The following is a 52,531-nucleotide window of genomic DNA, read 5'->3' as shown; positions in this document are numbered from 1 at the left end:
AAAGAATTGGAAACAAGCTGGAGAGGGGAGGAAAAAAAAACATTTCACAAACTGATAATTCAAATTAGAGGATAAGAAATTCTGCCTAAGCATTTGTTAAAGTAAGGGGCTGGAGAGGGAGATGAAATGCAATTTTCTTTTTAATTTCCTTCAAAGAGTGAATGAGAAATTATTCTGGAAAAAAAAATCCCTTGTGATCTAATTCTGAAAATATATTGTTTCCTTTAGAAGCATCTTGCTCAACACTTGATTTCACAGTTTCACTGACAGATTACAATTCTTTGCATTTTTCTATCCCTGACCTCCCCACCTTGTGGTTTCCAAGTGCAAACAATTTCCTCAATATTATTCATGGCCTGGCAGAAGGAAACGAGAGTTGTTCCCCATAAATGACAAGTGAACAAATACAAGTGCTCCAGGTGAGTAACTGGAATACTCCCCTCATCTTTCCTGGCACTACAGCCAGCTCATCCCACTCAGGAAAGGTGAAGGGAACTATTCCTAGCCCAGAGTGTCAAGGAAAGGCCATTCCAGCTTCCCTGGCTTGGAAAATTTGTCATTTCTTAGGGGACCTCCAGGACTCACCTTCTTCCCTCAAGGCAGGGAAATGGTGCTGTGCTTTCACCACCTGAGTCTGAGCTGCTCCTGGGCTCCACATGTCCTTGAAAAGGAGGAAAAGAACAGAATCCTTTGAAAATAACCTGGTTTGAGCAGAAGGAAATGAGTAAAGCAAGTTCTCAGATGGTTTTAGTGGAGATTGTGCTTGGAGAACCCTTCCCTCACAGCTTGGTTTATTTCTGTATTTACCTTTTCCATTTAGGCAAATCCTGAGTTCCATCCAGCCCTTGCCAGCAGCACAAGGAACTGATCCCAGAGATGTGGGGGCCACGTGGGATTTCACCTCTCCCTGCTTCCAGTGGGAACAACATTCCCATTGATATTAATATTTAAATGACTGAATTGCACATATAAACCAAATTCTCCTTGGATGGGGGAGGAAATCCCACCACGCTGACCTGGCCATGGACAGCTCCTGTGGAATCTGCTTTGGTTACACACAGAGGAGCTGAAACCCTTTTGAACAACAAGTTTTTTGTCCTTTTAGAATCATCCCAGAATCCCTAAGGTTGGAAAAGACCTCCAGGACCATCAGTCCAGCTGTTAACCCAGCACTAAATCACATCCTCAGGATTTTTAAACACTTCAGGGATGGGGGCTCCACCACTCCCTGCATGGCAACCAGGAGATGAAGTCAGATTAGAAGAAATTGAAGAGAAAATAAATGAAGTTTTCTTTTTCTCTCTTGTCAGGAAGGCAAATACAGCTTTTGGGTTGGTTTTTTTCCCCCCTGGAAATGTGAGATCCACAACCACAAAGCATTCATAGAAAATACAGCTCCAAGTTCAAGTATCTGACATCTGACAACAAGTGCCAAGGGCAAGGCTCTGGAAAGAGATAGGGAATGGAAAATGGGGAGGGAAAACTGAACTCAGGAAAGGGAACAGATAAAAATCCTGCTTTAGAGAGCCAGGCCAAGTAAGGACATCCCATCCTGCAGCTGGAGTGTTTGCTTCCTTGTCTGAGTTTGCTGGCAAAGCCCGAACTCACACTTCTTATGTTCCACTCCAACAATAAGAGCTTTGGGGCAGCCTTGGCTCCAGCACCCGCAGCTGAATTCCCTGGATCCAGCTGACATGGAGCCTGCTGGGAAAGGAGCCTCATTCCTTGGGGACTGATTGCACCCCTGGGCTCTGCCCAAGCCTGGTAACCACTGGGGTGTTTCGTTGGCTCCTCTGAGTTTACATCCCCACCAAAAGAGGAGAAACAACTGATGAGGGCTTTTATAGCTCCTTAAAATCTGATTATTGCAGGGAATTAGAGCCAGCAGATGCACTGGAGATAAGGGCTGGGAGGAGCACATCTGAGCCCTGCTCTGGTGCTGCTGGGGAGGGGGGATGGCACCACCCCCAAAACCCAGATCACAGCTCTGACAGTCAGGGGTTCCAAATCTGCATCCCCATGAGTCCAAGCCCTTCTTTTCCAAAGTCACTTCACCAAAGTCACACTGAAAATTGGTCATAATTCATCAGCTTTGTGTAATTTTTTTGTCTAGAATTCACATGTTCAAGTTTTCCTTTTAAGGCTGCCTGTTCCTTCCCTGCTGAACATTCCTGCCTCCAGCCCGAGCTGTCCCAACATCATTTCAGCTTCTACTCCACTCATTCCCAGCCTATTTCTGCTCACTGAGCAAAACTGGAGCTTTTTATAAGCTTCTTACACTGACACCTGAAAGAGCAGTGCTGCTGTCAGCACATTCCCAGCCTTTCTTCCCTGGGAATATTTCCCAGAGCCAGCCTCACACCCTGTGTGCCCCAGAGGAAAAGTGATGTCCCCACCAAGCTGGAGGGCTGGGATTCTCAGGGAGTTCCACCCAGCAGAAAATGCCTGAGAGTGGCTGTGGATGGTGTCCAGCAGCTCCTCCTGTGGATGGTGTCCAGCAGCTCCTCCCCTGTGGCCCAGCAACCCTCCCCAAACACCGGGTGCTTCCAGGAAATGGGAAACAAACACAAATCCCACAGGACTGGGAAGAGGGCCTGGATGAGTCACTGCTCTCCACAGACTTCTTCAAGGAAATGAGGAAAAATAAATGAGTTCCAGACAGCATAACTGGCTCCCTGGGGGCCTTGGCTGGGGGTCTGTCCTACAGCCACAACATCCCAATCCCCATGGATGCAGTGCCTGGCCCAATCCCACCTTGGGGCTGGAAGAAAAGCACCAGCAAACAGCTCTGCTGACACAGCAGCCTGCGGTGGATCTGCAAGGAAACCTTTGTGATGCTGCAATGCTCTCCTGGTTGCTTTGTGCACTCTGCAAACAGATTTGGCAAGCAGGCATTGTCACCCTGGGATCCTCCTGCAGGGTTTATTCGGGGTGTTTAATACCTGCCACAGCCATCCTGCATTTCTCTGAGCTGGCACTAAATGCTGGCCCTGAAGTGACAATTTATTGTTGGTTCTGTTGGCTCAGGATAAGCCTCAAAGCCAATAATGGGTATAAAAGTGCCACTCCCAAAGTGTCCCATTCCCAAAGTGTCCCATTCCCAAAGTGTCCCACTCCCAAAGTGTCCCACCCCAGGGCTTGAGGATGCTCCTGTGGTTGTTTCCATCACGTCTCAGATAAGGAATAAGCCAGAAAAAACAGATAAAATGTCTGAAATTCCTGTTCAGATCAACAGCTGGGAAGGTGCCTCAGCCCCCAGACACTGTGGGCTCCATAACCAGGCTCTCTTTGGGTGGGAATCATGGAATGGTTTGGGATGGAAGGGCCTTAAAGCTCATCCAGCCCCACCCTGCCATGGGCAGGGACACCTCCCACTGTGCCAGTGTCCAGCCTGGCCTTGGGCACTGCCAGGGATCCAGGGGCAGCCACAGCTGCTCTGGGAATTCCATCCTAGCCCCTCCCCACCCTCAGAGGGAGGAATTCCTTCCCAAGATCCCATCTAAATCTCTCCTCCTTTAGTTTAAAGCCATTCCCCTTTGTCCTGGCACTCCAGGGCCCTGTCCAAGGTTCCTCTCCAGCTCTTTCAGGCTCCCTTAAGGTCTTGGAAGGCTCCAATTAAATCCCTTTAGGTCTTGGAAGGCCCCAATTAAATCTCCCCAGATCTTTCTCTTCTCCAGGCTGGACACCCCCAGACTTCAGCCAATAGTCTGGAAAAGTCTCCTGCAGCCAACTGCAGAAAAATGCACAATTATCCAACAGCTTCTCAAATTCTGCATTTTTAGTTAATTAGACAAATTGATCAGAGAAACCCAAATTGCTTTATCAGCAAGACTGACCTGAACCAGACTCTCCTAAACTCCTGTTCCTTCCTTGCTTTGGAAAGGAAACACAGCAAATGGAAAGATGGAAACACAGCAAAAATAAAAGAAGGAAGAATTGATTTGGTTTGATTTTTTGTATTGATCTTCTACCCCCTGACATTTCTTTTAACACAAAACCTATTTCTGTTACCTCCTCCAGCTCATTGAAACCTTCTCTGACTGCAGTGATGGCACCTCCTGAGCCAGGCTTCTCTTGCTTTGTGTGAGAATTGTTTTCTGTTCCATTCACAAGGAGCAATTCGATCATTCCTGCCAAAAATCTGGGTGAGTTCAGCACAGGTGCTGTGACTCTTCCCCTGGGACTGCCAGGCATTTCCTCTCCCAGCCATGTGAAATATTAATATCACTCCCCTCCCTCTGAAAAGTCTTGCTAAGAAATAGCAAATCAAACCTGAATCAAATTTGGGTATAAATGAGGCATCTGCTGCCTCTCAAACCCCACCATCACTACAAATATGGAAAGCTGATCATTAGATTTAAGAAGGCTGGAAAAACAATTCATTGACAATAAATCTCTGACCTTTGGAGCTGTTAGAATCAGTGCAAGTCCCCCAGCAGCACCTTCTGAATGCAGCAGGAAAGGATCCTGGGCCTTGGCTGAGGTGTCCCTGTGCCTCCCAACGGTGCCACTGCAATCCAGGAGTTTTCCATGGGCACCATTCCCCTGGGGAAGAGGCTCTGGAGCCAGAGGTGAGCACAGCCAGAGGATTCAACAGGGCAGGGAAAAGGGTTCTGTGCTGATGGGAGCACTTCCCATGATTGTGCTTGAAATATCCTCAGCACTCACTCCCCTCCCATTGTTCTCCTCTGGAAACAAGGGCAGCCAGGATGAGGGAAAAAAGGAAACCAAAATGTCAATACAGGTTGGAGCTTTCTGCAGGGAAACTCTGCAATGCCTTACACAGAAAAAAAGGGAAAGTTCTCCCTTTTTCCTTTATGTAAGAATTGCCCTTAAACTTTCTCTATTTGTTTGGACAATTAAATAATTAAAAATCCTTTCAGAGGGAAAGGTGGATGGTATCAGGGATTCAGCCACAATATCACTTCAATCATGGGTTACACCTCTCTCACTAAATACATATATATATTTATTTATAATTTACATAGATGTGGCACTGTGGTGTCTGTGAACACATCACCAATTTAAAGAGATCTACATTTAATAAAAAATTATAGCACCAGGCTCTTAACTGGCAGTAAATTATTTAATCTGGGATAATGTCATTCATTTCATCCATACAAATAGTTCAGCACATTCTGTAACACCAATACCTGGAATAATAAAATTCCACAACTCTGAAGGCATTTTTCTTTGGAAGAAAAAAATTAACAAACCCATCCTGGACATGGTTTTATAACCCAAATCCTTCCCTGGGAGGGTGGGGAGGGGCTGGGATGGGATTCCCAGAGCATCTGTGGCTGCCCCTGCATCCCTGGCAGTGCCCCAGGCCAGGCTGGAGCAGGCTGTGACAGTGGGAGGTGTCCCTGCCCATGGCAGGGTGGGGCTGGGAATGAGAGATTTAAGGCCCCTTCCAACCCATCCAGTCTGGAATTCCATGATTCTCTGAACATTTGAAGGTACCAAAGGCCCATTTTCCAAGCCAGAACCACCTTCTAGACATTAAATATACATTGAGACATGAAACTGTTTCCAATTTCATTTGCTGTCTCTCCTAAAAACTCTCACTGTGTAGGAAAACCAGAAACATGAGTGCCCATGGCAGCATTTCTGGTCCATTCCTCAGTGGAGCACAGGGAATGGTGAGCACAGCCCCAGTCATTCCCTCTCTGGGATGGGGCTGTTGATGGGGTGGGGGAGCTCTGCCAGACCACACCAACTCCCTCCCTCCCTTTCCCAGGGATCAAAGTGCAAGAGCTTTCTCCTTGGAGTGCCTCCAAGGGGAATGAAGCTGCTGGGAGTGGCTGTGCCCCTCTGCTGCTCTCCACAAGCTGCTCCTGGAGCTTGGCATGTCTGGAAGTCCTTTGGACAGCTGCTGGATGGATCAAAGCCACACTGAGCTCACAGCTCTCACCCTTCCCTTGGAGTCTGTACAGGATCAACACTGGCCAGGCACTCCAACACTCACGAAAAGCACCACACTGCCCACACTGAGCTTTGGAAAAGCTGATATTTCACCAGATTTTTACATCCAAATGTTCAGTTGGACTGCCCCATCCTCCTGCTGGTTAAGGCCGTGGAGAAATAAACACAGTGGTGCTGATACATTTCTTGAGGAAACAAGGCCATGTTTGTCCAAACACCGTGACTAATCCAGGGGAAAAAGATCCTTTTCTCAGAAGTTCTGGGAACACACAGTGATGCAGAAAAGAGCAAAGGAGGAGTCATTGCTAATCGCAACCAAGAAAATGAGATTATTGTGAGATAATTCACTGATCAATGAGAGATGAGAGAAACCAAACCACACATCAGTATGGAAATGAGATTTTATATACATTAATTACTTGAAGAACTGGACATAGCTGCTCTGTTTTAATTCCATGTCCATCTAATACTCAGACTAAAATTTAATCCTAGTTGATTTTTAAGTCCCAGGAGTGGTGCCTACAATAACCAAATATGAACTTTGCAATACAGACAAATTACAATGTGGATTTTGATTTGTTCTGTGAAATAATTGTAGGGGTTCCTGAAGACTAACCTGCCTTTCCTGCTGTCAGGGTGCTCAGTCTGCTCCAATCACCTGGTTACTGGAAATCCTGCAGAAGAGTAAAATTAAAAACCTGAAAACTGTCATCACACATTTTATAGGGTGAGCTGAAAATTGGGTAATAGAATCCCAGAATCATTAAGGCTGGAAAAGATCTCCAACATCATCAAGTTCAATGAATAATTCCATTAGTAATTTATGTAGCTACTGGCATAAATACAGGCTTAAGTGTTTAACGTTGAGCAAACCTTCAAAAAACCCAAGTACAAAATTTGTATGTGAAAACACCTCATTTAAGTTAATTAATCTCCCTGCAACACAAATTCTTCTTAGAACAGAATTAATAATAAATTCTACCTGTTTTCCACTCTAAATAACATCCCCAGCTCCTCAAGGAAGGTCTCGATGAGGAATATTTTGTGTTTGATTTTGTCTAAGAGATGTTAACAATTATGAAATCAATAATGTTGGGATCCCCTTTGGGGTGTGCCCAGAGCAGTGACAGTGCAGGGCTGTCCCCACAGGGGTTTCTGTCCCTTCTGGTTTTTGATGAAAGGAACCTCAGAGCTCAGCATCCCCAGCTCCTGGAAAAGGGCACAGGGAGGGGACAGAGAGGGGACCCATCGAGCAGGACATGGAAAATTCCTTCCTCCCTGAGGGGCCACTGTCACCTTGCAGAGAGGGGTGGCTGCTGAGACAAAGCTGGGGAATTTTGGTGAGAATCCCTCTGCTGTCCTCACCTTATTTCAAACATCCCTGAGGCATCACCCCCTTGTTGTGCAAATATTTAATCCTTCTCCAAACATTGTGCAACCAAACACCTCCCAAGTTATTGTGCTGTTGCAACCCTTTCACAGGGACATGCACTGAATCTTTACAGAATCAGTGTCAAAAAGTCAGCATTACAAGGGGATTTTTATTGCTATCAGGTAAGTAAATGTTAGCCTCAAACAAATTAAAGTTTTGTGGGGTGAGGGGTTGTGCCCCCACATCCATCATCTGCCAGCAATTCCACCTGGACAGTGCTGTAGAGGCTTCATTGCAGATTCCCATCTTCTAGGGATCTGCCCAAACATCTCTGGAGAGGAAGAGCTGTCCAACGACCAAACATCCCAGCTGAGCTCCCCTGTGACAGCCAGCAAGCACTCCAAAGAGCAAACATTGCCCTCAGCAGCTCAGCTCCAAAGGGCTGCTTTAATTACTGTTTGTTTTTAAACAGGCCTGAGCATGATCCCACACGCTTTTGTTACAGTTTCACAAGGCAACACGGTGATTTCAGGTTATTAACAGGGATTATTTACTGCCCATGTTTATTCCTGGCTCTGGGTGATGGGATCTCACTGGGCATGGAAGGGATTTGTTTGTCTGGAAAGGTTGCTCTGTTCCATGGCAGCTCCAGGATTCAAAGGCAATTATCCCAAAGAGGTTTGCCAATGTTCTGTCTCTCTCCAACGTCAGTATCACAGTGATCATCGGCAATGATTGACTCCCTGTTTATAATCCATGTCCTCTCACTTTCCTGGGTAAGGTCATGGCAGATTTATTCCAATTTCCTTGCAAAACAACATTTGGGGAAGTGCAGTAAAAGAGGATCCTGTAAATGCTGACTTGCTTGGGGTTTCTGTGCTTCTCTGTTTCACTGGGTTCACCAGGGGATTTTTCTGTGTGGGAATCTCTCACACTGCAGAAATATTGGTTTGAGACAGTAAAAACACCAAACTGAATGAAATGGGGCATTAAAGGTGACTTCACATCATCAGCCTGCAGGCTGGAGGGGCCTCCAAGCAACAGCAGCAGAAGTGCTGATGGATGATTCACTGGAAAAGTGGGAAGAGCAGCTAAGAGAGCTCAGAAACTTCCTGCTGCCATTTCAAATGTGTAGGACCTTGGCACACATTTTAAACCCAACATAAAAACACACAAAATAATGCAAACGGCATCAACGAGCTTGGTTTTGGTCAGAAGGCCTTACCAGACCTTCCTGGCTGACTTAAATATTGTCCCCTAAAAGTCAAGTGCTGGGATGACCTAATTATGGCCTTCCTGTACCTGAAAGGAGCTATAGGAAAGATGGACAGAGACAATTTGCAAGGGCCTGGAGTGACAGAACTGCTGTTGACACAAAATAAACATATTTCTTTAAAAAAAAATCCTATTTGTGATTTAAAAATATTCAGAAGCCTTCAAACCCAAATTTTCCTGGAAAAAAATGTGCCTCACTAAATCAATACCTGTATTTTATTCCTATAGGTAAAGTCAGTCCAGCAATGCATTAAAAGGTGGCCAATTCTTGATTTATCCAGCAAAATATTTGGAGAGTAAATAAAAATAAATTCTTGGGATTAATTATTGAGACTAAATCCCAAATCAGTTAAAATCAAGTAACAGAACTTGTTCATAACTACAACAAGATGGTGAAGTTAAAACTGGAAAAGTTGCACAACCAAATAAAATGAGTTTTGTCCAAATTCACTGTATTAAATTACAGTCAGCTGGTAACGATTGTGAGCCAGTGAAGTCTGGTGTATACAAGGGATATAGAAATTGCCTCCAAATATGAAACTAATTAGGAATAATTGGCACTAAACAAGCACTTGATGTATGAAAAAGGAAAATGCAAACCTCAGAATGCCTTTTAGAGCCACTGCCTGAACCAAGCCTCGCTTCCAGTTCCAAAGGGTCCAACTCAGCTGTGGCAGAAGTGTGATGCAAACCTTGGGAGCTTCCCAGAACGTCCTGGTTCCTACAGGGGATGGAGAAGGGGACAGGGAGAGAGCTCTGAGATGGAACTGGCACCAGATCTGTCCTCTTGGGGCTGCAGCAAATGATGTGGGATGAGAGGGGAAAACACTGTAAAGGACAAAACCCCCTTGCACCACATTCTAATTAACCAGAATACACAGAATCATGGAATCATAGAATGGTTTGGGTTGGGAGGACCTTAAAGCCCATCCAGTGCTACCCCTGCCATGGCAGGGACACCTCCCACTGTCCCAGGTGCTCCAACCCCAGTGTCCAGCCTGGCCTTGGGCACTGCCAGGGATCCAGGGGCAGCTGGATCTGGGCCCCCTGTGCCAGGGCCTGCCCACCCTCCCAGCCAGGAGTTCCTTCCCAATCTCCCACCCATCCCTGACCTCTGGCAGTGGAAGCCATTCCCTGTGTCCTGTCCCTCCATCCCTTGGAAATAGTCCCACTCCATCCTTCTCATAGCCCCTTCAGATGAGGCCTCAGTGAGGGCACCCCAAAGCTTCTCCAGGCTGAGCAATCCCAACTCTCCGGCCTTTCCTCCCAGCAGAGCTGCTCCATCCCTCTGATCATCCTCGGGACTCACTCCAGCAGTGGATGCATCCCCCCAGGTCAGGTAATTCACCTCAGCTCCTCTGGTTCAGCTCTGACACACGGCAGAGCTTCATTCCACCCTCGCCAAAGAGCCTGAAGCAACCTTGGCTCTTGGAGGATGCACTTCCAGCTTTTAAGGATCCAAAACCCTCAGAACGTAAAGGAAATACATTTCCTAAATGTTGTGGAAGCACAAAACCTTCTGCTTGCACAGATTTACAAACATGCCCCAGCCTTGACCTGGACCTGTTCAGCATATGAACTTTTGTTTCTCCCAAGACAAATTGTTTTGTAAATTCAGATGAACGGCAGATTACGGCAGCGTGATCTCTGCAGCAGCGTAGGAAACTGCCCTGGGATTGTCCCTGCTTTGTCACAGGGCTCAGTGCCCTTGTCACGCTGACTCTCGGTTACTCCCAGTGCCCGGGCTGCCCTCGGGAGGAAGGAAACTGCCCTGTCACTGGGACAGCAGGAAAAGGAGGAGAAGGCGAGGGGAAAGGAAGTGCATCCAGAGTCAGGGATGGGGGGCAGCGGCCCAGGGCTCGGCTCTGAGCCTGGCAGGCTTCTTGTGACAAGCCGCACTTAGAGGCTTTTACCTCTGCTTAAGAAACTCCCGCACCATGGAAGGCACCGAAGCTGTGAGTGTGGAACCCCCGCGCAGGGTGGGTTCAGCTCCTTCCCTGGGCAGCGTGAGCAGGAGGAGCCGCTCCCGCCCCATCCTGCACGGAAGGTTCCTCACCGGCCCTTTCCCTGGATCGGCGCTTCCTGCGCTCCCACGGGATCCTCGGCGCTCGTCCCACACCCAGCGTGCTGCAGGAAGGGCACGAAGGGGACAGCAGGACACGGCTGGCACTGCCCGACCCCTCCCAGTGCCAGGGAGGGCAGTCAGCCTCGGGATTCCTGTCTGAAAGGGACATCGGCGCTGCCACCACTGCGAGGGTAAACGAGAAAATGTTGGTTTCTTCCAGAAAAAATACTGGAGACAAACATGGCTTGTGTCCCAGTAAGGAAAAAATCATCCTTCAGCTGGCCTTGGCACGAGGCAGGGACACCTTTCACTAGTCCAGGTTGCTCCAAGCCCTCTCCAGCCTGGCATGAAAAGATACAAACTGTTAATTACAGAATCTATTTCCGGAGGGAAAATCATAATCAACAAATTCAGGGAAGTTAGCTGGGTGGTATAAAAAATGTAATAAAGAATGATATTATACCTTTACTGTAATAATTCTTTCCCTCACTTAGGAAAGCCTCAGAAACACTAAACTTCCAGTTCTGTGAAAAAGCATTCCAGTAATAAAAAGATACTTTAAGCTCCACAGGAGACAGTTTGAGTCCTTAAGCAGAGTTTTGATTTACTTACTCTGAGGTCCCAGCCCAGAAACCTGCCCCAATACTCATGCAGAGCACAAAAATAGATTCCCAGCTGCACATACAAACCCCAGTCTGCTGGGATGGTAATAGAGCAGCTCATTAAAAACCAGCTTTTTTAACACAAGAAGTGCTGCAGCCTTTTACATTTTACCACATTCAGTCTCTCCAAAGGAGATGCTTCCAGGAGGAGCAAGGCAACAAGCCACTAGTATCCCAAGCATCATTTTAAGGGAATCTGGCTGCTCTCTCTGTTGATTTTCTTCATGTTACCAAGACATGACTATACCGGTTCCAAAAACTTCACTAAGTGAGATTTATCCCAGAGATGAATGCTTCTTGTGCATTGTATTTGGAATATTTCAGCTGTGTCCCAGGCAAAGCGTGCCATAGTGTGAGCAAGGCTCTGGGCTTTTGGGAGGTGTTGAGTTGTGGTAACGCTGAGAAGGAGCTAAGTGTGTTTTTCCAACCATTACCTGTGTGTGCTCTGATCTGTGTCAGGATTGCACATGTGGCTCGAGCTGCAGGCTCCCTTCAGACAAATCCTGTGACCCTCAGTGCCCCTGGCTCCCCTCAGAACCCCCGGTCCTGCTCCAGTTGCAGCATTTTTCAGGTCCCCCTGGCTCCCAGCCCTCCACAAGCACCCCCTGTCCCCTTCACCTCCTCTCAGAACCCCTGATCCCCCCTGACTTCTCTTAGGATCCCTCAAATCCCTCTGACCCCCCAGAACCCCTGGTCCCCCTCAAGCTCCTCTGGCTCCCTTCAATTCCCCTTAAAACCCCTGGTCCCTCTGAAGTGCCTCCGGCTGCCTTCCAAGTCCTCAGTCTCCCTCAAATCCTCCTGGTTCCTCTCAGAACCCCTGGTCCCCATCAAGTGCCCCAGGCTCTCCTCACTACTGACACCCCTCAAATTCCCCTGGTTCCCCTCAGAAGTCTCAGACCCCCTCAATTTCCCCTGGCTCCCCTCAGCACCTGACACCCCTCAAATTCCCCCGGCTCCCCTCAGAAACTTCAGAGCCCCTCAAATTCCCCAGGCTCCCCTCAGCACCTGACACCCCTCAAATTCCGCCGGCTCCCCTCAGAAGTCTCAGACCCCCTCAATTTAGCCCGCTGGCTCCCCTCAGTACCCCGGTCCCTCTCAAGCCCCCCAGCATCTTCAACCCTCCGGGTCCCACAACATCCCAGCTTCCCTCAGCCCCCGGTTCCCCACAGCCCGCGGGGCTCCGGGGTGGGAGGGCTGAGGGAAGGGGAGTCGCCGCCGGGCCGGGCCCTCCGGCGGGCGCTGGCAGCGGGCGGAGGGCGGGCGGGAGCAGCGGGCCGGGCCCCGCTATTTGTACGGGAGCGGGGCCGAGCCCGCCCCAGTGCCCGCTGCTGCCCGCACCATGCCGGGGCTCCGCGCCCTGCCGGGGCTCCGCGCCTCACCGCCCGCCTTCCTGCTGCTCCTGGCGCTCGCCTTGCCCCGGGGCAGCCTCGCCGTGCAGCAGCTGGAGCCCGGCAGCCGCTCGGCCGCGGCGGCGGCGCGGGTGGCCCTGCAGTACCGCAACTTCAAGGCGGGATCCCTCGGCGGGCTCCGGGTGCTCGGGCACGTCCGCAAGGCTACGCTGAAGGTAAGCGGGGAGCCGGCGGGGTGTAAAGGGGAGCTGGGAAAGTGTAATTAACACTAATTATTACGTTAGTACTGGTGTATGTAACTGAGATTAGCGCGTTCCCACGCAGGGCACTGGGCGCCTTCCCGCGTCCCTCTGGAGCCGCTGCCCCATCCTCGGGGATAGCCGGCTCCCCGCAGGGACCGCTGTCCCCTCTCCCCTTCCTCAGGGACCCCCGGCTCCCCGCAGGGACCGCTTGTCCCCTCTCCCCTTCCTCAGGGACCCCTGGCTCTCCTCAGGGACCGCTGTCCCCTCTCCTCTTCCTCAGGGACCCCTGGCTCTCCTCAGGGACCGCTGTCCCCTCTCCTCTTCCTCAGGGACCCCTGGCTCTCCTCAGGGACCGCTGTCCCATCTCCCCTTCCTCAGGGACCCCTGGCTCTCCTCAGGGACCGCTGTCCCATCTCCCCTTCCTCAGGGACCCCTGGCTCTCCTCAGGGACCGCTGTTCCACAGCCTCGTCCCTCGTGGGACCCCTGGCTCTCCTGAGGAGCTGCTGTCCTGCAGTCCCTCCCTCATACTACAAGCTTCATCTAAAGGCGATGCAGTTCCCACCAGAAAATATACCTTAATCTTCCAAAAATCACATGGAATTGAGGTGGCACAACGGGACAGGAGTCCCAGAGAGGATTAGCTACGGGGACAGAGCCTTCCCGGCTTGGGGAGCTTACCAGAGATGCTCGAGGTGGTACTGGGGTGCAGCCCTTCTCCTCCTCCAGGTCTGGGGTTTTTTTACAGCTTATTCACTTTCTGAAGGTCCAGGGTCAGGCAAAAACTTCTGGGGAATGTTTGTCCCAGGAATGTAGATCCTGGAAGGAATGCATCACCTTCCTGGAGAGCCGAGGGATGGGATTTAAATCCAGCCCTGTGCTCCTGCTGCTGGGCAGCTCCTGCGAGCAAGGGCTGCTTGTTCTGGGTTCCCAGAATAACAAATTCGGGATCCTGGATTCTGCTGGGCAGATCTTAAGAGCAAGGGCTGCTTGTTCTGGGTTCCCAGTGTGAGGTGCCAAAGGCAGCACTGGATTCCACGGGATCTTTTCCAGGATCTGGAGATCTTCCACCACTTGTCCTGTGCAGCTCCTAAAACTTAGTAAGAGGGTGTAGTGTTAAATCTCCCCTTTCAAAAAAGATATTCCAAGCTAACCAGGAATATCTGGGATGCATTAATTAATGCAGCCCTTTTGTTATATAGATTATTGGGTGCTGAGCATGGAAGTGCTCCTGGGATATTGAAGTTTTTCTGTGAAATTGCTACAAACACCTATGACAGGAATTCGCTGTTACTTTATACTCTCCAAAAGTATACACGCTCCTTCTGTATTTCCTGGGCACTTTGCATATGTCTACATGTAAATATTTCCTTATATAAACACCTGTGCCTGGCTGAAGAATAAGTGAATATTTGTGGGGAGGGAAAGGGGTTTTTCTACCCCCGATCAGCCACCTGCCTCCTCATACAGGAAGGAAAATAACTGGCTCATTATAGAGAAGTGAAATTGCTCCTTATTTCCTCAGTGCTGGGTGCTGTAGGAGCTCCCTGCAACCACTCTCTGCAGTTTATTTCCCCCCCTTTTTTTTTTTGCACACTCTGTGAAAACAAGAGAAGAAATGCACGAAAAGTGGGCACTTCCTTCTTTCCTGTCCTCCCCTGGAAAAAAATGAAAAGCATTTCCTGCAAGGAATTTGCTGTATTACATGAAGGCAAGGGGCAAAATATTGGGATTTGGGTATTTTTTAGGTTTGTCTGGTTTGTAATTATTTTTGAAAGTGGGCTAATTTCCTATTGGTTATTCTATTACTGGATCTCATAAAATCAGGATAATTTTTTAGTGGAATTTAATAATGAGCACAGTAATTTAATACTAACTTTATTAGCCCACGAGCTGGTGAAACTGGTAATTGGAAACAGGACTGGGAACTCTAAGTTGGGAAAGATCTTTCAAGTTCAGGTAAAACAAGACTTTCTTTCCTGGCAACAAAATGCCAGACCTGGCATAATCCTTACCTTGCTGTTGGATGCAGATGGTTTTTGTTGTCCCTTATTTTTTCTTGAGTGAAGATCTTCTAGGAAACAGCAGCTCCTGGAGTTGCTGTCCTGCACTTTAAAATACACTTTTGATAATGAAGCATTAGTTTGTGCCAGATGAAGATCCCAGAATTTAAAAGGAAGCTTTTGAGACCAGTGCCCTGTCCCAAGCTGCCCTGCAAATCCTAATTTAGGAGTAGAGAGGTGAAGAGGAAAGGGAAAGGTGACTCGTGCAACATTTGCTTAAATTGGACTAGAAAATCCAGTTTTCAAATACCCAGGTGGACATTTCACAGCCTCAGCTGGACACAACAGCAACACCACAGCTCTGCTCCCTGGTAGCAGAAATCAGTCAGAAATGTTCTATCACTGTCCAGCAGTCAGAGCCCCACGCTGGGTGGGAAAGGCAGAATCCACAGCAGGGGCAGCTCTGACTCCTTTTCCCAGCTTCTCCCTGCCCAGGGATCCAGGCAAAAACTGATCCCAGGGGAAAATCCTGGTGGGGAAACAGAGGGGGACAGATGGAAGTGCAAACTGATTGGAAACTGATTCCTCAGGGACCTGCAGTGAAGCTGCTCTGAAATTGCTGGTTTGGCCTTCCCAGGACTAAAACTCTGTCAGGAAAGTTGCAGTAATTTGCAGCTCAGAAGTAAAAGAATCCCGTGACCCAGATATTGAGTGGAAAAATGAATTACTCACTTGTTTTCTTCTCTTTTTGGACACTTTTATCTTTGGCTGCTTCCCTGGGGGTTGCCAGACATCCCTGAGCTCTGCTCAGCCCACACTCTGGGATTGGGTAACAGCATTTTGGGATGAGAGTGGGGGAAAATAGTGCAAATAAGTTTTCCTTCGGGACTACAAAGACTTCTGTACAATTATTTTGTACCAAATGGAGCTTCTCCCTTCTCCCTGGTGAGCTCAGGAAGCCTCAGGTGTTCACACCAGACTAAATATTTGTTTTAGGTGTGTAGCATCATTTGCAAGCTGTCTAGGCAGCAGCAGTAGGGTGGTAGTAGCTGCTAGCAGTACTGGGGGGGAAGTTGTTGCAAATCAGGAGGGAATCTCTGCTTCAAAACCCCCAGAAACACAGAATTCTGTGCTCTTTTAGGAAGGTCCTGCTGACTATTGCAGCTTCTCTCTCCTGCAGGACTGATGATATACAGGAGTAATCCTGGGTCACTGTAAAAATCCCCAAAATGGATCAGATTGGAGGTGCTGTAAACCACAGCAATAACACCTCTTATGTGGCTTTACAGCAGGTAGAATCGTAGACTGAAATGTGGTCATTGCATGAGGTGAGACCCTTCCAAACCTAATTCCACTGCAATCACTCCTTCTTTGGTGATCCTGCATTTCAGAAAGTCACTTTCACTACTCTGCCCGTGTCCCACTGTCACTTTGAGGACAATGTTTGAGGCAATGCACAAAAAGGGCAGAAGGGGAGAAGGAGGATGCAGAGAAGAAAGAAATTATCAAAAAGTCTGAGCTCATCCTCTCTGTTTCCTGCGCCTCCTTCATGGTGAGATTTGGCTCCACACTGGACTTGCCTCATCCTAAAGCTCCAGGAGGGGATTTTATAAAAATAGAGTGACTGAAGCAGTTGTTTACCTGCATTTCCCAGCTCTGTGTAGGTGCCACAGGCAGGTGCTGAGCTGAGCATCTGCTGTGGGTATGAAACTCCACTCACCTTGTATCATTAAACATTTCCTGGGAAAAGTGTGCTGGGGACAGGAAGGCTCAGGGTTAGATAAGTAACACACAAAGGTTTGCTTTGGGTCCCTCAAACAGCCAGAATTGTGCTTAAACACCAAGAAAGACTAAAAAATCAGTGATGCTGCACTCAAAACCAGTGAATTTCAGAAGGGCCTTCCCTCCTCAGAGCTCCTTGCAGCACATGAGGCTTTAATCCCTCTGCTGGCTCCATCCTCTCTCTTCCAGAACATCCCAGAGTCTGGCCACAAGTATTACCTGCAGTTCAGCACTGAGGACTACAGGACTGGGGTGAGTTCCTGCTCTTCCTCCTCACCCTGAGCATCAAATCCACTCCAGCAGCTCCAAAACAGGGACATGTGTGTCCCAAATGGATCTGCCACCATGGAAGGACCTTGCTGCTCGTCCCTGCCTGTCTTTGCTCCAGGTCTCACCTGAGTGATCACCAGGCCTCAATCCCAAAGGGAATTCTTGCTCAAGTCATGGAGGCAACCAAAGGCCTGAGTGGAACTGTGCAGTGGCCCAAGCTGGGTGACAGTGTGACAGTGTGGGCCCTGTTCCCCTTCTGTGCTCCCCATTTCCCTCTCACGTCCCCGTTTTCCTGCTGTCCACACCCCAAAATGGGAATCAGGAGTTGGCAGCTCCGTGGTCTTTCCAATTCCACCCCCCTGCATTCACTCTGCCCCAGCTGTCAGCAGCATTTTACTGCCCTCTTCCTTCACACACACTCTGTGGAATTCAAATGATTTTCAGAACTTACTGTGAAGCCTTAGAGTTTTGTTTCAAGGCTGGCACAATGAAAGTCCCTGTTATCAATTAATGTTGTTTTTTGAGCTCTCACAAACATATTTCCAAGATGACTTGGAATGTTGTCATGTCCTGAAAGCAGGACAAGCATTAATTAAAACCTTCTGTTAAATCCCTTTAGCCTTGTGGTTTTAACCTCGTTCTTGGAAAAAAGACAAATAAAATCCTGCCTGACACTTTCCTAATCCCTGAGCAGCTTCATACAAAGAGTGAGTTGCTGGTAGATAAAATCTTGATTAAAAAGAACAGTTTTAAACTCTCCCTTGACAGGAGGATGCTGGGAACTGCCTGGCTACAGTGCTCTTTCCAAAGAAAAAGTCTCGTCCTGTTGTCAGCATCAAGTGCTCCCACACCAAAGACCAGAAGGAAATCCAGGAAGAGGACAACAAATTTTACCAAAGGATCAGGCACCTAAGCAAGCCAATAATTGCAAACAACATTCCAGGTATATTCCTCCACATATTCACCTGTATTTCACTTTTATCTCAGAGGGCATGAAGGACACCAGCATTTGAAAAGGAGACACATTACTGACAGCAGCACCCCGAGCCCCTCCTGCTGTCAGAGCAGCCCCACCTCCCCAGGGATTTTTGGGAAAACAGAGCCTCTCTGGATTTACCACTGGCACCCAGCCCCATCCTGTGAGGGTGGTTTGGGTTTAAAAGCAGCTTCACACCATTTCTAAGTCCAATCAATGCAGATTGTCCTCCAGGAATAACAAGTGCCCAAACCCACACACCTCCCCAGCTGGGGCTGGAAACTCACTGAGGATGACCAACACAATTTTTCCATCCTGGAAAAATCCCATCTTTTCTCCCAGCTGGGTAAGGACTCCCATTACTATGGATTTTTGGGTTTCTCACCTCATCATGGGGATCCCTCTCTTGGCAGCTTCCGCTGTGCCACACTTTATACTCCCCTGGGACTGCAGGTTCAGCATCATCCCCCTCCCTGTGACACATCAGAGGGAGGAGCCTCGTGCAGGAATGGTGCTGTGCCAGGCAAAACTGCTCTGAGGTTCATCATTCTTCCGCTGCCCAGCCAGAATTAATATTATTTTCTCTTTCTCCTTGCCTTGCAGACAGCTATGGCAACATCGAGCCTGCCCTGGAGCCAGTGTGGGCTCTGGCTGTGGCTGGCAGCAGCTCCATCGTGTGGGAAAAGTCCACGGAGACCTTGGCGTACTTCCTGGCCCAAGTGAAGTCTGTGAGGCAGTGGGTGAGTGGGGCAGGAGGGACAGGGGCAGCACAGAGCCCCCTCTGAGGGAGATTCCCCAGATCCCAGGGCCTGCTCCTCACCAGCAGCTCCACCTCTGCACGAGCACCTTCCCAGGTTTTGCTGGGAAAATTGTCCTGACTGGATCTGCAGGAGTGGCTCTGCAGGGGCTGCAGTTCCTGAGCCCTGAGCAGAGCCCAGCAGCCTCTGCCCCTGCTCACCCCTGACACCAGCCCGGGCTGGGCAGCAGCTCCAAGGCTGCAGCACTTCCAGAGCCCTCAGCCAGCTGGGATACACGGGCACGATCCAGCTTTGGCTCTTCAGCTATTCAGCAACTCTCTGAAGGAGAGGTTCCTGTAATTCTCAGATGTAATTGAAGGTTAAATTCAATAAATTAGCACCTGATTTCAGTGCAGACAGGCTGCAGAGCCACACAGCTCTTGGTGTCCTCAAACATTCCATGCAGGAAGTGCTCCTAATTCCATCTTTCCACAATCAAAACCCATCTCACTGCAGCCAGCAACCACAGCCACGGGGCCCTGCTCACCTCCTTCCCTGAGCTCCAGTAAATCACAGCAGACATGAAATTTTAACAATATAAACCTGTGTTCCTGATAATTCTCCCCTTGTTTTACACCTGCCCAGATCAGGAAAGACGATTTTGTTGAGTTTGACTACACTGTGCTCCTGCATGAAATGCCAACCCAGGTAAGGAAGTGCCCGTGAACAACCCCTCCTGCGGCAGGAGCTGAGCTGCATCAGGATGATGAGATCTGTGTTTAAATCCCTTCTCCAGGAAATCATTTCCTGCCACATGCGCCTGACGTGGCTCCCCGGGCAGCCCCTGAAGGTGAAACATTTCTGTGCTCCCGAGGGCCACGGTGCAGAGCAGGGATCCGGGGCAGAGGCTGGATCAGCTGCTGGGCCTGCAGCTGAAAAGGGAGCCAGTTTTTAAGTGAAATCCTCACTTTTGTGGATGTGGATCCAGTCAGCAAATCCTTGTGCTGACAGACCTGGAGCTGGGATCGTCCTTCCATGCAAGTCAGCGAGTGGGAGTGGTTTCACTGATTGTTCTGTGCCAAAATTAATTCCCGTCACTTCTTCAACAGCAAGATTCAAGTTCTGTAGCTCTGCCTGAACCCTCTGCTACTCCATATATACACAGATGAACATACAGCAGTTGATTTAATGTCACTAATTAACTGTTACTTAAGAGTTTGTAAACAAAATTAATATATTTGGATAAAAATCATGAGCCAAGTGCTAGTCTGTCACTAAGAGGGATTTGCCTGCTAATTTTTTGTCATGTTTTGGTCTAGAATCATGCTGATTTTTAACTCACATCTCCAATAAACCAAATACCATCACTCAGGGTTGAGGCTGGGTTTTCTTCCTGCTGCTGTTGGAGCCCAAATTTCCACATTCTCTGACACCTCAAATCAAACCAGACCTGCAGAACCAGGGAGGCTCCTTGGGGATTCATCCTCATGTTTGGGAACAGCTCCTGTGTCATTCCTGCCATGTCCTGTCCCACCAGAAAGTCACAGCTTTGTCCTATGCCACCAAACTCTCCAGCTGGGTTCCCAGCAGATCCATCACTGTCCCACCTCTGCTCACTGCCATGTGCCAAACTGTCCCAAAGTCACCTTTTTTCCCATCAGCCAGGTTTGTGGCAGGATAAATGAAATCCTTCCCAAGAACACCACGTTCCTGAGGAACAGAGGCTCTGGGGTGGCTGTTCTATTTAACCTGGATTGGTTTTCACAATCCTGGAGCTGTAATTGGGAACAACAACTCAAGGATTTCACACAACAGCTTTCCCTGGATGTTTTCAGGCTGGGTGATGTCAGCTTCCCAAATTCCAGCATTTTACACAAATAAATCTGATTTCCTGACTGAAGCTTTTCCCCTCAGCACCCAATAAACTTGGGGAAGCAGCATTCCACACCCTCCTGGTGTTTTCTTTCCTGCTGGAAGAAAACATTTCTCATCATCAGAAGTGTGAAATCAGGGAGTGAAATTCCAAAATTCCTTAAAGAAGCTGGTGATTAATTTTTTTTTAATTAAGTCAAGAAAATAGGATGGATTTGGCACTTTGGGGCTCTGCTTTTGTCTCCTTACCTTGTTTTTGCCTCTGCTCTGCAGGGCTGGAATAGAGCATCAGGCACTTCCCAGGCACCAGGCTGGTGGAACTGGCTGCTCACAAACTCACAGCAGTTCAGCAACTCCACAGGAACTTCTGGATAAGCAGCAAAACTGTGGAATTCTAAGGCAAAGTCTCCCCCAGCTGCTTTTCAGCCAAGGTTCCAGCCTAAAACCTCAAATCATACAGCAAAGTTCTTGGGGTTTGTTTCTTTCCCGGGTTTGTGGAGAACCAGCACATCTGGCAGAACTCATCAGCCAGGAATTCACATCACAACTGGTCTAAACATAATACAAACCCCATAAAATATAAACCCCCAAAATATAAACCCCACAGAAATGTAAATCACATCAATAGAAATAAACTTCAGAAATAGAAATATAAACCCCAGAAACACAAATATAAACCCCTGAAACACAAATATAAACACCAGAAACACAAATAAAATCATATCCACCCTGTTTCCTGTCCTGTGTTGACACTGCTTTTATCAGACATCTCCAAATTTTTGGGGAAAGTGCTACATTTGCTTGTTTTAGAAAACTTCCAAATGTCTGAGAACCTGCAGGGCTTTTCTGGGTATGAATTCCAGCTGAGCATTCCCAAAACCAAAGCTGTGGATGTGCAGGAATCAGGGATTTGTCCCAAGGCAGCACCACATGGACGCCCCACATCTCGCCTGGGGCCCATCAGCAGCTCCAGGCCCTGGCAAATCCTTTCCCAAGGTTTCCATAAATCATTTTCCAGCCCTTCCAGAGGAGAAGCAGCCTGGCTGCTCCACTTGTTTCTGTCTGGGAAGCAGCAACGCCAGGGCTGTGCCAGGAATGTCGCTGGGTTTGAACTGGAACTTCACTCCCTGTTTACTGGAATCTGCAAAAACACTTTTCAGCTGAGTAGGGCAGGAAGAAGGAAAGAAAACTCAACGTGGACATTCTGGGAATAATTACAAATACAGGATTATGGGAATATCTTCTCACCTAACAGCTTTGAGTCAGCAAAGTCAAGTGATTCCTGAGCTGAACATCAGCTGCAACTCGGCCTCTGGATTGTGAGATTCTGGGAAAAGGGATCTTGGGTTTGGATTTCTAACCAAGAGCCAAAAGCCAAGCCCATACATGAGTCCACACCCCAAACCCATTAAATCCACATCACCAAGCCCATTAAATCCACATTTCCAAGCCACACAGTAATTCCATCTTGTTCCCAGCTTTGGGAAGAGGCAGCTGCTCCCAACATCCTTGGCAACTCAGCTCCATCCCTGTGCACCAGTGAAAGTGGATTTTGTGACAAGCACTGACTGATGGCTTTGCCCAGTGGCTTGAGACTTTGGAGGATCCTGTGCCCTTTCCAAAGGATTGGGAGGGGAAAATTCCATCTGTTCCCAGGAGGGAAGCTGGAGCACCACGTGCCAAGTGATGTCCCACTCCCCGTACCTGTCCAGCAGCTCTTACCTCAGTTTAACATTTCCAAATAAAGATGTATCAAGTAAAAAATAAAATTATTTTAATAGATCTTGATTAAGACAAATCATCAGCCGTGTTTTAACATCTATTTGTTACAAGAGCATTTACACAGAGCAATCCCGTGGTGATCCCCTGGTGCTGCTGACACCACCCCGGAGGAAAGGTTCCATGATAAAATTCCAAGTCCAAATCCCACTGGAGCCCACCTTACCCAGCCAGCCTGGGCTGCTCCATGGCTTGGAAAAGCGAGCTGTTGGAGAAGACTGGGACAGACTGTTCAGTGGACTCCAGAGGAATCCCATCAGCTCTTGGCTTTGCCCTTTTTGGCAGGAAGTCTCCCTGTTGCTTCCAGGTATTTGTTGATGATTTCCTCCTGGGTGCTGGCTGAACAGGGGTGGTATTTGGAGTATTCCATGGTGTATTCCCCTTTTCCCTGCAGAGTTGGGAAAAGAAAGAGAGGATGGGCCATGTGCAACCCTGCTGGGCACACAGCTCCTGTCTGTGAAGGGATCCCAGGGATCCTCCACAATCCCACCCAAACAAACTCCTCAGGTGCAGGAGAATTGTTTGGTCAGGAATTCCACAGCTCTGCTCTGATCTCATTCCCTGCTGCAGCTGCCAGGGACAGGATGATCCAATGAGCCCAAATTTACAGAATCAAACATGTTTTAGCAAAAAGGACCAGGAGGACTCACCTCTGTGCAAGACCTCAGCTCTGTGGCATATCCAAACATATCGTTCAGTGGCACCTAAAATCCAAACATATTTGCTCAAAATGAGGTTTTTTCCATCACTTTTGGGCTATCAGCTAATTAATCCCAATTATGACATAAAGGGTCAGTGCTGTCTGTAAACAGCTCTGATTTAATGGTCTGCTGTTGTAAAGTATCTGTTATTTTAATTAATTTATATTTGCAGTGTGTTTTCAGCAAGAAACCTCAAAAATCTGAGAGTTTGAGTGCACCAGGAGCTGGAATATCCTAAATTCAGTGATGAGTCAACCAGCAAGGTTTGAGGTATCTGCAGACATTCCTCCAATGATAATTTGGGAAGCAGAAGGGCCACGGATGTGGCTGTCCTGAGCCCCTCACCCAGCCAGACAACACCCAGTGATCCTCTCCAATCATTTTTAAGAGGGAAATGAAGGAACATTAAAATCGAGTCAACCTACAAATGTATCTATATAAACTGAGGAAAACAATGGAATCAAACATGGGACAGGGGAAGGGGAGGTGAGGAGCAGTGAGCACAGACCTCAGCATAGAGGGTGAAGTAGCCCTCGGAGCCGTCCTGGCCCGTGATGACGCCATGGCGCCGGTTGATCCCAGCTATCACTGCCCCCTGGAATTCCACGGGAGCCACCACCTCCACGGCCATGATGGGCTCCAGGATGCGCACGGCAGCGTTCTCCATGGCTGGGGAAGGATGGAAACAGGAATCCAACATCAGAGGGGAACCTGGTGCGAGGCACGCTGCTCCCATGCACAGCAGCAGGTGGTTTATGGTTAATGTCGGGGAAAAACCATGAGCAACACGTGGAATTCCAGCTCCTGGCTTTTCATTCCTGGAGCCACAATCACAGAATCATTAAGGCTGGAAAAGACCCCCAGGATCATCAAGACCAACCTTTGGCTGATAGCACTGTGCTCACTAAACCCTACAGTGAAATGCCACATCCACACGTTGTCTAAGCACCTCCAGGGATTGTCACCCCAGCACTCCCAAGGCAGCCCCTCCCAGTGTCCAACCTCTCCTTCAGTGAAGGAATGTTTCCTGAAAAAGGCCCAGTTTGGCCAAATGTTCTCTTCCTACCCCATAAGGATGAAACCGGTGGCATTGCTGTACTGAATTCTAGAAAAACAGGATTTCCTTTGTACAGCCACAGGAATTATTGTGCCTCTCTCAGGAATTGTATAAACTCTTGTGCAAGTTCTGCTCCATAAAACTGGGCAAGCTTTGGGGGGATGAAAGGATGGAGGGAGAGAGGGATGGATGAGGGGATGGGATGGATGGATGCATGGAGGGAGGGAGGGAATAGGCGGAAGGGTGGGTGGGTGGGTGGGTGGGGTGGATGGATGGATGGATGGATGGATGGATGGATGGATGGATGGAATGGGTGGGGGGGTGGGTAGATGGATGGATGGATGGATGCATGGAAGGATGGGTACCAGCCAGCAGAACCCATCCAAGGAGGAGGCTGTACCTTGTTTGAGGGCTCCCTCTCCTGCCCTGATGAAGGAGATCTCGTTGGAGTCCACCATGTGGTGGGCGCCGTCCTCCAGCACGAAGCGCACCCCGGAGATGCGGTGTCCCGAGAGCAGACCCTTCTCACAGGCATCTCTGAACCCCTGGGAATGAACAACACCTCCCTGTCACCAGCAGGGACTGCAGCCTCTGCACTGCCAGCCTGTGCCACCCCAGCTTGATTGTACAAACAAAAACCACACCACAAGGGAAAACGGCCTCAGGGTTTTGCCTTTTTAACAGATTCCACGGCCAAACCCCGAAAGAATGCTCAGTGTGGAAAGAGCTCTTGCCTGAAGAACAAGATTCCTTTAAGACTATGCTTTTTTCAGGATCTGGCAAAAATCTTAAAGTGTTGCAGCATGGAAAAATGAAGGAATAATTCTAGGTTATTACAGGAATTCCAAGATGTTGATAGGTTAATTAAAGCTATGTATAATAAATTATACAGTGAGGCAGTCACAGAGGAGATAAAGAAAGAGAATTTGGGAACTGAGGCAGGAAATGGAGCTTAATTACAGTTTCCTCTATAACTGGCCTCAGAGAAGTCACAAAAGAAGTTACATATTTTGGGGTTGGGAGGAGAATTGTGAGGCCACAACCAGAAGCAGAAGAGGCCAGGAAAAAGCAGCTTGAGCAGGAGGCTCTCACAAGGGAAACAGAGGCAGCACGCAGCACCAAAGACAACAGCAGCTCCTGAATTAACTGAAAACCCCAGGAATGCAAGACCTGGAGTAAAACCACACAGCTGTGATCCTGCTGCCACTGGAGCAACGGGAGAAGCCTCCTCTCCTGGGGCAAGGCAGGCACAGCAAATGTGGGTGGTAGTGCAGGAACACAACAGCAATCAGGATTTTCTGTGTCACAGAGAATGGTCTGTACCTTTTCCACAGCAGGCACAAACTGCTTGGGAATATTTGTGCCAATGGTTCTGTCCTCAAACTCCAGTTTGGTGAAGTCCTCTGGCTCCAGGGGCTCCGAGCACTCCGATCACTTTGCCGTACTGGCCTGCTCCTCCCGACTGCTTCTTGTGGGTGAACTCAAACCTAAACACAACAAGCCCCCAAACACCACATCACTCGTGACACAATCCACAGCTTTCTGTGGAAAACATTCCCATTCTGCATTTCAGACAATCACAGACTGGTTTGGGCTGGAAAGGAATTTAAATTCAAAATTCCATGGGCAGGGACGCTTTCTGCTATCCAAGGCTGTTCCAAGCCCCGTCCAACCTGGACACTTTCAGGGAGCAGCCACAAATTCCCTGGAAAACCTGTGCCACGGCCTCCCCGCCCTCCCGGGAAGGTTTCATTCCCGGTATCCCATCTAACGCTGTGTGACACGCTGTCCCGAGCCGCGCAGGGATGCGCTGCCCCCGCAGCGCCCGGCCCGTCCCGCGGAGCCCGCCCCGCCCGCTGCGGCCCCGCCCGGCGCTTCCTGCGGGAGGAGGAAGCGGCTCCCGGGCCATGGAGCTGCCTCCCGGCCACTTCTCGGCCTCCCGCGCCGCGGCCGTGGCCGTGGAATACCTGCGGTACCTGCGGGGCGGCCCCGGCAGCGGGCTGCGGCTGCGGGAGCTGCGCCGCGCCCGGCGCCAGGTGAGCGACAGGCACCGGGCACTGGCACCGGGAACCGGGAGCCAGCACGGGAATCGGCACCGGGAACCGGGAGCCAACATGGGAACCGGCACCGGGAACCGGCACGGGAACGGGAACCGGGAGCCAACATGGGAACCGGCACTGGCACCGGGAACCGGGACGGGCTTTTCCCATGGAGCGGGCAGAGCACGGGGACAGCTGCACGGGAGGTGTGGAGGGTCCCGCTCTGGGGACATCCCAAACCTGCCGGGCGCGTCCCGGTGTCACCCCTAAGGTGACCCTGCCATGTGCAATGTCCTTGCCAGCCGCAGCTGCTCTGGGCTTGTGGCACTGCCACCGCGGGGGTGACACCGTCTGGGGGTCCCGGCAGGAGCTCGGTGTCACCGCGGGCGGGTCAGCGCTGGGGGACACACCCCGTGTGTCACCTGCGGTGACAGCACCGCCCAGAGAGCCCTGCCCAGGGCACGGCACCGGCACCGGGCCAGGAGGAACCTCTCGGGGAGGAGGAGGAGGGTGCTGGGTGCTCCTGTGCGTGCCAGGACACAGCTCAGCCCTGCCCTGGCTCTGCAGGGACACCTGGCACAGCAGAGCTGGCACTGCAGGGACACCTGGCACTGCGGGGGCACAGCAAAGCCCCTCCCAAAGCAAGGGCACAGCAAACCCCACCTGCTCCCTTCTTTATAGCCAGTAAAATACAGGGCATGATCCAATTCATAATAACCTGCAAAATGGAATTAATAGGAGGAAGCACTGAAGGCTTTTAGGGGAGTATTTAACCAAGCAGCAAATTCTTGGGTAGCATCACACAGGAGCCCAAAATTGGTAATTCAGGGGTGTTCCAGGATAGAAGTGAGGGTGGAGAGGCCCTGGCACAGAGTGCCCATCCCTGGCAGTGCCCAAGGCCAGGCTGGATGGGACTTGGAGCAACCTGGGATAGTGGAAGATGTCCCTGCCCATGGCAGGGGTGGCACTGGATGGGATTTAAGGTCCCCTCCAACCCAAACCATCCTGGGATGCTCTGATTTTGTCCAGGATGCAGCCATTCAACATTTGCCAAAACAAATGTTAATAATATTTTCCCTTTTTTAGGACATTGATGATGTGGGGCACAAGTACTGCCTGGAACTGGAGCTGGAGGATGTCCTGGACAAAGTGAGTCACACTGGTTTAATTACACACTCTGTGCACACAGCACTTAATACTTTGAATCATGCTCCTGATTTTTCTGTGCTGCCAATCAAGCCCCAAAAAGGCTTAATTTTAACCAAAAGGAACCCACTGACCACATGGCACCTTCCACTACAGCACCAGGCAATGCTGCAGGGAGGACAAGGACATTTCAGTGTCACCCGGCTCCACCTGAACAGCACAAGGGACATTCTGCACCCCAACCACTGCCCCTTCCAGCACTGCAGAAAGCAAATCCCACCCTCAAACATTCACAGAAATGCCAGGAATTCAACCTTGTCTTAAATAACCACAAACCTCTGGGGACCAGACTCAGAGAAAACAGCAACTACATACAAATGACATGTTCAGAAGTGCAAATGACCCTGGTTACAGACATACTCTATCAGCTAATAATGCACATCATTAACTCTGCCACAGGACAGGACTGTCAACTGCACTGCTGAGGTTCTCTATCCCCTGGGCAGCAAAACCTCTGCCCCAGATGTGCAGCTCACAGTGCAAGGAGAGCTCAGGAGCACAGAGGAAGCAGACAAGGAGTTCTACAATCGGATCAGGAGCCTGGAAAAGGAGCTTGTGGCTGAGAACATCCCAGGTACAAGCCAGGGCTGGGACAGGGCTCAGGCCTTCACCTTTCTCTTTTTGGGGGGTCTGCAAGCACAGCCACTGCATTTATTCCTGATTCTGAGAGTTCTGGAAAACCAGCTGGCACTGTCACTGTCACCTGTCCCTGCTCCCTCGGAGGGTGTCCTGGCACAGCACACCCAACACCCCAAGTGCACAACGAGGGGCTGCTCTCACCTCAGAGCAAGCCCTGCCCTCGAGACCTGCAATTTCTATTCAGAGGAAAAAGTGGAGGAGTACACCCTGGAGGTGTCCCAGGCCAGGCTGGATGGAGATGGGAGCAGCCTGGGACAGTGCAAGGTGTCCCTGCCATGGCAGGGGTGGCACTGGATGGAATTTAAGGGCCCTTCCAACCCAAACCATTGCGGGATTGTGTGAAGTGGGAGGAGAACCCTGTGGTGATGGAGCAGCTCTTCCAAAGCTGTGGAAGGCAGGGTGACAGGATTTGAGCAGCAAGCCCTGTGTGAGGTGATAATGCTCTGTTAAGGGCTCTCTTTAACACCCCGTGTTTGTTTTGGTTGCAGACAGCCATGGGAACGTTCCCCCAGAGCTGGAGCCCATCCACCTGCTGGCCTGGGTGGCCTCTGGCTACGTGATCTGGCAGAATTCCACTGAAAACACCAAGTTCCACCTTGCCCAAGTCAAACACGTGAAGCAAGTGGTGAGTTACCAGCAGGAACAGAATCCCAGACTGGTCTGGGCTGGAGGGACCTTAAAGCTCATCCCATTCTCCCCTGCATGGGCAGGGACACCTTCCACAGCCCAGGGTGCTCCAACCCATCCAGCCTGGCCATGGCTTTTCCTGGAAAGTATTCATGAGCTAAGCAGTTGTGGCAAGGAAAATAAATTAAATTAACAATTCCATAGATCTTCCCAGTTTTGCTGTGTTCTATTAGAGAAAATAAATTCTGAGTTAAATATAACCCTAAAATGATCATCAGCTTTAAATTCAAGGCAATTTTCCACAGGAGCCAGGAAAAAGCAGCAGGATTTAGTGTTTAGAAAACTGAAAGCTCCAGAAGTTTTACCCCTCTGAACAGACAGTGAATTCCCAGGAGGTTCTGGGTCTGAGGGAAAGGCAGGAATTCCTTGTGGGAGGAGGATTTGTGAATGTTTTGCTCCCTCTGATGGCATTTTAGAGAATTCACAGCTGCTGCAGGGCTGTGCACCAGCAAGAGTTTAAAGATTCTCTCTAACAAAGGAGAAAGGATAAAGGAGACAAATAACTATTAACTAACCCAGATTAACTACCATCTCTCTAGTTTTATCCCTTTGTCCCTGAAAACACAGGAAAATAATTTATTCCAAAGGCCAGGGATTATTTTGTCACTCAGAATCCCTGGCTGTCACTCACAGGAAGGCCTCTGGAATGTCCTTATCCTCTTGACAATTTCATTTGGGATTGTTTGGGTTCAACTGACACCTTCTAGAATGAGGTGTTCCCATCCCAAAGAATTCCTGACAGATCTGGTCTCTGTAAGGCAGGAATTAGCAGTTTAAAGCTTTACATTCACTGTCTCCAGTGCAGTTTTGGAGTGCACAGAAATTCAAACCAGGAGCTTTTAATTTTGTTACAATGCTTGAGTTCCATCTGCTTCCTTTGTGATCAGGAGCTGCCAGTTTTTTCTGAAATCCATCAGGGAATTTTTGTGATAACCACAGAGAACTGAACCACTTTTTCTGAGGTGGGAGAATCCCCAAATTCAGCCCTTTTCATCCTGTCTTTCCAGAAAAGAAGTGATGAAGATCTTCAGTTTGACTTTGTGGTTCTACTCCATGAAATGGTGTCCCAGGTAAATAATTTTACTCCTAAAAAGCCTTTTTTTGGTGTTTTAGGACTGCAGCTGTGTGAGCTCCAGCTCAGACACAGATCTGATCCTGCAGGGTGAGCTCAGGGTCCCCATCCCTGCCTGTCTCAGCATTCCAGGAACAACAGCAGCAACTTCCAGCTGCTTTGGGGCTTTGCTGGGAATGGCTGAGGTTCAAAGCTGGTCCCTCACAGCTCTCCCTTGGGAGATCCCAGTGCCACAGTGGGCAGGGATAAAGGGAAGGGGCAGCTGGAGCATCCTGGATGCTGAATTCCTGTGGATGCCTCCACAGCCCAGGACAGACCTCAGCAATCCCAGTAACCCCCAGCAGAAACTGGCTCCCAGAACAGCAGCTACATCCTGTGCTACTCTCCAGCAAAACTCTGGGATCTGAGCAGGTGTTTTCATAGGAAAACCACAGAAAATTGGGAAGGGAAGCTCCTGACTGTAACAATCCAGGGATCTCCCTGCCAGCTCCAGCTCTGCTGCTCCTGACCCCCTGCACTCCCATTCCCTTGGGTTTAATTCCCAAGTTTTCCATTAGGAAGCTCCTGGCTGGCTGGGGGGGCAGCAGGGGCTGCTGACCGTGCTGTGTGTGCCCCACAGGAGGTGCTGCCCTGGGAGGTGACCCTGCTGTGGCACCCCCAGCGCGGGGCCCGAGTGCCCCAGAGCCACGCCGCGGGAGCGGGGAGCTCCTGAGAACAACTGGGAGCAACTGGGAACACCTGGGAGCAACTGGGAGCAACTGGGAGCTCCTGGGAACACCTGGGAGCAACTGGGAGCTCCTGAGAACAACTGGGAGCAACTGGGAGCTCCTGAGCACACCTGGGAGCAACTGGGAACTCCTGAGCACCTCTGGGAACACCCCTGGGACACCTGAGTGCTCAGGGAAGACCTGGGAACAACTGAGCACCCCTGGGAACACCCCTGGGACACCTGAGCACCCCTGGGACCTCCTGAACACCTCTGGGAGCTCCTGAGAACACCTGGGAACTCCTGAGCACCCCTGAGAACACCTGGGAAGAACTGGGAACACCTGGGAGCTCCTGAGCCCCCCTGGGAACACTCCTGGGAACACCTGAGCACCTCTGAGCACCCCTGGGAACAACTGGCAGCTCCTGAGCACCTCTGAGCACCTCTGGGAACTCCTGAGCACCTCTGGGAACTCCTGAGCACCTCTGGGAACTCCCACAGCTGGAAGGAGCAGGTGATGGGAGTGGGGACCAACCACAGAACAAGACATGAAATTAAACTTTCCTGGGCGTTTCTGATCCCAGAACTCCAGAGGGACTTGCTCTGCCTCCCAGGGGACGAATGCAGCAATTCCCAGCAGGAATACTCACGGCACAGGGGCAGAGATGTTCTCCCTGAAGGACACTTTGGGCTTCCCCATGGTGCAAGGACAACCATATTCCCTCTCCATTCTCTGCAGGAAGAAACCCACAGTGATTAGGGTTATTCCATTGGGATCTATTTAGTAACTTTATCAGGATTAATCACTTTTTTTTGTTGGGGATTGGATTGATTTTTGGGGCTTTTTTTTTTTTTAATTAACAAATTATTCCCCATCAACATCTTTAAGACATGCATCTTGAGATGCAGGAAAAGGAAACAAAATTAATTATGTTATTAAAATTCAAGTTTTTCAAGGCAAAAATCACTTTTTCTTCATTTTGTCAATATGTAAGATAAATCTTTTTGTCTTAAGATTAAAATATAGATATCAGCTGGAATGAAACAAATCCCTCTAACTACTCCTTTCTCCCTGCACCAGCTTTGATTAGGGAATGATACACTTAAAACCACAGAAACAGAGGATTTTTCTGTAGAAATTAATTATTATTAGGTATTATTACTTATTATAAGCCAAGGCTACTAGAGCAAAGTGTAGTGTTTAATACATTTGTTATGGATTGTACCAAATCCTAAAAATATTACAGGCAAAATTTCCTTTTAGAAGCCTTCAGAATGGAACCACTGGAGAGAAAGAACCTTCAAATGTTGACTTAAAAGTTTGACTTTTCCCTAAGCAGCTGGAAGGGATAGGAAGGAGCAAGAGGAGATGGGAAAAGCAGGCAGAAGCAGAGCCCATGGGATGTGCTTCCCCAATTACCTGGGCATAGATTTCCAGGTGCAGCTCCCCCATCCCAGAGACAATGGTCTCCTTGCTCTCCTCATCAAAGTGGATCCTGAAGGTGGGATCTTCCCTGGTGAAGCGGCCCAGGCCTTTGGAAAATTTATCCAGGTCATTCTGAAACACAAGCCAAGATTTACTCAACATCCATGAGTGACTCCAAGAAAAAAGCCTCAAGTTTTCCCATCCACTGCTGAGCATTTCTGCTCTTTGGGTTATTTTATGGAAGATTTATAACTCTTGATTAAAGTGTTAATTATTTATTTCAAGTTCACGTTTCTGGCTGAGTGACAGCATCCAGCTCTGGGTTATCCAACAGATAAAGTCTTGGATATTTGGGATAAAACACTTTCCAACAGTGCTTAGAATGTTCCATAAAATCACAAAGCAGCAAAGGGAGGGAACTTGGGGAGAAGAGGTTGATGCAAAGGCTCCTACCTTGTTGGAAGGTTTCATAGCCACAGAAATGACAGGATCAGGGACGTGGATGGATTCCTGTGTGGCCAAGGAAAAGGGGATTATAAATTCCAGCAAAATCCTGGTGACTGGCAGTGCCTGAGGCAGCCAGGGCAAGGGGGGCTCACCATGGAGATGTCAGTGCTGGTTTTATCTGTGAACGTGTCCCCGCTGGCACAGTCGATCCCAAACAGGGCACAGATGTCCCCAGCATAAACTTCATTTACATCCTGAGGGAAGGAAAACTCCTCTGCAGACAACAGTGGGATAAGAGCTGCCCCTGGATCCCTGCAGGTGTCCAAGGCCAGGCTGGACAGGGTTTGGATCACCCTGGGATCGTGGAAGGTGTCCCTGCCCTTGTGGCTGGATGATCCTTAAGGTCCCTTCCATCCCAAACCATTCCAGGACTGATTCTGTCTTTCCCTCACACCCAAACTCCACCTGGATTACAGAAGATCCACAAACACTGTGTTTTAAGGCTTGACACTGTGCTCCTTAAAAACTTCCAGCTTGGATAAAAAGCCCTGCAAATCTCCCTCTTTATTCAAAGGACAAAAGGGAGGCCTCAGCTTGGATTAATTCAGGATCAAGTGAAGCAAAGACCATCCTGTGCTTCAGGATCACCATCCAGGGTGATCCAGGGGCTGAGGCAGTGCTGACCCACCCAGGGGCAGGCAGCCCATCCCTGGGGACCCACTCACCTCCATGTTGTCCGAGTGCATCCGCACCAGTCTCTGCACCCTGACCCTCTTCCCCGTGCGGGTGTTGTAGATGTAATCTGACTTCTTCAGCATCCCCTGGTACACCCTGACGTAGGTTAACTGCCCAAACTTGCCAGCCTGCAAGCACAACCCACCAAAATCTGATCATTCTGGGAACCACTGATGCCTCAGGTTTCAGCTTTTCTATGTTTCACATTCTGTGCTGCTTTAGTGGGTGGGTCTGAGCTTCATATTATGGGATGGTGAGCTCTGTGCACAGAGCAGGGAGACAAAACAATTCCTGCTCCAGCTGGGCACCAAGGACAAATGACCCAAATCTCAGCCCCAGAGCACAAACACCGTGGGCTGCAGAGAGAAAAACAAGCAGGGTGGGACTGCAGGGGCTAAAGCTGGAATGGGACAATGAACTGCAAGGTGCAAATGGAGCAGAACTGATCCCAGGGAGAGACCCCGGGAGCGCTCGTGCATTTTGGGGCCATTTTGGTTCATCTTGGGTGCAGCCCTGGCTGGGCTCTTGTGCTGCCCAAGGTGGATCCATGGAGGAGATCCTTTCATAAATCCCTGCTTTACTCTGTGACTCTGCCCAGCCTCTGCCCCAGGGCAGCCTGCACAAGGCATCACCAGCATCAATTCCAAGCACCAGCTGCACTGACTAAATGTGGTGTGAGTTTCCACACTACTAATGGAAATGAAAGATTCTCTGCAGTGGAATTTGGCAATTTTCTGAACCAATTTTTCACTCCCAAACCTTCCCAAGAGATGCACATTACCATGGAATGTGGCCAGCCATTTTCCATATTCCATAGGAATCCTGAAGTGCTGCTCTCTAAGTAGCAAACAACTTATTTGCCTTAATTTCTGCACTTTTCCCTCTCTGACTCTCTCGTGTCCCATTGTTTCCCAGGGCAGGATTTTTCCCTGAAAATATTTCAATTAAGCCAATAACCCCCTAGATGTTCAAGTTTTAACTAAGAAAATGTGGAAATACTTGAGGTCCAAAACCCAACCTGAAGTTCCAAATTGGCAGCTCTTGTGGATTTTATGGTTGAAGCCTTTTCTTTAAAAAGAAGTTAAATTTCAGTTGAAGTCAAATATAAACTGGTTTGCCGTATAAAATAATTTAAAAGTCTCTTTTAGGTGAGTTTTGGTAGCACCACCTGGACTTTCTCTATTACTGGAAAGGAGCAGAGTGAGACTCACCTCCAGTTTGAAGGCAAGGCCGATAAAAGGCTGGGAATCGTCACGAGCAGAGTTCAACAGGAACTTGGTTTGGTCCTGAGAATCCCTGAGAAACAGGGATGAGAGGGAGGAGAGGTTAGGAACCAACACAGGAGTCTCCTCTAAACATTTACAGGCTCTGCTGTTGGGGTTCACACATCTGGGTGGGCTCTGTTCCCAGGGAACAGGGACAGGAGCAAAGGGAATGGCCTCAGGCTGGGCCAGGGCAGGCTCAGGGTGGAATCAGCAGGAATTTCCCCATGGAAAGGGTGGTGAGGCCTTGGCAGGGGCTGCCCAGGGAGGTTTGGAGTCCCTGTCCCAGGAATTCCTGGAGGTACAGGCACTCAGTGCTCTGGGGTGGGTGACAAAGGGAGGACTGGGCACAGCTTGGACCCAAAGATCCTGGAGCTCTTTTCCAGCCTCAGGGATTCTGGGATTCATGTCCATAAGAATAAAACACTATTTACACACTTGGGATGTGCTCCCTCCTCTAGGTAGGCTGTACTTTAAGGGCTGCCATCAATTCTAAAGAATTATCTGAATTATTATTAATTCTAAAGAATTATCTTCCATTGTCCAAATGCAACACTGAATGTGGTAAAATCCCAGCACAGAGAGTAACCCTCGAATGAGAGAGGAGCTTTGGGACTTTGTGCCAAGTGCTGGTGGCACTGATTGATACTTATGGTAAAGGATTGTGGATCCTGTTAGGAATGTTTCCTGCTTTGAAACTATTCCATGGAATCCCAGACTGGTTTGGGTGGGAAGGGTCCTTAAAGGCCATCCAGGGCAAAGGGCAGGGACACTGCACAGCCCTGCCCCTGGACACCCCTGCTGCTGCTGGATGCACTCACCCCTGGTTGAGGAGGGCGTAGTTCTCCACCTCAGAAGGGTTGGGAAGGTATTCCAGGACAGCATCCAGCAGCGGCTGCACCCCTTTGTTCTTCAGAGCACTTCCCACGAGGACAGGGGTGAAGGATTTCTGCAGCGTTGCCCTTCGGATTGCCAGCTGAAAAATATCCCTGTGAACTCCTGCAGCACAGCCCAACTCGCTGGCTTTCCTGGAGCAAAGAGCTGCTCCCACAGGCCCCTGGACACCCCCCAACACAAGGGCTTCCCACAAAACCTGCTCTCCAGAATTCTTCAACAGATTGGGAATAGGCTCCCCCTGTGGGGGACTGGAGTTCAGCTGAGGTGACACAACTCCAGCGAACAGAATTCCTGATACATTGATTGAGGAACGAGGGAACAGGGACACAGGTGATGGAACAGGCAGCCCAAGGAAGTACCTTTAACTGTGCAGCTGTGGGAATCTTCTCCTCCAGGAACAGCTCCCCCAGGAGCTCATCAGCGTTGGCCACGCACTCGATGAGCTCCCGGCGCCGCTCCGCAGCCTCCGCCCGCAGCTCCGCCGGGATCTCCTCCACCCTCAGGGTCTGCCTGCACACACAGGGACCCCCAGGAGTTGCACAGGGACCCCAGGGATCAATCAGCCTGCCCACCCTGGTGTGACCACCCTGGCTGAGAACGATCCACCCTGGGAAGAAGTCCCCTGAGAACATCAGCGTGTTATCTCTGGTGTGGGAGAGTCCTTCCCACTCCTGGCAGGGATCAGGGAAACCTCCCAGCAGCTCACCCACAGCTGATCTTCATCCCAGGGAGCCACACAGGCTGCAGGATCCCCACAGGGAGCAGTCTCCTGCTTCTCCAGGTGGGAAGCGTGGCCACCACCCCTTCACAGCAACCAAGTCCTGCTGCAGCCACCCCCACCCAGAGCTCCCTGCAGGCCCTGGGCACTGGGAGAGCTGCAGGGGGACCCTCAGCCCCAGCACAAGCCCTTCCCGAACTTCCAGAGAGCTGGGTTTCATCTCTGAAGAGAAACTGCAGGAATTCCTCCCAGCTCCAGCTATAAAAGAAGCAATTCCCAGGACTTACCCAAGTGCCCCATCAAAATAGATTGCTTTTTCTTCAATGAGATCTATAATTCCTTTAAAGTTTCCTTCCAGCCCAATTGGAATCTGAACAAAAGCTGCATTGTGTTTCAACTTGGATCTGAAAAAGGGGAAAACAGGAATTATTGAATAAAAAAAGTAATTTCTATGTGTGTGTTCCAGATGGTCTTTGAGCAACATCCCCCTCCTACAAAATCTGTGTTTTGTCCTTTGGACAGTGCCTAAATCTGCCAATATGGATAAAAACCACCCAGTTGTGGTTTAGGGCTTTGTGTCCCACCTTTTGTATCCCAACAGGCCCAGGGAGCAATTCCCATGGGAAAGGCAGCAGGGGAAACCAGTTTGAGATTGATTGCTTGATTAAGGGAGTTGCCTCTCCCTTAATGAGTATTAATGAGTTGATCTCATGGATCAAATTAGGCAGGGAAAGGTTGGGAGTAAACAGGACTTCCAGGAATCCAAGGCACTCTGTGTCACCCCCCTGCTGGAATTTCAGCAGGATCCAGGGAAAACTAAGAGGCTGCTCTCAAAGTGAGTCCTGATACAGTTCCACCAAGAAAATAAACATCAAACCCCAGCTCTTGGTCACTGCAAGTCTTGGCTGATACCAATATTTGGGAGGTTTTGGGACAATGGAGATTTGTCCTGGGTCAGATCAGGATTTAACCTTGAGTCAGGAATTCTCCAAACTGCAGCTCCCAAGAGAAGCCTTTCCAACATTGTTCCCAATGACCTGCCATGGGGATGGAATTTCAGGAATCATTGTAAATGCCAAAACCTGAGCTGCTGCACTGCTCTGGCCGGGTTGGAGCCCATCCTGTCCAGTTTGTTGATGAAGGTGAGGAAGGGGACGTTGTAACGCTTCATCTGCCTGTTGACAGTGATGGTCTGGCACTGGACACCTCCCACGGCACAGAGAACCAGGATGGCTCCATCCAGCACCCTCAGAGACCTCTCCACTTCGATGGTGAAGTCCACATGGCCTGGATAAGAAACACAAATAAAAATGATAAATGCACTGGAAAGGAGCAACAGCCAAGGGAATCACACTGGGTGACATCAGCTGAAGTGATGGAGCACAGAGTCATGGAATGGTTGGGGTGGGAAGGGACCTTAAACCCCATTCCAGCCCTGCCATGGCAGGGACACCTCCCACTGTCCCAGGCTGCTCCAAGCCCCATCCAGTCTGGCCTTGGGCACTGTCAGAGATCCAGGGGCAGCCACAGCTGCTCTGGGCACCTGTGCCAGGGCCTGCCCACCCTCCCAGGGAACAATTCCTTCCCTATACCCCATCTATCCCTGTGTCAGTTTGAACCCATCACTCCATGTTCGATCACAACCAGGGACACAAAGATGCACCACAAGCCCTGTATCCATGAGGAACAGCAATCCCCAGGTGCTGCCAGCTGCCCTTACCTGGCGTGTCGATGATGTTGATGTTGGTGTCCTTCCACATGGTGTAAGTGGCTGCTGACTGGATGGTGATGCCCCGCTGTCGCTCCAGCTCCATGGAGTCCATGACAGCTCCAACTCCATCCTTACCTTTCACCTTAGGAGAAATAAAAAAAAATAGTTCAAGGAGTTTGCTAAGAATTCATATCTCATCCCTGGAAGCGTCCAAGGCCAGGCTGGTCAGGCTGGTTGCTTGGAGCAACCTGATCTATGGAGGGTGTCCCTGCCCATGGGATGGGTGAGCTTTAAGCTCTCTTCCCACCCAAACCATTCCATGACACTGTGAATCCACGTGCAGGAGTGATGCTGCACGGACTGAGCATCCTCCCTCATGCACAAAAACACAGTGTGGAGGTGAGTAAGTGGCAGGAAGATCCCGGTGGGAGCTCAGCCCGACCTCGTGCATCTGTGCGATCCTGCCTGTGTAGAACAGGATCCGCTCCGTCAGCGTGGTCTTGCCGGAGTCGATGTGAGCCGAGATCCCGATGTTCCTGATCCTCTCGTTGGGAAGGACCCCTGAGGAGCAGTGCCTGCACGAGGTCAGCAGAAGCTGCAAGGCAAGACAAGGGCACTGGCTCAGCCAGGAGTGGATCCAACACAGCTCACAGGACATCAGGAATGGGACAAGGGGAAACGACCTCAAGCTGGGCCAGGGGAGGCTCAGGTTGGACACCAAGAGGAATTTCCCTACGGAAAGTGTGTTCAGGCTTTGGCAGGAGCTGCCCAGGGAGGTCTGGAGTGCCCATCCCTGGAGGTGTCCAAGGAATTCCTGGAGGTGGCACTCAGCTCTGGGCTGGGGACAAGGTGCGCATCGGGCACAGCTGGGACTCGATGGTCTCGGAGAGCTTTTCCAAGGTAATTTATCCTGGGATTCACTGTGCCCATGGCTAAACTGCCAAACCCTTCCCCACGGCTTCCTGTCAATCTATGGCGAACCGGTCACCTCGAGCCGAGTGGCCTTTCCAGGGTCACCTCGGAGCTGTCACCGCACCGCGCACCCCGCCCCGCTGCCATTCCCGGTTCCCCAGTCCCCATCCATGTGACCGGGACCTGTTCGTTCCCTGCAGCTGCTGCGGCCCGTCCGGGCTGTCCCTCCGCCCTCCATCCCTTCTGCTCCCGGCTCCCTCCCCTCATGCGGGCGCGGGGCGGTCCCGCCGCCGGCACCTGGATGTGCTGCGGGCGGCCGGGGGCCAGCCCGGCCCGTAACACCCTGAGCATGGCCCCGGCTGCGGCTGCGGCCTCGCTCCCGGCTCCAACCCCGGCTCCGGCCCCGGCTCCAATCCCGGCTTCAGCCCCGGGTCGCTCCCGCCTCTTCCGGGGCCCGGCGCAGGCGCCGCGGTCCCGTCCGGTCCCTCACGGGCCCCTCAGGGAGCGGTGGCACCAAGCGGGAGCCCCAGGGGCGGAATGGAGAGGGGAGGCTCTCACCGCCCGGCCCCTCACGGGCTCCTCCGGCTGCGGCGGGAGCCCTGAGGGGGAATGGAGAGGGGAGGCTCGCCCCGAGCCCATCCCGGAGAGCCCTCGGGCTGGTCCCTTCCCGGGAGCGATCCTGGGCAGCCGTGGGGGTTCCCGGTGTGCGGAATTCTCCCACTGCGGCCTGAAAGGGGCGGATTTCAGCCAAACCACGGAGCGGGACGGAGCCCGCATCGGCGGCGGGAATCTCAGCCCGGGAGTTCGGGAATTAGCAGGAATTAAAAACGGGTGGAGAGCGGCGCTCCCTGGCCCGGGGGCTGAAGTGCCGGGAAAGGGGAACACAAGGCTGGGATGGGGCACAGGGACCCGTTTGGAACACGCTGTTAAAATCTATTCTTGATACAAAATTACTTCCCGGGAGCAGCTCTTCATACCTGCAAAGGCTCCAGGAGCTGCTCTGAAACAGAGAAAGAGGCCCTCTCCGTACTCTGTTTGGTTCTATCAAGCTTTTGTTTTTTGTGGAAAACGCATGCTCACCTCTGGAAACGGAGGGATTTCCAGAGGATCCCAGAGTGGTTCTGCTAAATCCCATCCCATTCCATCCCTCCCTGGCCAGGGACAACTCGCAGAGCCCAGGTTTCCTTCACTGAACTGTTTCAAAGCAGCCCAAACTAAATAATGACCAAGTCCCTCTGCAGTGTAGAATAAACCAACAAAGCCCATAAATAATAAATAACTTTTATTAAAGAATTGCAATTTCAGCTGCTTTTACAGAGCACAACTTGTGCCTTACATTGGAGAACAGTCTTGGTGTAGCAAAGGGATCTGGAGGGAATATTCACCTCTTCCCCCTGTCATTTCAAACCCAAGATGTTCTTGTTTTATTTCACACAAAAATCCAAGTTGTCAGGTGAATTTTCAATTTAACAGGAGCAGCTCTCCAAGATTCCTGCTCCAATTCCAACACAGGAAACATTGCTGCTGTTAATTACTGAGAAGATTATCTCATAAATTAATTGCAGAATCCACGTTGTCTCCAGGGGATGGAAAACAAGTCCCTGGGTTGAGCTCTGACTTCAAGGGGTGTCCAACCCCCCTGACCCCCACTGCTCATTAAAGGGTTCAATTATTGCCATTAACATTGATCACATCAACTTATTGCCACTGATACTTCTCTAATTCAGGAAGAGACCACAAGCAAATAATTGTCCTTCCCTTTTCAGAGCTCAACAGAAGTGCTGCTGATTGGGTTTGCACATTAATAAGCATTAATTAATTAAAATTAAATAACCTTAAGCAGGAAGACGAAATATGATTTAGAGGCTTTTTGGCCAAACAAATATTACTCTTGACTTATTAAACCCTATTTTCTCATACAAACAGTACTTTTAAAGGCTACATTATAATGGAGCCTTGAATTTATGTAAAGCTTTAGTGTTATTAATTTATATATAAATTTAGAGAAATTCTTTCTGCTACACCACAGGGATAATTCTGCATGGTAGAACAGTACAGGGACTGAACACCTGGAATCCCAGGTTTTTCCTGCTCTCATACACTGCTGGCTCTTCTAAACTCCTATCAAATGTAGATTTAGGGTCATTCTACCCTCAGTAAAACACAAAGAACACAGAAAGGAGAGGGGTTCCTGTATCCAGGGCTCTTTACAACACAAGAAATGGGGAAATCATTCCAGTTAAACTCATTTCTCCCATGTATTTTTCCCATGAGTAATTCCTAGTTGCAGTTGATCTCAGGATGCTGATATTACTATAGGATAATTAAAGTAATTAAATACTACAGATAATCCTCAAAATGGAAAATGATGGGCTAACTCCACAGGAAACAAAGGATCAGGAATACAAAGTTGACAGTTCAGGCACAGGAAATGAGGTGCAAGCACAGCTTATTAACATAAAAACTCTGATAAATGTAAAGTATTGTCATATTTCAGTATTTCCTCTATGTTACAGCAAGGGGTGTGTGGGGTTCTGTAACAAATTATAATATGATTTTAAAGTAGTGTTTTACAGTGTATTCAAGTTCTATTAATTAACCTAGAAACCAGTAATTATTTCAGCAACCTAAAATAAAGGAAATTTGCTTTTTGCACAACTCAGAGTGGGAAGGAGGAGTTGCAGTACCAGGCTTAGTAAAGCCTGAGATTGGTGCAGCTGGAGCAGAACAGCTCTGCAAATCCAAGCTGGTTCTACCAGGCTTAGAGATGTTCCATAAAGTGCTTTTAGGCAGAAAGTTGTAGGGCTGGAATTCACTGAGGAGCTGAGGACACTGAGAAGCAGGAGGAGCAAAGGCACAACACAGAGCAGAGATTGGTCACAAATCCAGGTGTATTTTTATGGACACGAGCACTGAGCACCATTCATCTGCTCCAGGGAACCTCTGTCCCCAGGGAATGGGGACAGTTAATTCCTGGAGCCCTTCAGGGGGACAGGAGTTCCTTTCACACTGAGAGCCTCCAGGGAATCCCTGGGCACCCTGGATCCTGGAGCTCCAAGTGGCTTCTCTCTGGAAAAAGAACAACAATGGTCACAATCTCCATGAAAACAGGAGGAATAAAACCTGCAGTTCCCCTTGGAACATTGCTCCAGCACTGGATTTTCCTTCTGCTGCTGGAATTTCCTTATCCTGCAGGACAGCAGGGAACTGGTTTTACCTTCTTGATCCACCTTCCCTGGGGCTGTAATGGGCACTCCTGGATCTTGAAGCTTCCACAGCTGCTCTGCTTCGGCAAGGCCTGAACTTCATGATCTCCCTCTGCCACTCCTCATCAAAGGTGCCAGCTTCAGCTGGAAAACAGACACATTTATTTGGAATGTTAATAAAGAGGGGAAAAAACCATTTAATGAGTATTAGGGGCTTTGGGTAGTGATTTTAAGCTTTGTAGTCCGCAATTCTCCACATGGCCTGCAACTGTTTTTGGGATCTATAAAAGAGAATTTGGATTTGGAGACTTTCAGTCTAAAAGTGCCTTTTAAGACACCCCAAGCTGGAACTTCCAAATCAGAGTGTGAAACACTGTAAAGTTCATTAACTGCCTAAAAAGACCTACATTCATCCAGGTTGATGAATTCTTGGTTCATCTCCTCATCCCCAGTCTTGGAGTTCTTGGATCTTCTGATGACATGAGCCCGATCCTGGATGTGGTGACCAACAGATATTTTCTCCAGACCACTTTCAGAATCCTTCAGTGCTTTTCTTGTTTCTTTAACCTGTTTAAAAAAAAAGGGAACTGAGTGTCCTTCCAACTAAAAATGAGGTAAAAAGAGTTTACAGAATCCCAGGATGGTTTGGGTTGGAAGGGACCTTAAAGCCCACCCAGTGCCACCCCTGCCATGGCAGGGACACCTCTCACTGTCCCTAATATCCAACCTGGCCTTGGGCACTGCCAGGGATCCAGGGGCAGCCACAGCTTCCCTGGAAGAATTCCCTTCCAATATCCCATCCAACCCTGCTCTCTGCAGTGGGAAGTCATTCCCACTTGTGCTGGCACTCCAGGCCCATGCAAAGGGTTAAATCCTCCCCCAATAATTTTCTATCTTTCCTTTACAAAAGTCAAGTTTTCCAGGCTTTTCCAATTCTCTCATTTCCTGTGTTTGCTATGAACACACCAAAAAACCACAAATCAAACCTATTTTCCTTCGGCCACCAGAGAGGAAGATGAAACAACACCTCAAGTTTTTTAACTGGGTATTAATTATTGGGGAAAAACCCCTCAGTTCAAAAATGCTACAGAGCCAAGGTTCCAACATTCTCCTTGGCAACAGAAGAGCAACACCCGATGCCAGAATTCCCAGCGTGAGGAACAACCAGTTACTGGGCTGTGGTGCTGACTGGCTTGGAAGCAGGCTGGCCCTTATCAGTGTCCTGGGCTATTATTAGCAGCCTTGTGATAAGGGCTGTGCAGGAGCTGGGACACATTCCCAGCCAATCCTGCCCACGGCCTTTAGGGATCCTGTCTAGGCTTTCACGGCCCGGGCCAGGTTCACATTCCCAGCCCCAGTTCCCGGCAGGATTAGACACAACAGCTGCAAGGGAGCTGCAGCTCAGGGTTATGTAAGTGTCTGGCCAAAGGAGTGCTTTCAAGGCAGGGGCTGCATAAATCAGTGCCTCTCCTGGAGTTTAAGTGGACAGGAAAAGGATTCATTACAGCAAAGAGAAGGGCATTGGAAAATTGCTGCTCTGTGCTCTGTTTTCCCAGCCTTGGATGGGTCTGTAATTTATTTTGGGGTGTACTTAAAGCACAAAATTACAGGGAGGAAATCAGACCTTTAATACAGAGCAGGGTTGGAGAGCCCTGTGTTTTCCTCAATCCCTAAATTTTCTTTGTGCAGTCAGACTCTGCTCAGGGAACAGGGACAGGAGGCGAGGGAACAGCCTCAGGCTGGGCCAGGGGAGGCTCAGGGTGGACATCAGTAAGAATATCCCCATGGAAAGGGTGAATAAACATTGGAAGGGACTCCCGGGGAGGTTTGGGGTGCCCATCCCTGGAGGTGGCACTCAGTGACCAGGTGGGGATCGGGCACAGACTGGACTCAATCCAAGCTCAGTGATGCCAGGATTCTGTAAATCCCAGGAGTAACTGTGCGCAGGAAAAGCAGCTGCAGACCCTGCTCTGGTGTGGTGCACCTGAATCCTGGGCAGTGCCCAGCTCCTGCATCACTCACCCCTCCCGGAGCTGTGCGGGTCTGGGTCGTGGCTTGGAAAACTTTGGGAGGTTCATCCCCCACTCTGGAATAGGTCATCATGGAGGAGGAGCTGAAACTGTGTCCCTCGGGCTGGATGGACAGGTCATCCTACAAAGCAAGGCAGGCTCATTACTGCAACTTAGAACTTGTGGCTAAGAGTTATTCCTTATTATTTTATTATGGAAAATATCCCTTCACAAAATTAACCCTCCTGGCACCACATAAAACTTCAGTTTTATCTTCAAAGAATAAAGAAAAATTATAAACACAATATAACCTGGGCAAAAACCCCCTTAATTCTTACTATCTCCTTGAGAGTAATCCCATTTTTCTTGGCATTATTTTCTGAGGAATATTTGCAGTAACTGGCACTCTCCAGTGCAATAAATTCCAGAATGATTTTCAAAAGAACTCACGAATTTCCTGTGCATTTCCAGCATGTTGTTCCTCATGTTTGACATCATCCTGTCCATTGCAGAAAATGGATCCATAAAATCTGCATCCCACTAGAAAAAGGGGGAAAGAAAGACTCCAGTTCAAACAGTCTCAACTCTCCCAGTCCTGGAGCTGGTTTTCACATGCAGTTTAACTCAAAAAGCCTTTCAGAACGCACTTCACACACAGACAAGCCAAAATGCACCTTTTCAGAAGGAAATTGAGGGAGTTGGATTAAGATGGAAATATTGGGAAGATGAAAGTGGAAGATTTATCACTCAGATGTCAAACTGGCCACAAAATGAGTTTATTTAACAAAAATGTTCATAATTGGATATTCAAGTATCCAATTATTTCACAAATGTGTTCATAAACCTCACCAGCTTCTGCTCTGAAAGTGCTGTATGACTCTTCAGTGTTTAAATTTCAATAAATTCATTTCCAGAGTTATGTAGTTCAATGTTGCAAAATTAAAGCTGCATTTAAGCCCAAAATGAAGTAAAATTAAAGAACAGAAAATCTTCAGCTTATTTGAGTACAAGCAATTGGAATCCTCTGGGCGAGAGCTGTGGACAGATGATGGATATTGAACAGGACACTGCAGAGCCCAAAGCACAGCTGGAAACCACCCCAAGCCCATCTCCAGGGGCTGCTGGGAGCAGTGGCTTTGTGCCACCCCCACAAAAGCATTCTCCAGCAGCACTCAAGGTTTGCAGCTTCCCCAGGGATTATCCCATCCATATCCACAGCTTAGTGCCCCAGGAAGGATTTTTCCCCTGGATTTTCTTATTCCCAAACTGCAAACAGCACCAAAAGCAGGATGCAAGCACAGAGCTCAGCCTCTGCCATGCTTTGGTTACACACAGCTTACACAGGAGCTACTCCAGGGATACTAACCCCTCTCCCAAAACCTGCAAAGGGCATGAGGGAGAAGCTGGTGGCCTGGAAAAAAAAGGAGCAACATGTGGAATTATTATCAGGAACAGCAGAAATTACTTTTATATAAAACAGATTGCATGAAACATTTCTCATCTAATCAAAATCACTCAGGAGGGCCTTGGTAATTAATTAATTAATTAATTGATCCCTAGATATGTGGAAATAATATATTTATACTGATGATGTTAGAAAATGATAACTGCCACCACATCTGATAAATATTGATAAGAGTGTGTGAAAAGCACTTGGAGGCTGGCAAACATTTGAACCCCACAAGAACCTTTGTGCTGATCTCACACTTGAGGCCCCACCCTGCAATGCTCCATTCCAGTCAGGCAGCACTGAAAGCTGATTAAAATCAACAAATCAACAAATTATCCCACTGATACTGAGGGTTCCTGCATGGCAGGGCAGTGAGATCCTGGGAAGCACAGGGGTGTTTCCAGGAAAGCCAGATTGGAGAGTCAGATAAGGGCTGCAGACACACAGGGTGCCAGAAGGACCCAACCCCTGGCAGGAACTTTAATGGAAAAAAAGGAATTCTCCAGTTCTGGAATAGCTCTAGGAATTCCTCAGGTTTCTGTCAGATTAGGCAGAGCTGTAAATAATAATATTTTTTTTCCTCTCAACATCAAGTCCTCACTAGTGAAAGTTATTAGGCATACAAAGCTTATAAACTCTGTTTTATAACACCAAAAAGCCACTAAAAGCTGTTAAAACATTTGCTTGATATACAGGATAATCAGATATCAAAAAAACCAATTAAGAGCATCTCCTAATATGTTTTAGCTCATTCCCCTTTCCCTAAAAACTGAACTACAAACCTGCTGGAGAAAGGAAATGCAGTTTTAAATTTGAATCCTACAGTGGCACTCCTTGCATTGTCCCAACTAATTTGGTTCTTTTTAAAGCAGTTTTAGGCGTGCTGCAATTTAATTAAACACGGAATTACAACACAACTAATCAGTGTCAGTAATTTGAATGAAGTGTATTTTGACATGGCAGCAAAGCTCCACCTTTTCCTACATAAAATGTAATTTTAAGGGTCTCAGTCCTTGGTGGAGCAGCAGTTTGAGATGACAAGGCAAAGCAACCTGTGCTGAGTGTGGTGTGACATCTGACAGCTCTTCAGTGGAACAGGAGGAACATCAGAGGATCCTGGGAAGGGTTTGACAGCTGTGGAATTCTTTTACCACAGAGCTCCTGTAGCTGTAACTGCTGCTGCAGGCACAGATAAAGGGTTTGGGCCTCACCTTTGTCCCTCACTGCAGAACAGGAACACAAGCCCTGAGCCCTGACAGGTTCTGTCTCCAAAGGAAAAGCTCTGATCTGGCTTTAGGCACCACTGATCCAAGGCTTCAGGATCAGCAGACGGAGGATGATGCCCTAATTAGATGCAGTTTCTATATTTGCCAGGAACTGGATGAGCAGGGGAAGGAATGTGCCAGCTCCCCTCTGGAGCTGCAGGTGACAGGCTCTGCTCCAGCTCTGGCCTGGCCACCAGCCTCTGTCACCTGCCTTTCTTAACAGTCTCTGGAAATCCAGTGGGAAGCATGAAAGCAACAGGGAGGCAGCTGCTGAGTATCTGCAGGGAAAGGAACCAGCTCCCAACGTTCATCCTCTATAAATACATCTCTAGATAAGGCTTAGATATGATGGTCCTGCATGCCCTGAGCTGAAAAAACACTTCAGTTAAACACAGACTTCCTAACACACAGAAATACTGAATTCCACACCAATTTCCCTAAGCTTTAATTCTTACACGTTTGTATCTGAGAGAATATTAACAATCAGCCCAAATTCAAAGCATGAAGTGTTTATTCCCAGCTGCAAAGCTGAAACAGGGTTTAAAATCCATGCATGGATATTCCTGAGGTGGTGAAACCCAGGCTTGTGGAAACCAAACTGAAACAGCTGCACACAAGGGACTGAAATGAACAAATGTATCATGGAATTATGGAATGGGCTGGGCTGGAAGGGACCTGGAAAGAACCTGGCCTTGAACACTTCCAGGGATAGGGCAGTCACATCCAGGCACCTTTTTCAGTTAACATGAAAAGGAAATACATGTAGACAATATGTGGGAGGGACATTTTTAGTGCCTTTCTCTAACAGAAACATTTAATGTATTGAATTTATGAAAGCAAGCACTGGATAAGTGATCAGTTTGTTCATTAAATATCTGTTCAGTGATCAGTAAAACCCAGACAGATGCTCAGCAGAGATAAGGGATGTGCCATGAGGGAACTGACAGAGGAACCCTTCCCATTTCCCCGAGTGATGGAAGAGCTGAAGGAGGCTCCAGGGGCACAGCCAGGGCTGTTTCCCAGGAAATGCCTGTAAAGGAACAGAGCCAGGGCTGTTTCCCAGGAATGCCCATTCCAGAGCAGCCTCCGAGCCCGGGACACCACTTACCCTGCGGGGGCCCCTCGTGGCCACCTGCAAGTCCTGCTGGGCCCTGCCGCCCGCTCTCCTCTCCGCCGGTCTCTCCCCTCCCTCCGGGAGGCTCAGGAGCGGATCCCGCCCAAAAGGCTCGGAGAAGTTCCTCATCACCTGCCTCATGTGCTCATGGTGGGCAGCAAAGGGATCCCTGCACGCCAGAGAGGCACCGCGTTATTCCAGCTCATGGACAATGGCTCCACGTTAGTTCAAACTCTGCTTTTTAATATTATATTCCATAGGGTTCTTTTTCCTAAATTTTTACTTGAACAGGACTCAACTGGGCAATCTCCCATTCCTAACAAACTCTGGTTTCCTCTTCCCTTCCCATCTCTCAGGTTGGATGTTTGAGCTCTATTTTCTCTCAGCTGCCCTAACTGCTCTCCTTCACTCTTGGCTGTCCCTATTCCTTTTATTCCTCTTTCCCCATCTTCTCCAAAATATCCATCCTTGCATCTTTCACTCCAGCCTGTGTTTAATACCTGCCAGAACCATAAACTGGCCCATATTTTATTTATCACTACTTCCACCTCCAACACCTGACAATAAAATAATTTAAGTTTTCCCTCTTCATCTTCCAATGCTTAGCACAGTCCTATTCACTGAATTCCTTGTGTCCCACTGGATCCCCCTCATCCCTCAAATTTATCCTGTTGGCAGTTCGCAACTTTTCCTTCTCCCTGTCCCACATGCTTAAAAATACCCATTATCCCCTAAATTCAGGCCAGTTCCATCTCTTACAGTCACCCATTGCTGCACCTGTGCCTTCCCTCTCCACAAATCCTGTTCCCACATCCCTTTCCTGTGCTTAGGAAGGAGATTCTCACTGGCTTTTTCTTTTCCTCTTTTTTCCTCTTATTTTCCCCCTCCTCCACTGGTACAGAGCTCCACTGCTATTCCCAAAGCTTGGCTTGCAAGGAAAACCTTGCTCAACTTCCCAAACTCTCTAAGCTGGACAAGCCCTGATATTCCTAATTAAGGCCAAAAGAGGAACAAAGCAGGGATTTTTCTGAAGTGCAGGGTACGAGCAGTGCTGCTGCCTGAGGGCCAGGCTGCAAATGAACACTCCCCACACAAACGACCCCGCTTCATTTCCTCCTTCCATCTCATCTTCCTCCTTGCTACCCCACTGAAAACACCTTATTACCATGAACAGTCATTTCCCAGGTATGGTTATTCAGGTTTAATACAGCTCATCCTCCTTCCCCTCAATTCCTGGCACTCCCCAGGCCCTCCAGGACAGCAGAGCCTTTCCTGGGACATCTCAGAGGGGAATGCTCCAGGCTACCCCTGACTTTTCCCTGCCCACTTATCTCCTGCCCAGCTTTGCTGCTCCCACCCCTTATCTCCAGCCCCACAAAAAGCAGCTCCCACATCACGTGGCTGCTTTGATCTTGTGCCAAAGTCACACTTTCTGTTTATGTTTTCCCCTTTCAAGTGAAAAAGGCAAACATGAGGTTGGATTAATTTTGAAACAGGATTTTTTTTCACACAAAAATATCCCTTTAAGCTATACCCAGACTTAAACTCAGCCCAGAAAGTGTTTTAGTGATGCCACAGAGCAGCCCCTGCTCTGCTCCCAGCCTTGGCTCCAGCCCTGGCTGATAAGGAGCTCACCCAGCCCAGGATGAAGAACAGATGGAAAAAGTGCTGGCATGAGCCAAGGGCAGGAATCACACCAGCACCACCTCGGGATGTGCACCATTCCAGCAGATCCCAAACCCCAGAGAGGTTTGGTTATCACACACAAAGAGCTCCTTGGTACCAGGGACAGGGAAATCAGACACAAACTGAGGAATGGCAGGTTCAGGAACAGGAGGAAAGGCCCTCAATTCCAAATTTTAGGGAGTAATTAATAAAAATAATTATTTTGAATTTTGGTATGATGTGGAGTAGGGTAAAACCAACGGAAAGGGAACAGAAAATCCATGTGGAAGACACAGTTTCCAAGGAATTAAACCTTGGTGGTTCCAATGACTGAAACTCAAGCCAGAATTCCAAGAGGAGGAGCTCACCCTGACAGACACAGACATACTGAACAAGGCACAGTCTCTGCAGGGGACCTGCAGGAATTGAAGATCCTTGCTCCAAGCACAGATTTTATGGGATGGCAGCAGGTGTAGGACACTGTAACAATTATTGACTTAAATATGACCCTTTATTTTTGGGGGAAGATACTTTTGATGAGAAGGCCGAGATTTTTGTTATAGCACAGAAGTGATGAGGAGAAAGTGAGGGGTTCACAGAGCTTTGCACACCACATCTGTGCCCTTTCTGTGTTGAACACTAAATTATTTTGAAAATTAAATTCTGAATGGAGACAATGTATACATTTATTCTTCCAGCACCCTGCAGTAACAGAATTTTCTAATATACATTAACCTGACCCTCACCTGACATTAAACATGGAAGTATAACGTTAATGCTTACTTCAGTGCATGAAAAATCAGTCCTAGAACAATAAATCCCACTTATTACTTTTGTAAACTGTATTGTTTCGTTTTATTAGCTATTAGATGGAAAGATTACATTTTTTCCCCCCACTCAGGAAGTTATGTAAGGCTGCAGCTGTTGTGCCTGGAGAGAACACCTGGCACAACAAACTGAAGAGAATGAAATGCAGAGCGTGCAGTTGGCAGGGCAAAGACAAGCCCTGCACCTGGGCAGGGTGTCAGGGACGGAGCCCAGCCTGGCCCTGCACCTTTGGGTGACTGACTGACTGACTGCTGCTTCCCTGGGACAGCTGCTCCACAGGGGCTCCAAGCCGGGCACCATTCCCAGTTCAGCACCAAACTCTCTCCTTATGAGGCAGCTGCAGCCCATTATGACTCTATTTTGGAGCTAATCTTATCTGAGGTAATCAGCTCATTTCCTTCACTGTATGCAAAGCAGCCTGACAGGACAGTGCTGAGAAAATGAGTCTCAATTTCCAGCTCATCTTTCACACTCACTCCCTGCCTCCACCTCCTGCAATCCTTGTGGCTACAATAACAAGGAATAAATTAATAAATAAGCAATTGTTATTTCAAACAAGACATAATTTCTATTATTACTTTAATTTCATGCAGAGGATCTGCATAGGGAAGTTTCCTGCACAGAGCTCACAAATTGTTATAACAGCAGGAATATTCCTAGAAACCAAGAGTGCTAATGTGTGTGGCACAGCTTTGGGAATTCTCCTGGAATGTGCTGTAGGAGATTCTCCTTTAAGCAGCCCCAGCCAGAGCTCCCAGTAACCAGGAGATGAAGACAACAAACCACATCACACGGCCTGCTGCTCCCTTCCTCACCCACCCCTTATCTTGGCTGCTAATTAAATTCCTGGGGTTTTTTCAAAGATTTAAAATAATTATTGAGGTTCCTCAGCGTACTCTGATCCCGTTTTCATCCAGTATAAATCACAGTTTCTGACCAAAGACATGAAATGGGGCCAGAGCAGGTAATTCAGCAGCTCTAGCTGAGGGGAGAAGCATTTGCACCACTCACTACTTATATCTGTGGCAAAAGAAGATTCCCACAGGGAATAAACTGGGCTCAGACTTGAGTTCACAGACAGGAGCAACCACTGTGCTCATGGTACGGAAACAGAATCACAGGATGGTTTGGGTTGGAAAGGACCTAAAAGATGGTCCTGTTCCACCCCCTGCATGGGCAGGGACACCTTCCAGCACCCCAGGCTGCTCCAAACCCCATCCAACCTTGAACAATTCCAGAGATGTGGCACCACAGCTTCTCTGAACTCCCTGTACCTCACAGGGGATAAGAACCCAGTCTGCTGGGGTAAAGCAGCACCATCCCCTCGGGAAACGAGCACAAGGAGACAATTTGCCATCAGTGCTCTCACACACGCGTCGGCAAAGTTTTAATTGAAGGACACCTGGTGCTCTGAGTAGTGCTGGCACTGAGAGGAGTTCAGAGACAGCCTGTGGCTAAGCGATTAATTAAACACGCACATAAATCCGGATGAGCTGCACTGCTCACGACCTGTACTTAGGAACCTGAAGAGCAAACAAACTCCAGGATCTCCAGCAAGGAGGTGAAGATCTCCTCTGTGTGAAATGTGGATTAAACCCTTCCCTGCTGAGAGGGGAGGCAAACTCAACTCTCGCTATGGAAGCTCGCTGAGGACGTTTAACCCCCGCACGGCTTCAGGGGGCACGGGCGGTACCGGCCGGGACACACGGACGGTCCAACGGCCCCGACAGCGGCTCCTGCACCGGCACCGACCCCTTCAACCTGCCCTGGTCGTTATACTGCCCTGGACCCTTTAACCCGACCCGGTCCTGACACCTGCACCGATCCCTACAGTGTGCTCCGGTCTCGGTCCTTCCACCGGCCCCGACCCCTTTAACCCGCCCCGACCCCTTTAACCGGCCCCGACCCCTTTAACCCGCCCCGACCCCTTCAATCAGCACCGACCCCCGGGGCTGCCTCAGCCCACGGTCGGTCCCACACACCCACCCTGCCCGCCCGTTTCCAGCCCCGGACCGGCCCGTGGGAGCCCACCGCCGCCTCAGCCCGCTCTCGGCCGGTCCCCCTCCGCCTCACCGCCGTGCCCCGAAGCCGCCCGCCCCTTACCTGAAGAAGGGATCGTCCTCGAAGCACCTCCCGAGCCCCCCGAACATGGCGGCGGCCGCTGCGCTCTGCGCGCCCCCGGCCCCGTGCGGCCCCTCCTCACCGCGCCGCGCGCCGCTCCGCCCCGCCCCTCCCGCGCGCGTGACCTCCCCTGGCCGTTCCCATTGGCCGGCCCGCCGAGAGGGGCGGGGCTCTCCGCGCGCCGCCGTTGCCGTGGCGACCGCGGGGCCGCCGCCCCGGAGGGGCGCTGGGAATCGGGAAAGTTCCGGAAATTCCCGAAATTCGGGAATCGCGGGAATCGCGGGAATCGCAGCCCCTCCCGCAGCCCCGCTCTGCCACGGGCTGCCCCCGGTCCTGGGGAGTGCCAGGCGG

The 52,531-nt window shown here is 49.5% G+C and overlaps 4 protein-coding genes across 5 annotated transcripts; 2 read left to right on the top strand and 2 right to left on the bottom strand.

The window, feature by feature from the left end:
- Positions 1 to 12,579: 12,579 nt before the first annotated feature.
- Positions 12,580 to 20,023, top strand: LOC115906709 (ovocalyxin-32-like). Its single transcript, XM_030954094.1, has 6 exons — positions 12,580 to 12,863; positions 16,863 to 16,925; positions 17,712 to 17,886; positions 18,523 to 18,659; positions 19,302 to 19,364; positions 19,453 to 20,023. The coding sequence occupies exons 1-6, from the start codon at positions 12,639 to 12,641 to the stop codon at positions 19,609 to 19,611; spliced, it is 822 nt and encodes a 273-aa protein (XP_030809954.1). The 5' UTR covers positions 12,580 to 12,638; the 3' UTR covers positions 19,612 to 20,023.
- A 2,257-nt stretch (positions 20,024 to 22,280) lies between these two features.
- Positions 22,281 to 38,977, bottom strand: GFM1 (G elongation factor mitochondrial 1). Its single transcript, XM_030954077.1, is given in 19 exon segments — positions 22,281 to 22,695; positions 22,958 to 23,011; positions 23,517 to 23,677; positions 24,466 to 24,610; positions 25,389 to 25,484; positions 25,486 to 25,552; positions 31,065 to 31,147; positions 31,835 to 31,972; positions 32,294 to 32,350; positions 32,440 to 32,541; positions 33,013 to 33,150; positions 34,234 to 34,318; positions 35,106 to 35,260; positions 35,541 to 35,691; positions 36,187 to 36,303; positions 36,982 to 37,186; positions 37,620 to 37,752; positions 38,053 to 38,205; positions 38,820 to 38,977. Coding segments are annotated over 19 exon segments (2,226 nt in total). The 5' UTR covers positions 38,874 to 38,977; the 3' UTR covers positions 22,281 to 22,563.
- LXN (latexin) lies at positions 25,971 to 30,884 on the top strand. The gene is made up of 6 exons (XM_030954096.1): positions 25,971 to 26,101; positions 27,191 to 27,253; positions 27,710 to 27,884; positions 28,438 to 28,574; positions 29,644 to 29,706; positions 30,328 to 30,884. The coding sequence occupies exons 1-6, from the start codon at positions 25,973 to 25,975 to the stop codon at positions 30,418 to 30,420; spliced, it is 660 nt and encodes a 219-aa protein (XP_030809956.1). The 5' UTR covers positions 25,971 to 25,972; the 3' UTR covers positions 30,421 to 30,884.
- An 810-nt stretch (positions 38,978 to 39,787) lies between the features above and the next one.
- MLF1 (myeloid leukemia factor 1) lies at positions 39,788 to 52,278 on the bottom strand. 2 transcript variants are annotated; one of them, XM_030954092.1, is made up of 8 exons: positions 52,163 to 52,278; positions 47,561 to 47,735; positions 45,104 to 45,148; positions 44,188 to 44,277; positions 43,751 to 43,879; positions 42,136 to 42,295; positions 41,740 to 41,872; positions 39,788 to 41,591 (listed from the first exon to the last, which is right to left on the bottom strand). In XM_030954092.1, exons 1-8 carry the CDS (start codon positions 52,207 to 52,209, stop codon positions 41,489 to 41,491), a joined length of 882 nt encoding a protein of 293 aa, XP_030809952.1. In that variant the 5' UTR covers positions 52,210 to 52,278; the 3' UTR covers positions 39,788 to 41,488. The 2 variants fall into 2 exon arrangements, with proteins under 2 accessions (XP_030809952.1, XP_030809953.1); XM_030954093.1 differs by lacking the exon at positions 45,104 to 45,148.
- Positions 52,279 to 52,531: the final 253 nt, after the last annotated feature.

The sequence above is a fragment of the Camarhynchus parvulus genome, chromosome 9 (assembly GCF_901933205.1).
Source record: "Camarhynchus parvulus chromosome 9, STF_HiC, whole genome shotgun sequence".
NCBI lineage: Eukaryota > Metazoa > Chordata > Aves > Passeriformes > Thraupidae > Camarhynchus > Camarhynchus parvulus.
This window is presented reverse-complemented; position numbering and strand designations above follow the sequence as displayed.

Bases quoted from the DNA above. Each gene is read 5' to 3' on its own strand.
- LOC115906709 (XM_030954094.1), top strand. From the start codon at position 12,639: ATGCCGGGGCTCCGCGCCCTGCCGGGGCTCCGCGCCTCACCGCCCGCC. The intron at 17,887-18,522 runs GTATATTCCTCC...CTTGCCTTGCAG, and splicing joins AATTGCAAACAACATTCCAG to ACAGCTATGGCAACATCGAG. The intron at 18,660-19,301 runs GTGAGTGGGGCA...ACACCTGCCCAG, and splicing joins TGAAGTCTGTGAGGCAGTGG to ATCAGGAAAGACGATTTTGT.
- LXN (XM_030954096.1), top strand. From the start codon at position 25,973: ATGGAGCTGCCTCCCGGCCACTTCTCGGCCTCCCGCGCCGCGGCCGTG. The intron at 27,254-27,709 runs GTGAGTCACACT...ACTCTGCCACAG, and splicing joins TGGAGGATGTCCTGGACAAA to GACAGGACTGTCAACTGCAC. The intron at 27,885-28,437 runs GTACAAGCCAGG...TTTTGGTTGCAG, and splicing joins TGTGGCTGAGAACATCCCAG to ACAGCCATGGGAACGTTCCC.
- MLF1 (XM_030954092.1), bottom strand. From the start codon at position 52,209: ATGTTCGGGGGGCTCGGGAGGTGCTTCGAGGACGATCCCTTCTTCAG. The intron at 43,880-44,187 runs GTGAGTTCTTTT...CTTGCTTTGTAG, and splicing joins TGGAAATGCACAGGAAATTC to GATGACCTGTCCATCCAGCC. The intron at 41,873-42,135 runs GTAGGTCTTTTT...TCTGTTTTCCAG, and splicing joins ATTCATCAACCTGGATGAAT to CTGAAGCTGGCACCTTTGAT.